We start from the raw sequence: 72,089 nt of genomic DNA, 5'->3' as shown, positions 1-72,089 counted from the left end.
TTATAACTTATCCTTTTATATTTCCCATGTACCTAGTGTTGCTTATGACAGATAGGGCCTTTCTTAAGTTATAAGTTGAGTACTTTTCTACTAAAATATTACAAAACCATGTCCCAACCATCAAATTTTATTCATTTCACATAATAGTTAAAAAAATAAAACTTCCACACCACTTAGTCTGTTAACACCCTATCAAATATTTAATTTTCATGTACTTATAACTTAATAAGTTTTACATTTACCAGGTATCAAATGTTGTTTTTTGACATACAGGGCCTTCTATATTCGAGTTATAAGATAAATTTCACATGACCATTACACTACAAAAGTTTTATTCCATTCACACAAGTACACTTTCATATTTTAAATACATTCATTCTTATTCCACCAATATCAACAAAATATCAACAACTCAACCTTCTACATGTGTCTAGTTTCTATTTTCCAGGTACCAAATGTTGAAGAAACATAAAGGGCCTAATATTAAAATCTCTATTTCACTACACTACAACACACATGTATAGTTGGTTGCCTAACTATAACATCGCAATCATTTCTCCACATTTCATCTCATATACATAATTTAAAATAATAACATTGATGGTTGATACTGTTATATTAATTAAAAAAATTTTTTACTCTAACAATTTTAATTAACGTTGGCTTTTGTCTTAAGCAGACACATACAGTTATATTGACTACTCTGTCATGACTTCCGTCCTAACTTGTCAACATTGTCATTTCAATCAGTTGCTTCCATAAAGTCCTCGTAGACACACCGTCTCAGGACTTGCAACTTCAACGTGGAGTCATATGTCGCCATGTTACCTAATCCAACGGTAACTTTAACATCATAAGTATTTATAAGATATAATGTCTAACAAATGTAACTAATTATTTGTTAACGGGTTTTTACCCATATATTTAGTGGCTACATTCATGTACTCCTAGTAAGTATTAACCACACTTTTCTTTAACCTTGGTCAAACTTTTAACTTCATGTTCTTTTTAATTAAGTGGTTACATATTTTCTAGGACACCGATGATTGAATGATGTATTCCGAAAACGTTCTATCTAACACAGCCCGTTTGGGTTTTTAAATATATACCTTTTACTAAGGATTTTAATACATTTTTTCATGAAGGTTTCTTCTATCTCTTTCGTAAAATGCGCCTTTTGTACAGCGTTTTTCGTTCTGCCAACAATATTAATATCATTAGCATAGGCAAGGATTTGCACTGATTTATTATATATTGAACCAATGGTTGTGATTTGTGACATACGTGTTACTTTTTCCAGATTGAACAGTATACAGGAGAGCGGAGTTCCTTGGCGCAGCTCGTTATTTGTTTTAAAAAGTTCAGACAGTTCCCCCTGAATTCGTACTCTTTATTCAACTTTTCAAGATTTAGTTTTGTTCAATATACCAACTGATTTAATATTCCTAGCTCTTTAATTGTTTTGAACATTTCTCTTCTATTCGCAGAGTCGTAGGCTGCGTTGTAGTCTATGTAATAAGTATCCATGTCATATTCCAGTGTTTTCTCTAATATTTGTTTCAGAGTTGCAATCTGATGAACTGTCGACTTACCACCTTTGAAACCAATACTATATCACAATATGGCACCAATATGGTGCCATATTGTGATATAGTACTGTGGAAAAAAAACTGTGGCTTTTGATTCCTTAGCCTGTGTGTGATGATTTTCGAATACCGTTCTGCAATTGTCGCATCTCTCAGCGTCTGCAAATTTCCTTATTTTGTATGATTTTATTTTTTTTTTACTGGTGTTTGAAATTCTAGCTCTTAATATTGAGATTACTAGGCAAATACTGTAGTCGTTATGCAAAAATTATGTACTAAAATAGCTATTTGAAAACAGAGCAGAATTATTTTAATTTTTTCTTTAACTCGCCCTCTATTTTTTCGCTAAAAGCTAAACATTTTTCCTCCAACCTGCATTCATATTAATTAAATACATTTTTTAACAATTTATCATTTATCAAGCACTAAAGTTAGAACGAAATAATAAAGAAAGTGTTTTTATAACAGTTCGTTATTAAACTACCTTGAGGTTGCTTTTATTATTTTTTTAATTTGTGCTAAATTATTTCAAGTTCTTAGCTGAAATAGTACAATAAAATGAAACGACTTTATTTTTCTTTTAAAATAATTAATTACACGACCAGTTAGTTAATGAGTAATTTAAACATATAACAACTCAAGATAAGCGTAGAAATCAAATATTCAATTCACGATTTGTGTACGAAACAGAGGCCAACAATAACTGATTTCTACAGGGTGGTCCAAATAAAACTTAAATATGTTTAACATTTGATTTTATTTCAAGTGCGGCTTCTTTCGATCGTACATTATTGGTACATTCAAGAATTGTAGAGAGAAGAACCAAGGTCAGAACTATGGGAGACAATGTACAAATAAGAAATACAGACGGAACTCCTAGAAGCTACAAAAGCTCTATATAAAGAAAATAAAGTGTCCATTAAAATGGGAACAAGAATCATAGGAGACTTCACTACAACAAAAGGGCTCCTGTAGTGTTGTTCCATATCTCCAACCCTATACAAAATATATTTAAAGAAAGCCTTGACTACATGGAAAACAAAATGCGAAGGCATTTTGCCGTACGCTTTGCAGACGATCAAGTCAAGTAGTGATTGTACAAGACCAAGACGACCTCAGCTACATGATGAAGAAACTGGAAGAAGAATATAGCAAGGCTGGCCTAGATATTAACCTCGCGAAAACAGAGTACCTATCTACAAGTGAAGAAGACATAGAAGATCTACAGATTAATGACAACGTAACAATCAAAGGAAAGGATATATTCATAAATATATAAAGGAAATTCAAATACTTGGGGTTTATAATCACGAAACAGGCAACAGCAGAGGAAGAAATTGCACAAGGATTAGGACAAACAAGAACAGCAATCCGACAACATAAGACAAAAACAAAACATTAGTGCGAAGTATTATGACATATGGGGCTGAAAATTGGATCATAAACAAGAAAAACAGCAGTAAGATAGTAGCAATAGAGATAGAATGCCTGCGAAGATGCTGCAGAGTAACAAGAATGGATAGAAGAAGTAATGACGAAATAAAACAAAGAACACCATTAGAAACAGACATACTAACATATGTAGAACAAAAAAGACTAAAGTGGTATGGACATGTAAGAAAAACTAGCAACAGCAGATGGATAAAGAGAATAACCGAATGGAGCCTTATAGGAAGAAGGAAAAGAGGACTACCCCGAAAATGGAGGAACGAAGTAGACGAAGCCATGAGTAAGAGAGGCCTAAACGATGGAGAATGGGACTACAGAGAGAGATTGAAACGGTTAAGCGAGGAAAGGCAGTGAATACTGTAGAATCCCTGAATATATATAGAACCCAGGATACTGTATTTTACGAATATGTGCATGTTTTGTATTATTGCTAGATACTCGACAGATAATAGTTCTTTTTACCTTACAGCATAAAAAGTACGAAAGGAAATTGTTTTAGTAATGAAAATTTTAAACAAGTTATTTCTAAATTGAATTAAAAAAATCTTTTTACAGTATTAGTAAGAAGTAAGTACATTAGCCAAGAAATTTTCAATCCAAGTTTAAATTGATAAAAACTGGTTGGGTTATCATCAAGGGACAGGGCCGCACTCACTCTTGCGGATAACACCTGTTATTTTAAAATATTTTTACCGAAGCAAGCATGGATATAAGTAATGACAACAATTTGATTCCGAACCATCTCAATACAAAAGAAATGTATCTTTCAAAGGATAAAAACCATGTACGAGTGGAATGAAATTAAAAATAATACGCTTCAAGACTACCTAATTCCTTTTGGTAATATAATTTAACCCAAAAATATCATTTTTGCCTTCCGCCTTTCTAACAACCGAATCTGCATGTACCTTGCCTAACAAAAATACCCTAGATGAGTTTTTAGATAATCATGGTCAAATCACTATCCAAGAAGAAGTTTTAAGAGCTAGACGGCTTATAACACCTGCTAAAAGAATTGTTATGTCAAACGTATGACCGACCATTCCACATAATATTCTTGAAAAAAAATTACTTAAAATCGGTCTTAATCTTGTTTCTCCCATAACATTTCCAAAAATCGGTGCAAATCTTGCTGATTATAGCCATATCCTAAGTTTTAGACGGCAAGTATATGTTAGCCCTCATAATTTAACCATCCCATGCGCCATAACAATAACATTCGAAAACACAAACTACACAGTATTCTTTTCACAAGATGGGAACGTCTGCTTTAAATATAAGAAACCAGGATACGTGGCAGCAGCCTGCACCGAACCTACAAATATATCTGAAATACAACAAACTCCACTAAGTTCTACAACTTCTAATATTACAACTATAGCTGATTTGACTGCAAAAACTGTAACAGAAACACTTCCTACACAATCCTGTTCCTTTGCCAGTGAAACTCTACCTCCATTATCACACCAAAGCACTCTTTTACAACACACCGAATCAGAAGAAACAGGAAATAAAGAGACGCATTTAAAACGCTCTATAAATGAAGTCATCTCTTTAGAAACTGACACTGCACCTCAAGAAAGCCCATTTGTAACACCAAAATCCACATGAACTCGAAAAAAGCCAAAGAAAACTAAACTTGTAGAAATTCATTCAAATTTATCCTTTTAATATATGATAGAACCAGCCAAAACCTTCATCAATAATCACGAACCACCATTTCCAATGAACAGTGAACAATTAGCCCTCCTACTAGACAACACTGCCGGCTTATCTAATCCCATAATCTCGATCAAGGATTATATTTCTAATTTGCTAGGTCTCTCTAACATGTTAAAATAAATCCGTCCCCATTTAAAAAAAAGGTCAATAAAATCAAGACTAACTAACTTAAACAAAAAAATATTTGCTTATCTTGGAGAGGTGGGCTCTGAATTAGAAAGTGATGCATCACAAACCAGCACTTATTAGCAGCTATCGTTTAGTTTTTTTTTTATTTAAATTTTTTATTTCTTACATTCAACTCGATCATACAATGGAATATTGATGGATTTTTCCATCGCTTGGCTATGCTACAGATTATCATTGCCGAAAACTGTCCAGACATAATCTGTCTACAAGAGACCAATTTAAAACCCCAACAGAAATACAGTCCTAAACAATACATATGCTTCCGTAAAGATAGGATGCTTGTTAACCATGCTAGTGGTAGTGTTATGACATTAGTAAAAAAATCTTTCGATGCAAATTTATTTCCCGTAGAAAGCAATTTAGAAGCTATAGTCATCAAAATTAATTCCTTAATGTCATTTTATCTATGTAATATCTACATTCCTCCTAACTCACAGGTAAATTATGCAGAGATACTGCACCTCATACACAAAATTCCAACATAAAGTTAATTTAAATTTTCTTAATGATGGAACCCCCACGAGGTTCAACTCAGCATCAGGAGAATCCTCGGCAATTGACCTAAGTCTCTGTGATCAAATTTTAACTTCTTGCTTATCCTGGGAAGTGTTGTCGTTCAACTAGAGCAGCGACCATTACCCCATAAAAATTTGCAATACTAACACCCTACTGGAACCAAAAGACACCTTTGTCTTAAATTGGAAAACAGAAAAGGATGATTGGGTGAGTTTTTCAACATATATTGATAATTCCGTAGAAAGCTGTGAAATAAATGACTGTGCTATCGATAGAACAATCACCAATTTTGTTGACTTAATACTAAAAAGTGCAGAACTCTACATTCAAAAAACAAAAACAAATCACAATCATCATCCAGTACCATGGTGGAATAAAGATTGCAAAGAACCAATACAGCAAAGTAGAAATGCTCTAAACGGGTTTAAACGGCACAAAACCCAAGAAAGTAAAATAGAATTCAAACGATTCAAAGCTAGAGCCCAATTAATAATAAAAAATTCAAAAAAAGCCTCATGGTCAAAATACTTCTCCCAATTAAACAGTTCTACTCCAATGAGCGAAGTTTGGAGAAGGGTAAAGAAAATTTCCGATTTAAAGTATTCTTCATCAATTAACAAAATAAACAGTACTACAGTCTCTTCTTTACCAGACATTGCTAAAACTCTTGCTTTCACCTTTAAACAACATTCCTCTAGCGAAAACTACGACATTAATGTTAGGGACTACAAGCTAAAGAAAGAAGGCACCATGTTGTCTCTAGAAGAATCCCACGAAAACCCCCTATCTCAACCTCTTACTATTATAGAACTAAATAACTCCTTACAAGATATGAAAAACTCAACCCGATCATATTTCTGTTCTATTCCTAAAGCATTTATTAATCTTAGCGAAACAACATCTACTGCAAATTTTCAATCAAATTTGGCAACAACGACAATATCCATCTATATGAGCAATTTTGCCGTTTTTAAAGTCCAGAAAGCCTCGACTTGATCCAGAATCATACAGACTCATCTCTCTAACATGTGCCATGGCTAAGTTAATGGAGAAAATAGTCAATGTCCGCCTTATGTGGACACTGGAAAAATCTCATTTCTTCTTACCAGAGCAAAACGGCTTCGGACGTAACTGGTCAACAATTGACAATATCGTAGACTTACAAAGTAATGTCCAAGAAGCGTTAGCAATGAATCAAATATTCATAGCTATTTTCTTCGATATAAAGAAAGCCTTCAATACGTGTTGGAGATTCAACATCATTAAAAAATTGCACGTATCCAATATTAGAGGACACTGCTTAGCCTATATCGAAAATTTGTTAAAAGACTTTTCTTTTCAAGTAAGAGTTATTAACGTTTATTCTGATTTTTATACTGCAGAAAACGGTACCCCACAAGGCTCAATACTTAGTCCTACCCTATTCCTAGTTGCCATAAACAACATATTAAACAAATTACATAAACCTCTCAAAGCTCGCCTCTATGCCGACGATTTAGTGGTGTACATTAAAGGAGCACAAAAATAATCTATGTGCAGAATAGTACAGACATTTTTAACCCAACTAGATGAATTGACAGCTAGTACAGGCTTCGAATTCTCCGTTACAAAGACAACTGGTATGGGGTTTACAAAAAAATCATCCATTACACCAGTCCTTTATCTTCACAACAATATCATTCCCAGTGAAATTTCTTGGTATGTGGCTGGATCAAAAGCTTTCCTGGAAAAAGCACATACAACACTTGGCGCTAACATGCAACTAAAGACTCAATTTGTTTAAAACCGTATAAAATCTAATTAGATCCAAACTCAATTACGGTTCAGTTGTTTATCCTCCGCAACCAAGAGTACCCGAAAACCGTTAAATACAATCCACAATGCTGCATTTCGGATCATTCTCGGAGCTTTTTATACTTCACCCATAGAAAGCTTGTATTTCGAAACTGGAGAACCATCATTGCAGTATAGGTGGGCACTTTTAAAACTTTAACACACCTCTTCTGTAGCTGCTAATAAGGACCATCCAGTCTTCGAAAATACTTTTTCTACAAATAATATTGACTTTCTCTTTAATAAACTTCGTACTGGAAAACTTTATTACACACGAGTAAGATCAATTCTGAATAATTTTGACACAACAATCCCAGATGTATTTCACTGTAACATCCAACTTCCGACTCCATGGTTAATAAGCATCCCAAATTGCAACACATCTCTAATAGAGTTCCCCAAAAAATGCAATAAAAACATACTAATCAAAAACAAACTAAATGAGATTCTTGAACGAGACTACCTTAACTGGACAAACATCTTTACCGATGCCTCTAAATCTAATGGTGGCATTAGTTGTGTATTTGTTACTCAAACGTCTACTTTCAAATTTGAACTACCGCCTAGCTCAAGTGTTTTCACCGCTGAACTGTTTGCTTTGTACCCTAAAACATGCAAACCTCTCAAGATTTCAAAACCTCTGTTTCTCACCGACTCGCTCAGCTCTCATCTTGCAATACAGCATCTGTATCCTAAACAGCCATTGGAGCAACTAATAAAAACTTAACTACAAATAGCCAAAAGAACCACATAACTCCTAAATTTATATGGATCTCATCGCATATAGGAATTATCGGCAATGAAGAGGCAGAGAGTAGTGCTCGTGATGAAGCAACAAGTGCGGAATCTGAATTAGTGTGTGAGAGTGTATGTAAAGATCTCAAAACGTTTTTTAAACAAAAAGTGATTGGCCAGTGGCAGCGCGAATGGTTTCTATCGCAATTTAAATTAAGATCGCTAAAACCAGATACACGACAGTGGAAAACTAGTGCTAGTACACGGTTTATTCAAACGCGCCTACGTATAGGATTAGCATTATAAGATCACACACTCATGTTTACTTTCGGCCAGTGAACGCCCCCTGTGCGACCTACGTGCTACGCCTCTTACCGTCGTCCATTTGTTAATTGAGTGTCCAAAATACCATAGAGAACGTTCAATAAACAATATACCAAATACTCTACCAGATTTATTAGGAGAAAACTGTCACGTAAAACACTTATCAAATTACCTAAGGTCAATTAATATTTTGTATCAGATTTAAAGTTTTGTTTACTGAGTAACGCAGCTAATAACCTGTTGGTGGATGCGGCAATGTTTCTTTTTAATAAAAAAAAATAAATAAACCCATTGTCAATGAAAAATATTGATTTTACTTGTCTGTTTTATAAAATTTAAGTAGTGTCCCCTCGTACTAAACAAAACTTTTCTACACACATTCAAACAAAAATATAGTTGTTCGAATAGAATAAAAAAGCACTTTACCTTTCATAAATCGAAATGGTCATCGAGAATCCTAAAATAGTCACAAACTTGGACAGAAGCAAAGCACTATCGAAAATAAACATGCTCCCAATACGATGCCATAAGTGACTCTATAGAAGTTTCTATTCGAATTCGGAAATAGCCTTTTGCTGTTTACCCGTCGTTTACATTCAATGTTACTGTGAGGGATGCTCACAGGGCCGAAATGTAAATAGCTGATTTCGTTAAGTCGTTTTCTCCAAGTGCTTTTTTCGTTAGGAAAATTTCTAACAAAAAAATCGGTGGGCGTAACTGCGGCTCTTAGGTTCACCAACAAGAACTTTAATAATCAATTTTACGAAAGTTTTCTCGTTTATTTACCTTACCCCAATATGTTTAAGCACGAACTGTGAATCTTAAATTAGTTAAAATCGATTCTGTGATAAACATGTTTCTTTTATGCTTAGTTCTGATTTTTAATTTATAAGATTGTTTGTCTTTCTTGTTATGTGATATATCCGGCAATATTACTTCTTCTTCTTTAACCCTTTGTGGACGGACTTTTTTTGTTTATATTTAATGGTAAATAATGTGTTTTTAGGACATATTAGAGCAAAAAATAGACTAAACAAAGGTTTTTTATATTACATTTTTGTAATTAGTACAAAAAAGGGTGGTTCCATGTGGAACCACTAGGCCACAAACGAAAAACTTATTTGGTGTGAAATGGAATAAAACAATTTTTTTTCAGATAGACATAAACCTACTTGACATGTAGTACAGTGCCATCTTGTACGACGAGGAGTTGCCTTGGTACTGCAGTGTATACAACGTACTTTGGACTTTGGCTACATGCTGAGGCATATGGGCTACTTTGTCAGTTCTTATTTCTAGAAGAACTTGTTTTTTGAACCTGTTACTGGTGCTTGGTTTGTCCATGCTTCTTCTTCAAAATTTAGGCATTTGGGATCTGCTCCAATCAAACCGGTGGCCACAGCAATTTTAAATTCTTTCAAAGACATACTCTTACCAGTTGTTGATTGTTTAAAAATTATATATGAGTTTAGTAATGTTAGGTCAACAAAATGGAATAAAATTCTATGCCGCCACTTTTTTAATTTTCTATCCAATTTGTAGCAAGATACTAACATATCAGACTTATCTACATAACCCATATATTTGTTGTAATCTTGTACTAATTGTTTGCAGCTAATTTCCAATGATGTCCCATTCTTTTGTTTCCTCTTCACAGTGACATTTTCTTCAGGTTTGTGAAAATTGCTTAGAAAATGAATGGATTTTTTAACCATCCATTGCAAAGCTAGCACGCCGTCTTTACTCATTCTCCAGTTTGAGTCACAACTTTTCATTTTTTTATTTGTTTTAAGTTCAGTTGGAAAACCTTTCATATCTTTTCGAGTTGTTCCACATGCGTAGATATTGTCTTTTATCAAATCGCGTTGTAATGCAACAGAATTGAAATAGTTATCGAAATAAACTTTATAATTTTTTCCAACTAAATCTCTTGTAAGATCTTTTATTACTCTTGTCCCGAGCTGTTGTTCCCTTACATCGTTTACTTTTCCTGTGTATATTTGGAATTGTAAAACATATCCTGACTGATCAGCACGTACCCATACCTTATATCCCCTTTTTATGGGCTTCATCGGCATATATTGGCGTAAACTACTTCGTCCTTTGAACCTTATCATCGATTCGTCTATTGATTTTTGCCTGGTGGGATAAAATGAGCTTTTATAGGTGGTTGAAAGCCGCACTTTGTTGAGTTTATCGTAGTTGCCATTACCTTTCTTAGGTTGTAATGCATTGTCATATATATGAAGATGAGTAAGCAACCATCCAAATCTGTCACGCGACATACATGAAGAAATAAAGTGATCCCTGATAACAAAATTTGCAGACCAAAAATCTCTATAACTGGGCAACTTTTTCACACCCATCAAAAGGTTTATTCCCAAAAAACACTTTATTTCTTCAACTATTGTGGGAGTGTTGTTTTTGTTATTTTCTTGGACTACATATAAATTAGTTTGGGGAACAAGTGTATTTAACAGGTTCTCACTAAACAAATAAAGAAAGAAATCAAGAGGAGTCTCTATAGTATCAGGAACATTTGGTCCAACGTTTTCTGAGAATGGACGGAGTTGAGCAGCATTATTTGGGTCGGTGGTCCATTTTAACTCATCAAGAATAGCAACTGATACCTTGTCTTCACCACAGTCACTGTCATGCGCAACATCTTCATTGTCTGAAATATCATTTTGTTCATCTAAAACAGCTGACTCCAAAGTTATGTCGAAATCTTCATCCTCGTTCTCATCAAAATCGGATACATCAGATCCCTCCGATGGGATATCTGCTAGTAAATCGTAAGTGTCATGACTTTTTATTTTGGAATTCTGTAACAAAACATACCTATTAGTTACTGATCGGCCTAGTGGCACCTATTGGAACCGCCAATCAAAATATTAAAATTCACTTAGTTATCTACGTAGTTCATAAAGACTCAATAAGGCAATACATAAATACATCTATTTATCAACAAATTAACATAATACATACCTTTTATCAGTAGAAGAATGTTTGTTTATTTACAACAATAAATATCCTCGCTAGCATTCACTTGTGAGCGCGCCAAATGTATTATGTACAATGTGCACAACTGCTCCTGGAATTTTGCTATCGCGTGGGAAGTGAAATACACGACGTCTACATCGCATTCCATCTGGTGGTCCCAGAGTACGATTACTCGGGCAGTAGGAAAAAATTTGTTTAAAGGTGGTTGCACCGTGGAGCCACTAAGCCTGAAAGGGTTATCATCGTCAAATCGCATCTCTTGTTTTTGTTCTACGACGAATTTCTTCGTTTGGGATTCGATCTCTCAGAGACACACCAAAATCAGGTGCTCCAGAGTTCCAGAGTCACACAAATCCTATTCACTACTTGGTTGTTGCCACTCAGTGGAAAAAGACCCTGGGTCGAGCAGGAAATTTGTGCGTTCTCTTAAAAAATGTAATTCCTTATCATCGACCTAGCGTTTTAATAATTGCAATGTTTGTTACTTTAATTCTTAGTTCCAATTTCTTACTATTTTAATGGGAATAAGCCCCAGTTGAAGGTTAAAGTAAATTTATTGTCTTTCAATTTCCACTTTGGAAATCGTTCTCAAAATCAAATCACAATATTAAAAGAAGGAATCATTAAATCCTTATACGATAAAGCCAAAATTGCTTGTTGTAATGAAAAATCGTTATTGGAGAGAAAACATTTGTTAACATCTGTTTTATTGAAAAAAAAAATTCCTTCATCGTTTATAAATAAGGAATTTTCAATAATCGACCGAATAGAACAAAACAACTTATAACGAGATCCTACAACATACACAAGGAATAATAAGAGGAAAATAACAATACCATACATAAAAGGATTATCAAAAAAACTTAAAAGGATAGGAAATTAATTCAACATTTCAACAACATTCAAAACAACAAACATATTAAGATCTATTTTGTCTAAAACTAAACCTAACAATGAACAAGAAAGGACAAAGAATTGTTTTTATAAAATACCTTGCGAATGCGATCAGTTTTATTTAGGTAAAACATCAAGGCCATTAAATGTTAGAATAAGTGAACATCAATCTTATATTAAAAATAAAGAATTTGATAGATCTCAAATATGTAAACACGCATGGGATAATGTACATAGGGTTCAATAAAATGATTCAAGTATAGTCCTTCCAAAGAGGAAGTAAATAAAATAAAAATACCAGTACTATTAACCAAATAAAACCTAAAATACCAGTATATATAAAGTCAGTAACATATCAAGGATACATCATTTATTTTTTGTTAAATAACAAACAAACAAAAAAATATAAAATCAGAAGAGTAAACTAAATGTAATACCAAATACTTAACATGTCGGGATAGTATTATACTGGTTTTTTCCTCATGATTTACTGTGGAATCACTAACAGGAGAATTTTACTGCCATCATGACATGTGGTTGTGTTTTTAAAGATGAATTACATGCTATGATTTTTTTCTGATGGATATTCCCAAGTTTAAATTGATTTCATGTAAGCGAATGAACTATCTTACAATAAAGTCGTCCCAGGAACGCAACTCAGCAATATTGGCAATATCATTTTAAAGTCGTCTACTTTAAAATGTACAATATATGATTGAATTGTCAATATAAATGAGTCAGATAAAATTTAATTATTACAAGAATTTTTCACCAAGTAACAAAAAACAAAATCTGTTTAATTTCTTAATGTTTGTATTTTGAGAACGATTTCCGATGTGGAAATTGAAACGTCATTTTGAGAACGATTTCCGAAGGGGAAATTAAAACGTCAATAAACTTACTTTAACCTTCAATTGTGGCTTATTCCCATTAAAATAGTAGTTACTTTAAAAATGTCACAAGAAAATAGGTTCAGAATAATATTTCAATTTCTTTATAGACGTTTTTTACTGATAATAATGGGATATAAAACGATCTGAAAATTTTTAAACCGATTTTGGATAATTTTTTAAATTATTTAATAAAATTTATACCATTTTACAAAAGAAGTTTTTACTTTATAGTAAGTTTCTTATTAACTACCTCTGTTATGAGTGGTAATGTTTCCGCTCCATAAATGAGTACAGATAACACACATTGGACAAAGATTTTCCTTTTGAGTCATATGGATAGGTCCGATTTAAATACATAGTCTAATTTACCAAACGCTGCACCGGCAAATCCTATGCGATGTGGAAGCTCACATGTCTGGTCATCTCTGCCCAACTGAATTTCATGTTTTTAGTATTTATACGATGCAGTCTGCATATTATTCCTTCCACCAGCAGAAATATTTTGATTTAGCTTCAGATTAGTCAATATTTGCGTCTTGTTTATATGCATCGTTAGTCCAACCTCCAAGGAAGCGTGATAACATTTTTTTTCAACATTACTATTGCACCATCCATACGATCGGCTGCGATCGGAGTGTCTCTCCATTTATGTTGATACCACGCTCGTTCGGATCTGTCTTATTACAAGTATGTTCTAAAAGCGTTGTGATTACCTTTGGAGAGATAGTGTCTTCTTGCTGTACTCCTGCTGAATACAGAATTTATTCGTTTCTTGTTTAGATAGTCTTACGCTAGCTTTGGCATTTTTGTAGATATATTTGAGCATATTAGTGTAGTGATGGTCTATTCAGCATTCTTTCGATGCTTCACTGCCAGTGGTTTCTTGTATTCTGCAGACTTCTCTATCAGGTTCTACATCACCAATACGTGGTCGCTAGTGCTGTATCCTGATCTAAATCCAACTAGTTCTCTAGGCTAATAGATGTACGTTACATTTTGTTTGAATGTCTCTATCTCTCTTTCGATCTCTCAACGTATTTCCTGTAATTCTTTTAAATACTCTCATCTCTACCGTTTCCAGTAGCCTTTGGTTGTTTACTGATTACTATTGTTTTAGTTTTCTGAGATGAGATTGTCGTATTAAATTCTTTTGCGCTTATGGTAAATCTGTGGACCAGTCTTTGCAGACTATCTTTAACTTGGGCTATTAACATTGCGTCGCCTAAGCATTTTTATTTTTTTAAAATCCACAAGGAAAATAAATTCCTGCAGCTGTCTGTATACCATGTATCACAAAAAGGAGGTTTAATTCTTTGTAAGTGGGTATATTTAAAAAATCCTAGAAGGGCTACATCAAAATAACAAACGTTTTCGGAATAATAATTCCATCATCAGGTTAAAAGCAGGTTAACATGCCTGAGCCACCAAAATATTAATGTAAAACCCTTAACCGAAGTTAAAGTTGCCAAAAATGTACATATTGTTGTTAAAAATGAATAATGTTTAAGATTTTATTAGATTTAACTTCAGGCAACATATAACCATGCCTCACGTGAGTACCAGCGTCCGGAGGGTAGACCTCTTCAAAAGGACTTCCAGCTGAAGTCCGTTTGATGTAGGGTTTTTTTAAATATACCTCATCATCCAGCCTCAAGAGTCCACTGCTGAACATAGGCCTCTTCCTCATGTTTCCAACCCCGTCTATCTTGCGCCGCTCTCATCCAGTTTTTATTGAGTCTTCTTAAATCGTCAGTCCATCTTGTAGGTGGTCGACCGACGTTTCTCTTGTCTTCCCTTGGCCTCCATTCCAATAACCTCTTTGTCCATCGCCCATCTGTCATTCTGGCTATGTGTCCTGCCCATCTCCATTTTAGGCTGGCTATCTTCTCGATGATGTCAGTCACTCCGGTTCTTCTCCTGATGTCTTCGTTGGTTATTCTGTCTCGCAGAGTTATTCCTAACATGGACCGCTCCATTCTTCTCTGCGTGACTCTTAGTTTGGTAGCTGCTGCTTTTGTTAAGGTAAGTGTTTCTGCTCCGTACGTCAAGACTGGGAGGACGCACTGATCAAATACCTTTCTCTTTAGGCATGTGGGCAGCTCACTTTTAAAAGTTTCTCTCAGTTTTCCAAATGCTGCCCACCCAAGGCCGATTCTTCTCTTCAGTTCATGAGTCTGGTTATCCCTGCCAATCATAATTTCATGTCCCAGGTATTTATATCTATCTACGAGTTCTATTTCTTTTCCACCAATACTGATGTTCTGGTTGGGTACCAAATTGGTCATGATTTTTGTTTTCGAGATATTTATATTTAAACCTACACTTTCTGTAGCCACAACGAGTTCCTGTACCATCTCTCTTGCCATACCTAGATCTTCAGCTATTATAAGTATATCATCGGCGAAACGTAAGTTGTTTAGATATTCTCCATCTATTTTTATTCCCTTTGTCATCCAATCCAAATTCTTAAAAGCATGTTCTAGCACCGTATTAAAAAGTTTAGGTGACATTGGGTCTCCTTGTCTAACCCCCCGTTCTATTTTTATGCGATTACTGTTAGTATGTAATCTGACAGTGGTTGTTGCCTGCAGGTATATTTTGTATAATAATTTAGTATATCTATATAGATATACTAAATATACCTAATCAAAAAGAATTTTTTTTTCCATTCTCTTTCTTTGTTAACGCTTTTATGATTTCGTCTATGATTAAATTGAAGACTCTTGAATTTGTATGGTAATATTTTTGGCATTACCTTCTGATCTCTGGTTTGTGATTTTAGGCGGAAAATAAATTTTAGCTCGAAGTAAAAGCATAAAACTAGCTGAAAACTAACTAATCACGATAAACGAGACTTAATTATTTCAATACAAAATTTAATAAGAAATTGAAAACTTTGTTAAACTAAAATAAACAAATTTAAAACACACAATAAATATTAATTAACTGTAATAAGAAGTTTTTAATAATTTGTCCGCAAACACATTTCTTTCTGCAATGGTAAACTGATAGGCTGGTGCTTCTCCTTCTATTACCCAAAGAGTTCCATTGGGCGCATGTTTCAAAACTCCAATAGTTTCTTTGGCAACGTGGTCAGGTCTGAAAATTGATTACAAGTTTAAAAAATTTGAAACATCATTTAGTTTTAATGTTTGTTATAGTGAAAATGCTTATATGAACAAAAAATAGTCTTTAAATGATTTTGTTCTCGTGACCATCATAATTTCTGTTCTGGGGAGGTATTGTTTCTATTTTGCTTGCCCTTATATATATATATATATATATATATATATATATATAACGGTTACGAAAAAAGCTTTTAGTGTAAAAACTTAATGTTCGTATCCAGAATAACACTTCAAAAAAATAAGAGTTAGTAATCTAAAACTAAAAGTAAAAAAAATACCAACAGACAAGGATATTTGTACTTTCCCTTCCTATATGCTCGTAACATATATTTAAAGATATCGTTCACATGCAGGGAAGTCTTAAGATCTTGGTTAAGATCAGAGAAATCAAGATGTTGCAGATGTGTATTGGTTAAGTAGAATCCAATAATGGTCGCAGATGTGTATTTTACTACATGAAGTTGTCCAACGTATTCAACAGAGAGTGCGCGACTTCCAAAGCAACGAATCCTAGATGGAAATGCGACAAAATCTACTTTGTTTTGCAAATGTCCACACTTTTACTCTATAGGCATTTAAATAGAAAGCGATACTACTTTTTATGCAAATGCTTTTTTCGGTATTATATTTATATTATTCTCGTTGTAAGCAGTTTTTGTATTCTTAAAGAAATAAAGCGTTTTTTACCTTTTATTTACCGCATTACCTAATTTCTTTATCATTGTAAAAGAGCAAAACTCAACAAAATGTTAGGCAATATCGAGTACGTTTTATTACTTGCAGGACCGCGCTAATCAGTAATATTTGTTGAGGTGGCCACTAACTTCAAACTCCGATATACTTGCCGATCATTGCAGCGCGAATTAACATTGAGCGGCAGCCTCCACAGTATGAACAATCAATGCGAAGAAATTGACTCGATCGGCGTTTAACGTGTTAAAATGCAATCAATTTTTGTTCAATAATTATTTGGCAGAATATGTTTATAATTTTTAATATTAACTGTTATAACCAAAGCTGTGTGCTCAAGGAAAGCACAATATGCTTATACAGTATAGGTAAAAGTTTATGGTAGGTATGGTAGAATTTAACAGGATATCTAACACAGATATAAAATCATATTTTTAACGAATAGACAAAGAAAAAAATCATATTTCCCCTTGGTCTCCCCTCCACATTCTTTATACACGCTCATTACGGAACCCCAGACGATTATTTCCGATCCAACTTATAAGTAAGAAACGGCAGCAGGTTTGCCTTATTACATATTTGAATTAAAACATTAAATTGATTTAAAAAATTGGCGATCAGTGGTGCGGTTATATTGCCATTCACAACTAGATGATGTTATTAAAAATGAAACATTAATTGACACAAATACTGGTACAAAATTTCTTAAATCCATGAAAAATTTACAGATTCGCATTTTTATGTGACGAAATTGTAACCCAATTTTGAATAAAACAAGATAATTTTGGCAACATCGCCATTCGTCCCTTCTCTTGAATGGAAAATTGGATACTAGCCAGGCCTACAGCTATGCTATGTATTTTTTTGGAGGTAACTTTGTAAGTGTGAAGATAAGAATTAAATATGCAGACTGTTAATTCAACAGAAGAACGGGTACAAATAATAAAATGGTACTTTGGGGGAAATTCAGCACAAGAAACTATCAATTTATTTATTATGACTTTTGAAAATAGGCCAATATTTGTAGAAAAAACTGTATTAGCCATTTTTCATCAATTTGAAAAGTTTGGCTGTACTAATGGCAGATGTAAAAAATGTCATCAGATCGTCATCAGATCAACCTCGCCTATAGAAAATTTCTCAAGAACGAGAAATTAGAGAAATTCTCTAAAGTTTGTGCATTGGCTGAAGCGTCGCTGTGTTCAAGTAAACAAATTGCCGATGAAGTTCATTTGAATGCAAAAACAGTGAGGAATATTTTGAAAAGAAACAACTACCATTGTTATAAAGTGCAGACAACTCAAGAAATATTTCCTGATGATAAATTTAAACTTGATTCAAAATTGATCAAACATATTACACTATTTCTGTAATATGTTTGATCGTTTGTTCTTCGTTCGATTCGTCTCTAATTGCAGTCACTTGCTCGTTTAACTCATCCTCGTATCAAGTTCTTTTAGCATACGTAGGTAGTATAATTGTGTTTTTCTTTTCTGTACTATTTTGAGTTTGACTTGACAGTCTTGACAGATGTAAAGCTGTTCCGGAATCTTTCATTTACTAAAATGTAGTCTATTTGATTTCTAATAATTCTCCTGGGTCTGCCGTGAGGGGATGTATTTCAATTGGAATGCCCATATTGCAGCATTTTCTCCTCCACACTGAGAGCGCTTCATTCAGATATATTTTAAAGAGTGTAGTTGCTATATAGCAGCTTTGTTTGAGACCCTTACTGATAGGAATCCGTTACTATCCGTTACTATCCGTTACCGTTACTGTTCCTATTAGTAACGGAATAATAATAACGTAAAAAAGCAACTATGTCTTTGTTAATTTGGTTTATTCTCTTAATTATTACTAGAAATTTTCGCATTCATATTGAAATTAGCTTATGTTTATATTTTGTTCACTCCTGATTATTTGCATTAACTGCTAAACGTGCAATACTTTAATGCCTTTAATTTTCCTATTCCCCTTGACATAGTTCCATTTACCACTTCATATAGGGTGACAAAATAGATACTTCAGTAGACAAGCGAAAATCTGCTATTTTCAGTAAATTCTCACTTTTCCAAAAAAAGGTTATAATATACTGTTTTCTAGTTTTTGCAGACCTACAAATGCCAATTAAAATGACAACTAATTACACAGCTTATATACATACACATAAATATTACTTCAGTACATGTCCAGCATTCTTTATTGTAACGTCCATCATTTCTATATGTGAGTAGTAATAACTAGATATTATGACTCCCTAAATTAAAGCATAGCTTTGACAACAATCAGGAGCTATAGAGCTCGGGATTTTGCGAAATTAACTAGCTTGATTGCTTCCTGGAGAGCATTGAGGCAGATTAGAGTGAAACCGTGCATATTCGTTCATATTTGTGATAGTAATTCCAGAATTAATGTATAAAGCCCAATATGTCCCTTTAGCATTTTTGACCAAACTACAGTTTCATATTAATATTTTTTAATATTTTTAGTAATTTAGATAAAATATTAAAAACAACTATCATTAAACTTACACTTGCAGCAATTAAATTTTCCAACTTATTTACAAGTTTAGATTTACGTTTTTTTATCTATTGACTTATGGACTACGAAAATGTTGGCTTATTGTTCTTATTTTCAATGCGTAAATAAAACTTAAATTGCCCATTGTAATCAAAGAAAAACTTATTTATAGAATGTGATGTGTACCTAAAGAGAATTTTTTATTATATTAATAATTACCGATTTTGTTGTATTCAACCTACATGTGTTGTGGTTTTAGGTTTTTCTCTTGTTTTTCTTAAACTATATAAGATAAATGTAGTAAAGGATAACAACAATCAGCTTCACGAACAAAAATTAATATATCGAAAAGGATAGCTAAAATTTCACCTATGTTAAAAAATTGCGTTACAATCATAAGGCATTTTAAATAGCGGATAGAGAAAGGCACCACTGATGGCCCTTTAAGAACTTTTTTTAATATTTTTCTATGGAGAAACATGTAGGATTAGAATAGAATCTTAGCGCTTAATGTCATTTTACTTTCGAATCAACTCTACAAGGAGATCAACTCATCATAAAGATTAAATTCATAATAAAAATATTATAACGTTTTATATTTTGAACTACAAAAATCGCTGCTCTTGGCCATATATTTCTACATTTGGCCATACAGTTTTCCCACTTTTGGCCACCCAAAAACTAGTTAAAAATAAAGATACAAGTTGATATGTATGTGCTTAAATATTTATTGAACTTCAAAAATAGATAAAACATAATAAATTTCTGGTAACACAATTGGATAAAAAGCATTGAAGAATTTGTAAATAGTGTTTATGATTTCATATTTGTTTATAAATGTCTAGTTGTCTGGAAAAATAGTCTTGCATTTTATTCCCTGTTCCTGGACAATGGGCTCTGGTACTTTTCCCAAAATGTCGTTTTTATCTATACTGCAAACGTCATTTTCTATAGGACAAAACACAGTTTTCTCTTCATTAACACTTTTAAAACGTATCTGATACTCTTCTTGTTAAAGGGTATCTATAATTTTAATATATTTATATATTGTCGTCGATCTATTACCCAGTTTCTTAAATCTGGCAAGCACAAAGTCTCCCAATTTGAGATCATCGGTATCAAACAGTTCAATATTATCTTGTTCTGGTGACATAAAGTTGTAACATTCTCATTTCACCATGTATAGAATAAAACAACGAAAAATATTTTTATCGTTTTGCGTCTCTGAGATTGATAAGACAAGCATTTTCGGTTGCAAAAGTTTAAAATGAGTTTATCGACGTTTCAAGCTTCACTTCTGAAGTCGTTCTCAAAATACAAACATTAATAAATTAAACATTTTTTTGTTTTTCGTTACTTGGTAAAAAATTCTTCTAATGATTTAATTTTATTTGACTCACTTATATTAACAATTCAGATATATCATACATATAAAGTCGAGGACTTTAAAATAATATTGCCAATATTGCTAAGTTGCGTTCCTGGGACGACTTTATTGTAAGATAGTTCATTCGATTACATGAAATCAACTCTAACTCGAGAATATCCATCAGAAAAATCAGTATGTAAGTCGTCTTTAAAAAGACAATCAGATGCCATGATAACAGTAAAATTCTCCTGTTAGTAATTTCATAGTAAATCATGAGGAAAAAAATTATTATTTAGTTGTGCTATAACTTATTTTATTTCGAAGGATTCTATGTTAGGGATTATTTCTGAGTTGACATTCGTTATCTTTCTCTTAAGATCTTCCTTTGCAGTGTTATCTGGGTTCTTGTTTGAGGAATATAAATCACAGTAAAATGTTTAAGTAGCTTTTAGGATTTCGTTCTTTTCTCTTATTTCTTTCATCTTTATCCTTCAATGAAATTATCATAGGCTTTCCTAAGTTTGATCTTAAGCATTTCAGGCCTCGGTTCTTTTCTATTATTTTTTCTACCTTGTGTTTATAATAGATCCTTAAATCTTCCTTAACTTCCTTCTCTATTTGTTTATTCAATTCTTTGAAACCAATGGTGTTTCGCTTTCCTTCGCTTAGAAATGTGCATCTCTTTTCCATCAACCGTTTTGTTCCGTCACTTATTCTGTCTTCATTATTTTTTGTTTTCTTTGCAACAGTCCTGTTTTCAAGAGCTTTCGTTGCATTTCTTTAGTATGCACAGTCCTACAATATCCCACTTAATCTTGGATAGTTTTTCTTCTAATTCGTGGACCTTTTCATCTTTAGCCATAGGTTGGATATTGTATGTGGCTAGTATTAACTCTTTTTGTTTCTTGGTATCTATTTTGGCGCGTTTTGTTGAGCTTGTGCCTCATCCATAATCCGTGAGGCTGACCGGTTTTCCGGTGTGGGATACTGAGCTGCTAGCTCTACCCACCTGGAGTATCGTCTCATTTTGTTTCAAGTTCAACATGTTGTGTTTTGAGGGGTATTATTGAGGGTCATTAAAAAACCACGCTTGCCAGCCGGGTTGGTGAGTGTTCGCAGTATTACAGCCGGTTAAATCAGTATTTGATTTTCGCCTGCGACTTTGTGGTACCGCATCTGTCAGGAATTGTATTCCTCAGCCATGGGCCACAAATGACACACCTGCTGACCTATGTCACGTCTTCCGTTGATCCGCGGGTGTTTATTTGGCGAAAACTTATTCATACCTATCCTGCATATCTACAGGAACGTTCCCTATCAGCCATTGGTACGCGCCGTGTCCGAGTTGAGGACTTCCCCGCTAAGTCTGTCTTGCACAAAGTACTGAAGGACAACTCCTTTACACAGGCTGAGACCGGCACGGAGGTTTTCTTTATATAGGTCTATAATAATTTAAAATATTTTCAGATACCTGAATTTGTCACAGTCCGGAACAGGGTCATTTTTTTGCTTATTTCCCTGTACTGGATTTAAAGACTAAACGTCAAATAACTTTTAAAATTTTTCACGACCCCATTGATCAAATATATTTAGTATAACGTAAAAAGCCACAAATTAATAGTAACTGAATGTTTTTTTATGTCTCCACCTTAAAAACTAATGCTTTATTTCTTTTTCAGGTAAGTTCCTGTTAACTAAATCCCTTTTATTAAAGAGTAAGCAATACTTTTTTTAAATCATTATTAGCTTAGTGAATAGAAAATAAATATTATTCAGCTTAAAAATAAAATAAAAAAAGTTAGAATGCGAAGAACAATCCACACATAATTTGGAGAAATTATTAGAGACTCGTCCTTAAATCCTTAATTATATAAAAAAATACAAATTAATACCCTACAAATCAATAATACACCCAATCCTTATGTATAGTTCAGAAACCTGGACTCTAAAAAAATGTAATAAAAACAAGGATAAAAGAGAGACAGTTAAGATTTATTTTTACGTATAGTGCCTCTGTATATTCGCTTATACGTATTTCATCCTAAGAGGACTCAGCAGAGCGCCTGTTACACAAAGTCTGAACTATGAAAACAAATCTTTTCATTTCTGTTGATAGAGTTACTATAGTTCATCCCAAACCTTTCTTTCAGTGCGTCATAGTTGATCGAATTCTCTCTAACACATTAAGCTAGAAGTGACAGAAAAAAACGTGAGTCTGTGATTATTATACATAGAACTTAGAAAATTATTTATCGTAAAGCTAATTCTACTTACGGATGTATAATTGGTTGGAGTTTAGAATACGCTAAATAGATATCCAATCAATGATGCGCAGAAATATAATTTGACGCAGATTGTCCCGATCGTGACAGTACTTTCACAATGTCAACTGATAAAATAATAATTGTCATTCCAGGTTAGTATTATCAGACATTTTACAGCGAAAATTTAATTTTGTCTTTATTGTCATAAAAATGTTTTAAATATGCCGAGATATATCGAGAAAGAATAAAGACTAATATTAAATTATTTTCAAATAGAAAAGAGAAATTACGATCCTGCAACTGTCAGATTTATCTAAAATGTCATGCAATAATTCTCGACATTCTTAAAATCCTATATGACGTCAAAATTAGTGACGCACTGAAAGAAGGGTTTGGGACAGACTGTATTAACAAGTCCTCGTAGACACTTTGTCTCAGGACGAGCAACCTCCAGTGGAGTCTTACGTTGCCATATTATCAATTCCAATTGTAACTTAAACATCATAGCATATAAGATCAAATATTGTAATTTAAATTCAAATTCAAAACATTTCACGGCTTTTTACCCAAGTGAGTCAAAATATGTACAGTTAGATACACTAATGATGAAATATTAATTCCGAAAACGTTCTGTGATGTAGCCCGATAGGGTGTTTTAGTTATATACCTTTTATAAACGATTTTTAAATAAATTTTAAATATTTTCAGTCGAGAAGAAGCAACAATAACATGGCTTCAGTATGGACGCTATAGCGACATCTGATAAATCGCGAAAGTAGAAATCCGAACAAAATAGGCGATGTTAAAAGGTATAGAGATATGGAGCGAATAAACAGAGGCACTATACGTGACATTAAATCTTAACTGTCTTTCTTTTATTTCGGTATACTCTTTATGAGGACTAGAAACCAATTCGCCATGATAAGGAGATATGTTGTGGAATACAAATTTTAGATTCTCCATATTTTTCTTTACATATTTTAGCATCGTCTGTTTTGCCTTGAAGTTCTTAGAAGGCACAGATTAAAGCAAAAATCTGAATTTTGGTTTCGTTAATAGAAATCTTCGGATTTTTACTTTCTCAATGAAAATAAGAATGTTTCGAAAGGTAAATCTATGGTGCGGTGATGACAATAAAGTGTGGATTAGACCATATAACTTCGAATTTTATAGAATATACCAGAAACCAGATATCGTAAAATATCTTATAACGTTATAAATGTCACATCTCTATTAATTTATATTTAAATAATTATTTTCTTTAATTTCTTTAATTATTTATTAATTTCTTAACCTCCAGCTTCGTTTTTACTATTTTTTTCTTCAAAAGTAGTTGGCGCCCTTTGTCTTTCTTTTCTCTCTCTTTCTGTCCCGTAGAATAAATATTCGCCCCCCCTCTTTCTGTCCGGTAAACTAAATATTCTATTCGCTGTGGACAGAAAAGCTACTTCCATCATATAGTAACATCCTATGACATATGTGCTAACTTCATGCAGTCCCTTCCTACTTTCTGTCAATCACTTTTAATGGTGGGATTATTTTTTGTTTATAATTGAAATTTATAAAAGAAGGTAAGAATTATAATAAGCTTCATTTAATGGTCTGCAACATTCTCTTGTGGTGAGTACTTTCATTGTAATCTTTATTCTATAATTCTGACAGCATTTTCAATATTCGCAACCTGACTTCTTTCGAAAGCACGTTTTTTGATCATATGCATGTAGGGATCTAAACAGAATTTACCTAAGTAATAATAGTTATATTTCATTTTATCCTTGCCATCCGCTATTTGTTTAATTGTAATTTTGTAAAATGGCAAGGAAATTAAACACTTTATAATGTGTCTGTAATACAAGCTGTTGTTATATTTTAGTTTATTGACCATATTTACGGTTTATTGGCTGTATTAATTGGCCGTATCATTTAACTGGCCGTATTATGAAGATTTATTAAATATATTGGAGGACCTAACCACTTAATTGGGAGGCCACATACACATGGAATAACTGCAGCTCTCAGGGGGACCTAACCGTCTAATTGAGAGGCCATACAAGCAGCCCATTGATGCCATCTCTGCCCTAAGTATCACCCTCACTATATTCATTGTTAAGCATTGGCAGGGTTGATTGTTTCTTGTTTTTAATAAATATGATTAGTTAAAAACTGTTTTATCTGCTATCAGCTAAGGGTTCATGGTTTGATTCCTAGTTTAAGACAAGACGAACTCACACTTGAGATACTGAGCTAAGCTTTCATGATTGATTGAGATATTATTTTTATAATAGTACTTCAATTCTCATAATTTATAATAGTCTTCTAATAACTTATAATAGTCTTCATTCAAGAGGCTGGTTCCGGTTCCAATTATTTAGAGCAACAGCTTCAAAGATACGAATAGCAATGATGATTGCCAAAGTCCGTAGCGGAAATAGCGCTTGAAGAAGAAGATTTCAATTCTCTTTGGTAGTCTTATCGTTACAATATTAAGATAGGACATCTGAGGTGAATAGTGTGTGTAATCTGTCACCCTCATTATGAGTATGGCCGAGTTATAGAAGAAATTTTGAAATGAGTTACAACGTACTGATACATTCCAATTAGGTACTTGTTTTTCCTTGGCCACCACAATTGTCTGAATAAAATCTGAATTTCAAATCGTTAGAGTCGGTTTTTATAGATGTTTATTCCAAATTCTCAGCAGGCACGAACCAATTTCTATGGCAACTGTACTGCCTTCTTCGTGCGAAGCATAGCTGTACACATTTTCCAGTTCCTTTTTTTGAAGTTTATTTAAGAGAAATGATAAGTTGATAGCTTAGATTTATAACAGAAAGCGGAAATTCTGGTTTTGATAAAGCCGCTTGTAGGTCAAAACAAGCAACTTTTTGTAAGTTACATTCTCTTGGTCAAGTATTTTTAGCTCCCGGCTTAAGTTTTTCTCCGTATGATGGTTATTATAAGCATCTTCTAGGGATATTTATTCTTCACTGACCGATTTTTTGTATTTTTCATAATACTGATATTGATCCATTTGGGAGAAAAGAATCTTCTTTTCTCATTGCGCCATCTCCTTTCGAAGGTTGGCGATCCAAATGGCAATTGTAGTTTTGGAAACTGCTGCGCGAGAGATCTCTGCGGACGAGCGGTCAAACCATCTCCTTAGGTCTTTCAGCCACGAGTTCTGGCGTCTTCCTACTGATCTTTTGCCCTGTACTTTTCCTTTCAGTATAACTTGAAGTAATTCATATCTTTCGCCTCTCAAAACATGACGCAAGTATTCCATTTTCCTCTCTTCGATTATTCTTAGTAATTCTTTTTGTTTACACATGCGACGAAGTACCTCAACATTAGTAACTCTTTGTATCCATGGAATCCTCAACATTCGTCTGTATATATACATCTCAAAGGCATTTATTTTTTTTTTATATTTCAGAGTCCATTGTCCAACTTTCACAGCCATACAGTAAGACAGAAAAAACGTAACATCTGATCATTCGGATTCTACGCTGTAGACTAAGGTCTGATCTTGTAAAAAGGGTGATCTTGGTGTCTTTGAACATACTAAAGTTTTAGTTTTGGAAACGTTTAGATGTAAACCGAACATTTCGCTGTGGTGAACTACCGCATTTTTTATATTTTTTAGTTCTTGTACGTTGCTTGCTATTAAGACGGTATCATCAGCATATCTGATGTTGTCGATGCTGATTCCGTTAATCTTAATTCCGCCTTGGACCTTGTCTAATGCTTCTCTGAATATAGACTCCGAATACAAATTAAAGAGTAGCGGTGATAGGACGCAACCCTGTCTCACTCCTCGTCGGATTTGTATGTCTTCAGATGTTAGAAAAGAATGCAGAGTTAAATTCGTAATTAAAAAGTTTACGATATAAAACAATTTTTACAAATTTATCATTGTTTCTTTGGCAATCAGCTTTATAATCATTGTACAGATCTGTCAATGTTTTACCTTCTTCTATATATTTTTTTAGGTACTACTTCTACAATAGTGGCTCTCCATTGTCGTAATTGAAGAAAGGTGTTTACGAACCCTGTTCATAGTTTCGTTGCAACATATTTTATGCATCCTATGTTTATCTCTTTGATCGTTGCTTATAAAGCCACTTTCTGTCTTCTAAATAACAGTTCGAATACATATATTAGTAACACACACTCTGATTTTTGTCTGATCACGGTTTTCTAAATAGAATGCATAATTATAACCACGGCTTGATGTGTCACCTTTATCTGCATATCGATATGTTGGTTTAATTATACACATGGATCTCAGAATATAACTTCGTTGTTCATTTATATTTCCCATTGACCAATTTTTTTCTAAGATCTGAGTTCTTTCTTGTAACGTGAATTTTTCATCACATTTCAGTCTACATGGATTGCAAGATGGACCTAAACTGCGAGCCTGTACAAGATTACCGTTGGTGTACTTTTGGCCTGAATTTCTAAGAAACTTTCTGACGCTTCTTTTCCATTGGTCTGGACAAGCCTTCCTTTTCCAACTTTTAGGTTTATTAATCGTCACGTCTTCTATCACCTAAAATGCCCAAAAGTAGACGATCCTCTTCTTGCGAACCAGTTGGTAAAATCTAAAATTTGCTAATTTTTTGTTTAAACCGGTAGATGTAAACAAAAATCATCTAAAGTTTTCTACTAAATCGATTATTTGGAATTAGACATTAAAATAATATTGATATTATTACTTGCGTTGCTCCTGCTAGATATAGGATTGATTATTCAGTTCTTTTCTGATAAACCTTTGGATCTGACATTTTTAAAACAATAAATTTATGCCTTTTATTTAAAGTGACACAAATTCAACTTTCGTACTGATACAGTCTGAAAATCTCTAAAATTGTCTGCTATACTGGCATAACTCAAAAGTGTCGGTATTGTATAGAAACTTGCTATTATTATTGTGCCAGTTTTGCAGGTTATAAATAAGGCTTTTTCAAGCCCTCTGGTGATGTTAACTCAATTTTGTCAATTTTTGAGTTAAGCCAGTATTGCATACAGTCGACGATATAGTCAGTCTATTAACCTCTAATAGCGTAGCCCATGTTTGTATCTTCTTTATAAATAAATAAGTTTTACTAAAATTAACGAACAGAGCTAGTTGATGTAATATAGATTAAAACATTCCAATGTTTATGCTATTTCATGAAAGGACCACAATACAAGTTGCTAGAAGTTATTAAACAAAAAAAAAATGTTTTTAAAAGTGTAGTTTAAAAGCCAGTTGGCCCCTTAATCTCAGAAAACAGATGAATTGATCATATAACCAGCTCTAGGTCTAAGCATATTAAAAAAAAGATAAGACAAAAGTGGAGCATTAAGCAATTAAAAATTACCAAACTTCGTATATGGTTAATATAAAAAAATAACTTACTGTTGCAGTGGTAATAGGCCTGCTTGTATAGCTAGTTGATACGGTTTATAATACTCCGGTTTTACTAAACATTCCGGTTTAATTGAACTCTCTATCAAAGGGGTTTCGGTAAGACCAGGACAAACAGCTATGACACGCACTTTGGTTCTTTCAAAGTGGAAAGGATCACCCCAACACACAGTCATTCCGGTAACAGCAAATTTTGTTGCTCCGTATACTGGCGCTATAGGCAACGCATTTACTCCATTAACAGAAGAGGTGTTTAGAATAACAGCTTCATTGCCTTGTTTGTATTGTTTTAAATATGTTTCCATGCCCAATATAATGCCATGAAGTGTTCCTTTCTGTAATAGAATACATAAAATCTCATTAACAATATGTCAATATGTACCTTTTTTAATAAATTAATTATACATATATATATATATATATATATATATATATATATATACATATATATATATATATATATATATATATATATATATATATATATATACAACACAACCAAACTTATATGGAATCACCCAGTATTTCCGATTTTGTAAAGTATTACTAAATTTAATAGTCAGTGTTGCCACCTCTAGCTCTAATACAAGCTTCAATCCGACGGGCAATGCCTCTAATCAAATCGTCAACTTGTTCTTGAGGTAAGTTTGCCCATTTTTCTAGAGCGGCTTGAATAAGCTAATCCGCATTACCTGGATTATCCCTTCGCGCTCTAACTCTTCTTTTAATGGGGTTCCACACATGCTAAATGGGATTAATATCAGGTGAGTAGGCAGGCCAGCTCAGAACAGTGACATCTTCAGTTTCCAGAAAGTCTGTGGCAACTCTGCTGGTATGTTAAGGGGCATTATCGTGCATGAAAATGAAAATATTTTTCACTGCACCTCGCGACAGCCTAACTATGGGTTCTAGTACCAAATCAAAATATCAGCGACCCGTTAAACCTTGCCGTAAGGGACGCAAAGGTGGTTTTTCTCCCATCATAATACCTCCCAAAAACATTACAGTTCCTTCTTTATATTTTGGAACGAATCTGGCAGTTTGCAGTCTAGCTTGTCTGTCTCGACCTCTTAAAACCGAATTTGACGGTCATCCGATCTCAGGCCAATTCTGGTTTCATCTGAAAAAAAGACATTTTGCCAATCTTCATTTGTCCAGTTCTGGTGTTCCAGACACCAATTCAGCCGATCAATTTTGTTCTGTCTGGATAACTTGTTAACCCTCAACTGTATCCTGCTAAATAAATTTTGGGAACGAAGTCTCTTTCGTACTGTTTCAACTGAACTGTCAACACCTGTAGTCGGCAAAAGTTGCCTTTGGAACTCTGGATGAGAAGAGGTTGGTCTTCTAGCTATTTGACCTAAAAACCGGTCTTCTCGATCACTAGTTACACTACGACGACTTTCTCTAGGCCTGTTCTTGAGTGTACCCAATTCTAAAAATCTTGCATATGTTTTTAAAACAACGCTGTACGAGACGTGTAGTGTAGCTGAAATTTGCCTTTGTGACATTCCCTGCTCAACAAGAGCAACAATTCTTCCCCTCTGAACATCTGACAAACCTACGTAGGGCATATTACCTTTTTTGAACACAAACTTAACTTTACTCTGACGTCTCGGTTTTACAACTTGACACAAATAATAAAATTTTTTAATGGGTACTTGATCAAATTTTATCAATTATGAATCGTATTTCCAACAAAAACCTTTATCTCTTATCTGCCAAAAAATTTCTTATTATTAGTAAGAAATACTGGGTGATTACATATAAGTTTGGTTGTGTATATAAATATATCTATATATATATATATATATATATATAAAAGAAATTTAATTTTTGCAGATAGAAGTTAAATATTGGGGAAATTTTCCCAATATTTAAGAGTTTGCTATATATATATATATATATATATATATATATATATATATATATATATATATATATATATATATATATATATATATATATATATTATTTATATATATGTATATAGAAACCAATAACGATAGATATAGTTTTTATTACTCTTATACTTACGACATTGATATCTACGGCCAGTGACATATTCACATCCTTAAATATGCCAGCATTATTGATGAGAATATCTACATATCTAAATGCGGTAACTGTAGCTAGAAAGGCATCTGAAATAAATTTAGAATGTAGTGATTACTATTATTATCAATTTCAAAATAATTTTAATATTGTTTTCTATCATCATCATCGTCACTATCATCACCATCATCATTATCACCATCCTTATCACTAATTTTGCCTTTTTCATTATACGAGGTCGGTTTCCCTAATTACATTGCTCCCTAAATTTTTAATTGGTGTCCAGTATTACTAATTTTTATCGACATGTCTTGTCTAAGCAACTCTTCCCGGGTCTTTTTTGATTTTCCTCTTCTCCTTCTCCCAGGAACTAGTAAATCAGCAATTTTTACTGCGTTGAGTTAAACGACTAAAACCGTTAGTTACCAATGAACAATTGGTAACTGTAGTTAATGAAATTAACTAAATAGGTGCCAATGAGAAGGAGATCAAAGAAGATTCCCCAAACTCAGACACGTGGAACAAGTACAAAAAAACCTAAAGACTCTAAATATAACCAATTAAATAAACAAAGCGAGTAAGAAGTTTCAACGATGAACGAATGTTTGAGAGCTAGATAAGACGAGCCAATTATTATGATTCAGTAGGTGTTAATAATTAATTAACTGCCATTTGGTAGGTAATACTAATAATTAATTATTAATATAATGTATATTTAAACTTACTTTCGAAGCTTTCTTTGTCAGTTACATCAGTTTTAACAAATATCACCCTATTTTTGCCGTACTTTTCTTGGAGTTCTGCCGTAACCTTGGTACCATTCCCTTCATTTACATCTGCTATTGTTATACCCTAAAAATAGTTTCAAGTACTAAGGTATATTACTTTTTAAACTTTTTTTTAAGTAATTAACAGTATTCGATTCATTGACCGTTTTACTTCTTAATATTTTGAAGATTTTACTGTAAAATATTTAAATTGTTTTTATATCGTTTCATTAAAGGAAGTTTAAACAACATCTTTCAATGTTTCATTAGATAAAGTTTAAGTTTTGGACCGTTCATCAATGACCGCGTATTATCCGTCCATGTAGACAGGTCAGTGCTGTATTGAATTTCTTCTTCTTTTTCTTCTTCTTCTTCTGTTTCTTCTTCTTCTTCTTCTTCTGCTTATTTTAAGACAATATCTTATTTTTTCGAAGTTGTAGCGATTCCGATATTCAGCGTTTGACTGGTCAGTGTCAGACTGGTGTTCGGTTTCTCTTTCTTTGCAATCTTTGCAACTCTATTAATATTCATTATATTAACGTCGTCTCTCCATGCACTTTTTCTGACTCTAGATCATTTAACAACTTCAGACGATGGATGTTACACAGGGTCCTGATATCGCTGCTCTTAGGGTGTTTATGTCTATTATTTGTAGTAGTTGCATAAGAGTGTTTGTTTCTTCCCATCTTTGTATGGTGTAGGTCAGAATAGGTCTTACACAGACCCAAAAAATTATATGAAAGCCTGGTACTAAAGTGTATACACAAAAAACTAGTCAGGTTGATACAGCTTACTGTTGCTGACACCAAAGCAGCTATATTAATACAAAATATACAGACTGGCAACTTTGACATCACTAACAGTATAAGACAAGGAGACGCACTTTCAGCGCTATTGCTTAACGTCTTATTTTAAATCTCCAAAGTAGACATTGGCAGTAAGTTTTTATCCCCGTCCAAACAAACACCTGCATATGAAGATAACGATATGATAGTCGTAATGAGACAGCAATAAAAAGACTTTCGAAGATCTTTAAGAAATATCTTCGACAAGAACATCAAGTGCACGACGAAACAATAAAAAGTCATTTTTGATTGGAATTCTGTAATTTGACTTTGTAATATTTCAATTATTGCATGATTTCAATTTTGACTTGGCCAGAACGGCCGCTCTCTCGGCTCCCCCAACTTTCATCGATCATAACTCCGGAACTAACAATTTAATCATATTTTTTTTAAGAAGCGTTTGTTAAAGTAGTTTCAATATATACTTTGAAAAAAATGGTCAACAATTTAAAAAGTTAGCCTAATTGGTTATTGGCTTCAAATTCAAAATTGATTTACGATTGGACCTCCTAATTAAAACAAATTTTAATTTTTCAACATAGATTTGACAGTTTGAATTTCTGTATGCCATAAAAGTTGTCAAAACTGTCCAAAAATGTCCAAAAATATAATCTGAAGATTTTAGTTTTGGACTTCATCATTTTAAAAATTTCAGATAAATTTTTCTGCAAGAATAAAAGTTAAAAATAGTATGTACCAATTGTGGTGGTACATGAAAATTTTTGATTAATTTTTCAATTAATATATCGAGACAAACACCACTATATGCTCCACCAATCCAACCTATGTTTAATCATTCGATTTACAGTTTTCAGAACACAGGACATAACTTAGATAAGTGTGTACGAATGAACGGAATTAGGATTTTCTCCTTGGTTGAATATGGGGATAATAAGATTAGATTATATGTCAGGTCGTTAAGGCCATGCAGTCTAACCACACTTCGACCTACAAAGGTATTTCGTGCATTCCGCGTTGATTATCGTAATCGACACGGTTCAACCCGGAAGACTGTTGAGTTTAATATTAATTCCTGTAATAGTATTAATCTTAGCTCTAGGTTTAATAATTGTACTAACCACGAAAACCTTGCGGAACATACATAACATATATATATATATATATATATATATATATATATATATATATATATATATATATATATATATATATATATATATGTATATATATATATATAAATATATGTATATATATATATATATATATATATATATATATATATATATATATATATATATATATATATATATATATACCATGCGGTCCATATGTATGGAATAAATTCATTTTTGGCGTTATTATGTACTATCTGAAAAAAACCTGTAAGGATTTTTATTCTTAAATTGACAATTTACGATATGAAAATATTATCCCCTTCCAGCACCCCCTCGAAAATTTTAAATAACAAAGGGGGTCGTGTGGCACCTTGTTAGAAAGGGATTTTAGTCCTCTGTTTAAAAATATAAAGTTTTTTAAGTTTGGTGCAATCATAACTAAGAAAATTGATTTTTGAGATGTAAAATTTTGATAATGTCTCTATCACAAAACTTTAGGTTGAATGAATATAATAGTGTCACATAATATTTAGAATGTATTTTTTATTGTAATTTTCAATTAAATTATATGTTCAAAATGACCACCATTCACTTTTTGACAATAGCCGAGGTGATTTTAAAATTCTCTCACCTCGGGGTACATTTTGTACGACCTCGGGGGTTATTTTGTTAATTTCTTCCGTTATCCTAACTTTTAAATCAGCAATACTGTTTGGTCTATTAAAATATACTTTAGATTTTAAATAACCCCATAAGAAGTAATCGAGAGGAGTCAAATCTGAGATGTAGCCGGCCATTCGATCTTTCCACGTCTTCCAATCCACCTATTGGGAAAAACCTCGTTTAAATAATTTATAACTATACATGCAAAATGCGGATGGCTCTGTCTTGTTGATAGTAAATAGATCGATCTATCTCATTTTTATGATTGACATCAGGAAAAAATCTTCGTAATGTAGGCACTAAAAAGTTAATTAAAAAATCTAGATAAACCTCACCATCAATTGTGTCCTCAAAAAAATAAGAACCAATAATTTTATTGTTATTGATACCAGTCCAAATGTTAATTTTTTTTAGGATATTGCGTGAGTCTCACACACCAAGTGAGGATTTTGTCTGAGTTTGTTAACCGTTTCGTTTAAATGAAACGTCGCTTCATCAGAAAAAACTATTTTGTTTATGAACTGCAAATCTGCGTTCATTCTGTCCATCATCATTTCACATAATTCTTGCCTCTATCGGGATCATCTTCATTTAACTTCTGAACCAACTGAACTTTGTAAGGGTGGTATTTTTCTTTATGCAAAACTCTCAAAATAGATGATTTACTTACATCATTGACGGCGGCCAGTTTTCGAGTTGTCTAATGCGGATTTTCCTCAATCTCTAGAAGTACATCTAACTTTTTTTCATCGGTAAATTTAACATTTCTACCTGGTTTTTCAACATTTTTTACATGCCCAGTATAACAAAACTTCTGTTCAATTTTTTTAACTGTCGACTGCGAAACTTGTTGACCAGGGTATTTATTATTAAACATTTCATAAACCTCGTTTTGAGTTCTTGTTTTATTACCAAAACCAATCATAATTAAAATGTCTATTCTTTGAGTCTCAGACAAATGAGACATAATTAAATTTAATACGCGCACAAATATTATACTGATGTCTTTTAGTAACTTTAAATACCTAAATGACAGCAGCCTACTAAAATCATATTATTTGTTTATTTGGCTTTTTGACTAATATTTTATTATTTTCAAAGGTGTTTCCCTAATGTTTAGCAGAACAGATTCGAAAATACCTGATTATTTCTAAAGTATATTTTAATAGACCCGGCAATATTGCTGATTTAAAAGTTAGGATAACGATAGAAACTAACAAAATAACCTTCGCGGTCATACAAAAAGTTGTACGAGAATTCCAAAATCGCCTCGGTTATTGTCAAGAAGTGAATGATGGTGGTCAAGTTGGACATTTAATTTAATTGTAAAAATCAATTTTCTCAATTATGATTGCACAAACTCAAAAAAGTTTATATTGCTGAACAGAGGACTAAAATCCCTTTTTAACTACGTGCCACAATACCTCCTTTGTTATTTAAAATTTTCGAGGGGGTGCTTATAATTTAAAGGGGGTGCTGGAAGGAGATAATATTTTCATACTGTAAATTGTCAATTTAAGAATAAAAATTGACCTGTTTCAGGTTTTTTTCAGATAGTACATAATAACGCTAAAAATGAATTTATTCCATACATATGACCGCATGGTATATATACAATATATATATATATATATATATATATATATATATATATATATATATATATATATATATATATATATATATATATATATATATATATATATATATATAAATCTGTTTTGGATGGGTTGGAGTCAATAAAAGGGGCTATTGGCTAACTATTTATTTTCTCGATCTTGCAATTGTGTTTACAATTATTTTCAAGAGCTGCTAAAAAATATAAAATATCTTACAAAGAGGAACTAGAAAAAAAAATTATATTAACTCACCAAATAAAATTAGTTTTGTTAATAAATTGCTGCTTAACATATTTAAAAAAAAACTATTCTAAAAACTGTCTTATTTAATAAATGTTTCTTAAATTTTGTAATATAATTTGGAAAAACTTCTTTAACACAAAAACAATTGAATTGATAAATATGTTAGAATAGCGACCAATTACAAATAAGCCTCAATGTCATAAATGCCAACTTAAAATTTTTATTCTTGACAGTTATATTGCCAAAAAAATAAAATTTTGTTTAAAAATTCTTTTTTTATTTAGTAATAAAAAAGAAGATTTATTCATCATTGATAGATGTCTGAAAAAATGTAACAAGTTAATGGAAAATTAAATCAAAATGTGATATTTTACTGATTCTATAAATAAACTATAAAGAAATAATATAATTATAAATTTTGCTTAGATTTTGAATTTCTGATCTTTTGTGGTTTTATATGTTTATATGGTTAATATATATATATATATATATATATATATATATATATATATATATATATATATATATATGTATATATATATATATATTATATTTATATATATATATATATATATATATATATATATATATATATATATATATATATATATATGTATATTATATATATATATTGTTATGCTATTTAAATTGTATTATATTGCTTACTTAGGAAAAATCCTGTCTATATTTATTAAATGAACTAATCTCCAATTAATCACAATAAATCAGCATTAATTAATTACAATCTCAGGCTATTTAAATTGTACGATTTACCTTTGATCGTGGATTCAAAATATTTTCCAATTGGCGTCCTAATCGGGATAGGTAATATGACCTGAATAAAATACATAGAATTTCAACTGAACTATATGTGAGATGTCCTTTATTTTAATGAAATTTTATATAACAATCAATCCTGTAATATTTGCAATATACTAACTTTAAATATATGAGAAGTTGTTTTCTATCATGGACCCAAATGTTATTTTACATTGATTTTTAATATGTGTTATAACTAAGCTCTTTTTATAATTCCTTTTTTTTTTAAGTGATCGCAAAATTAACTGTCTCTATTATTTATTCAATTTATTTAATTAATAAATGAAAATCACACTCCGGCTCTAATGAAATTTGACTGACCTTTCCTTCTCTGCCGTTGCAATTCTATGGCCACGCCACAACAAAAAAATCCTTTCTCTGCTTCTGCTCCTATTGTGGTCCAGATGACGTACACCTTTCTCCTATCTGTCCTTGTATCTCCAAATGTTTCCGGCTTCGTTTGCTATTAATATTCTTATGCCCTTTGGTTTTCTATCTCTCTGTACCCCGTTCCTCACACTGGTCAGCTTTTACACCGCAAATAAACACACCCGGTAAATTACGTCTTCGGGACTTCAAACAAACACAAATCACAAAGCTCCTTCCTTCTTGGACGACGAAAACTGACTAACTAACTTTTTTTTCTCTCTCCTATCTCATAGCCAAAAACCAACCTCCTTGCATTCAAAATTTGACCAATAAAAATCATCCACCTCTTGTAACGTATATCGTTACCACCCAACTCTCTCTATAAAACGTCATTCGGGTAATTCCAAAAAACAACCTTCTTTAATTATTCTAACTAAATCTATCTACTTTACAAATATTTCTTACTAATAGCTACAAACGATACCTGTTTCTCAATTCAATGTCTTTTGTTAATAAACTTTTACCGATATAATCTTTCGGGGAGAAAACCACCGCAAATCCCGGTCCATTGTTCAACACTTTCTATATACACTTTTATTCCGGGTAAAACCATTTCACAATAACCGACTTATTTAAATTTCTTATCGATAATATTTGAAAGTCTTGTCTCTGAGGCCTAATGAACAATTCTTCGAACAACTTAAAATACATATTTTGTCTTATACAGGATGTTTGAAAATTCATATGCCCGTGTCTTTATGAAATATCAATAATTTTAATTTTTATTTAAGTAATAAAATTTGTATATCGGTTTTTTATTGCTTATGGACATTCAAAAGTACAACAAATCCCCGCCTTTGTAATCGATAAAATTTATCAATTTATGCAACTAAATTTTTTCGAGGCAAAATAAACGCACTTCCTGTATGCTATCTGTACTTATGCTACGTATTATCCTATCCTACTATCTACTTTATACAAATTTAAATCTTCATTCGTGATATTTATATACATCATGGATATTATAAATACCTCTGATCTTTTCAGAATCCATATGTTTCAACTCATAGCTGTTTACTCCATCTTCGTTGTTTACTATGTATGGCCCTTCGAAAACAGGCATCAATTTTGCGCAGATACCGGTCTGAAGATTTGACACTCTTAATGCTCTTACCATTACTTTGTCACCCTTTTGGAAAGTTACTGGTCTTCGTTTCCTATTATGACCTTGTCTCTGGATGTATTTCTCATTGCTTCTTCTTAATCTCCTCTGAACGGTTTCTATAACCTGTCGATACTCTCTTTGTTCTGGATCTTCCCACGGTCTTATCGGCATGACGCCTTTCATGATGTATTCTGGTGTTTCTTTCGTTACTGTACTTGGCATGGAATTTAGGTACATCTCTATTTCTCCCAATTTTCTGTCCCATCGCCGATGTTGACCATCCGTTGCAATGCGAAGAAATTTCGTTACCTCTTGTATAAATCGCTCAGAAGGATTACTTTGGGGATGCCTGATGCTTACAAAGTTCGTCTCGATTCCCCGTTCTCTAAGCTGTCCCTTGAAACGATCATTTCGGAAGTACGTTGCATTGTCTAGTAAAATTTTTCTTGGGGTTCCTACCGTAGCGATGAAATTGTCTATTTTTCTCAATATTTCTTCCCCTTTTGTGGTGCGGCAACTATATAATTTTACGTATTTTGAGAACACATCCACCATCACCAGAATATGCTTGTTCCTTTGCGTGGTCACAATTAGATCGCTTAACATGTCGATGGCTATAATGTCCAGGTTGTTCCGGGATACAATGCTCTTTGCAATATTTTCGTTTTTAAAATTCCTGCTCTTGTATTTCTGGCATACTTCGCATTTCTGTGTGATCTCTTTTGCAATGCGGTAATCTTGTCGACTGATGTAGTTTTCCCTAAATACAAGCCATACCTTTCTACTGCCAATATGTCCATTTTCCTCGTGTAGTTTCTTGATGATTCTTTCTGCCAATGTCGGTGTCACTAAATATAATTCCTTTCCGTCTATTCTCTTAAAAAATATCTCGTTTTCTAGCTCTGCTCTTCTCTTTTCTTTTTCTTCTAGGCCTTCCTGGTCGGTCCTTATCTCATTTAACGAAAATATCCCTTCGTCTTGTGTCAGTATATTCAATCCCACATGTACTGTAATTGTCTCCTTTTTTCCTGTATCTTCGTCCCGTGTTAAAGCGTCAGCTATTATGTTGTCTTTCCCTTTGATGTATCGAAATTGGAAATCATACTCTTGTAAGAGCAGAATGCCTCTGTGTATTCTGTTATTTACCAATCGATTCTTCATGATGTGTATCAATGCTGCATGATCCGTTTCGATGGTGAATTTAGCTCCCAATAAGTAAAACCTTAATTTGTTTACGCAAAATAGTACACTGGCGAATTCCAACTCGGTGACACTGTATTTTCTCTCATGTGTTTTAGTCACTCGAGATATAAAACATCGGAACCTCTTGGCCGTTTTGTATTTGCGACAACACTCCTGCAAATTTCTGTATCGACGCATCCGTACGAAGTATAAACGGCAAATTGTAAATAGGGTGATATATTTTTGTTCCTTTAGCAAATTCTTGTTTCAATATTTTGAAAGCTTCCTCCTGTTCTTCTTTCCAATTCCATTTTGTCCCTTTCTTTAACAATTTTATTAAAGGAATTTCCTTTTGGCTTAAATCGGGAATTAATTTCTTGAAATAATTTATCGTACCGAGAAACCCTCGCAATGTTTTTAGATTTGTTGGTCTTGGGTATTCGTCGATGAGCTTTACTCTGTCCTCGGCTAGACTTACAGTTTCGGTGTCAAGTTTGAAACCCAAATAAATCACTTCCTTTTGAAAAAATTGACATTTTTCAATGTTTAGTTTTAATCCCGCTGTGTCCAATTCTTTCAAAATTATTTTGATATGTTCCACATGACTCTGCATATCTTGTGAAAAAATTAATAAATCGTCGATGTAATGGACGATGAACTCTTCATGGTGATTCAAAATGGTATGCAAAGCTCGTACAAGTGCTGCACAGGCGCTTTGTAATCCAAACGGAACTACCTTAAATCGGTATACTATACCATCAATTGAAAAGGCAGTGTAGTTTCTACACTTTTCAGCCAAAGGTATTAACCAAAAACTATGCTTTAGATCAATTTTTGAGAAAATATGTGATCCCGTGATTCTTCCAAAAATGGCCTCGATATTTAACGGTGATTCATATTGTGATACTGTGTGTTGGTTGATATTTCGGGCATCTAAACAGAGTCTTAACTCTCCACTGCTCTTCTTCACTATCACAATTGGGTTAATATAGGGTGAGTCACATCTCTCAATGATTTGATCTTCCAACATTTTTTTGATTTCTTGCTTTACTTCTTGCCGATACTTATAAGGAATTGGATAAGTCTTCGATCGAAAATTTCCCAAGTTTTTCACCTCAAATGAGTGCTCGTATTTTGTGGCCACTCGGTTTTCCTCATTTATCAGCGTTTCATAGTCTCTTAAAATTATACGCAAATCATTTTCTTTGCCTTCTCCACATATCAATTTTTTGTCTCTCCCATCAACTTTTTCGCACATATTCACCGTGTACTCCGTGTCTTCTTCAAACACCACTGTCTCCATTGTGTCCTCTTCATTTTCCTTTGTTTTTTTTTTTGTTGGGCTCGTCTCTTCTTTTGAGGAATCCCAAGTTTTGCTTTCATTTCTTGTCAAAATTTGTCCATCTTCTTCTCCTGAGCTCGTCTCATCTTTTGAGGAATCCCAGGTTTTTTTTTCTTTGATCTTTTTCAGACCTTTTCCCCTCTTTCTTCCTTTTCCTTTCTTCGTCGCCAGGTTCATTTCCACCGTTTGTTCTTTCTCTGATTCGTCCGTAATTTGTTTCTCTTGTTCCTTATCCTGTTCTTCTTCTTCTTCCTTTGTTATTTTCATCGTATTGGTTTTGAAGTCGATCACTACATGTTTTTCCGTTAATTCGTCAACGCCTACAATCATGTCATGTGACATATTTGGCATTATTACACATTGAAGTGCATACATATTTTTTTTCAATCGTACCATTACTCGTATACCTTCATTTATTGTTGCCAATGTCCGTTTATTTGCGCCCACTAAATTCACCCTAGGTATTTTATAAATTAGACTTGTTAAATTTACTTCTTCGATTAATTTTCTGTTGACCAGTGTTATTTCAGAGCCTGTGTCTATCATAATTTTAATTGGTTTCTCATTTATAAATCCATCCACAAATTTTAAATTAACTCCATTTCTCTTTTCATTGTTTCCTGCCAGTTTAATAAATTCCTTGGGGTGACAAAAAATTCCTGTTTGTTTCTTCGTTTTTAGTGAGCGCCTTCTTGAAAACACGCCTGTTGTTCTTCTGTGTTTTCTCTCCCGTCATCTTCTCTCTCATATTCATTTTCTTCTCTTTGCATATTATTTATTTCTCTTCTGTTCTCTTTTGGTCTATCATTCCCGTATCGATTACCGCGAGATTCCTGTTCATTCCGTGGGTTATTGTATCTGTTTCCTTGGTATGGGCGGTTATTTCTACTCTGATTTTCCCGATCCCTGTTTTCATTCCATCTCTGGGTTCTGGGTTCATAATTCTCTCTTCCGTTCGGTCTATTTTCATATCCCCGTCTAGGTATGAATTCTCGTCTTGTATAATCTCTTCTAAAATTTTGACCTCTATCTCTATATTCTTGGTTTTCTCTTTGTCTATAATTTTCTTGCGGTCTTCTTTCTCTTCTTTCATGCCTACGTGATTCTCTCATTTGCAAAAATTGACATAAGCTGTCAATGTCCTTGTAATTTTGGAGATTTATGTGGTCTTCCAAGGTATCTTCAAAATGTCGCGATATCAACTCTACCAATTGTTCTGATGAATAATTATATTGCAAATGTTTTGCATTATTATAGAGTTGTAATGCGTACATCTTTTCTGATACGCCCATCCTCTCATGGTATTTTCCATTTTGTAACTCTTTATTTACTTGTAGTTGCTGGATTTTTCCCCAGAAATAATTTAAGAATCTTCTCTCAAAATCTTGCCAATTGTCCAATTCTTCTTCCTTGCTGACAAACCAAAGATTTGCCTCTTCTGTGAGATGGTTTCTGATGGTTTCCTTTGCTGTTGCAAACGGTCCTATGTATTTGACTTTTTCCTTTAGGTTATTTATAAAAGGCACTGGGTGTATTTTCCTTATATCCCCGCCAAATCGTACTTTTACGTCGTCTGTGCTATGTACGATGACTTCCTTTCTTTCTACTCCTCTTATCTCCATCTCTGCAATTTGTTTAAATCTCCTTTCCGTTTCTTTCCGGTCTTCTTGTAGCGCATTTTCCAATTTTATTTCTATCTGTTCTAATTCCCTTTTTTGCATACTCTGAATATCCTTCATTTTAGTTTCGATTTCTTCTCTCTGCAATTCTATTTTCCTCTCTGTTTCTTCCCTACTTCTTTCTAAACAGACTTTTATTTCGTTTTCATATTTGTCCATACGCGTTTCCATTTTTTGTTCCATTTTTCTTTGGTTTTCTTCTAAATTGTCCAATTTTTGTTCCGTTCTTCGTTGTGATTCATCCATTATGTGTTTTGTTTCCATTTGATTTTTATCCATTTTTTGTGACGATTCTTGTATTTGTTGTGTCTGTATTTGCATCATAGCTAATAATTTTTCTAACATCCCTGTTTCTTTTCTTTCCTCCATTATTGTAGCATTTCCTTCATTATCCGATCCTTCATCAATAATTGTTTCCTCTTCTATCTTATCCTCTTTCCTTTCTTGCGTTTTGCTTTGACTCCTTGTGGTCGACATGTTCGTTAGATTATTTATCCCCGCCAAATATGAAACTTTGAAATTTGTGCAATAATATCCCCGCCAAATATAAAATTCTACTGGTCTGTTGCAACAAACGGGACTTTTCCTGTTCAAATGTAATAACTCTTGAGTACGAGTATCAAATTTCAATATCCCACAAATAAATCAAATGGTAAAATATCAAATGTCAAAATCAATCAAATAATTCAAGTATGGTAAAATTATCAAATTTAAATATCACACAAATAAATCAATTATGGTAACCTATAAATTGTCAATATCACGAATAAATCAATTATGGTAAATTGTATCTTAAAAAAAATATATAAATCTTTATGTCCTCAATTTTTACATAATATTTCACTTTATCCCCGGCATATAAACTTTCAAATATCTGCTCGTCTACTCCTATCCTTTCAAATTTGCCAACTAGAAATATTTTTCAAAGCTTTACACGTTGGGGGCCATTTTGTTATGCTATTTAAATTGTATTATATTGCTTACTTAGGAAAAATCCTGTCTATATTTATTAAATGAACTAATCTCCAATTAATCACAATAAATCAGCATTAATTAATTACAATCTCAGGCTATTTAAATTGTACGATTTACCTTTGATCGTGGATTCAAAATATTTTCCAATTGGCGTCCTAATCGGGATAGGTAATATGACCTGAATAAAATACATAGAATTTCAACTGAACTATATGTGAGATGTCCTTTATTTTAATGAAATTTTATATAACAATCAATCCTGTAATATTTGCAATATACTAACTTTAAATATATGAGAAGTTGTTTTCTATCATGGACCCAAATGTTATTTTACATTGATTTTTAATATGTGTTATAACTAAGCTCTTTTTATAATTCCTTTTTTTTTTAAGTGATCGCAAAATTAACTGTCTCTATTATTTATTCAATTTATTTAATTAATAAATGAAAATCACACTCCGGCTCTAATGAAATTTGACTGACCTTTCCTTCTCTGCCGTTGCAATTCTATGGCCACGCCACAACAAAAAAATCCTTTCTCTGCTTCTGCTCCTATTGTGGTCCAGATGACGTACACCTTTCTCCTATCTGTCCTTGTATCTCCAAATGTTTCCGGCTTCGTTTGCTATTAATATTCTTATGCCCTTTGGTTTTCTATCTCTCTGTACCCCGTTCCTCACACTGGTCAGCTTTTACACCGCAAATAAACACACCCGGTAAATTACGTCTTCGGGACTTCAAACAAACACAAATCACAAAGCTCCTTCCTTCTTGGACGACGAAAACTGACTAACTAACTTTTTTTTCTCTCTCCTATCTCATAGCCAAAAACCAACCTCCTTGCATTCAAAATTTGACCAATAAAAATCATCCACCTCTTGTAACGTATATCGTTACCACCCAACTCTCTCTATAAAACGTCATTCGGGTAATTCCAAAAAACAACCTTCTTTAATTATTCTAACTAAATCTATCTACTTTACAAATATTTCTTACTAATAGCTACAAACGATACCTGTTTCTCAATTCAATGTCTTTTGTTAATAAACTTTTACCGATATAATCTTTCGGGGAGAAAACCACCGCAAATCCCGGTCCATTGTTCAACACTTTCTATATACACTTTTATTCCGGGTAAAACCATTTCACAATAACCGACTTATTTAAATTTCTTATCGATAATATTTGAAAGTCTTGTCTCTGAGGCCTAATGAACAATTCTTCGAACAACTTAAAATACATATTTTGTCTTATACAGGATGTTTGAAAATTCATATGCCCGTGTCTTTATGAAATATCAATAATTTTAATTTTTATTTAAGTAATAAAATTTGTATATCGGTTTTTTATTGCTTATGGACATTCAAAAGTACAACAATATATATATATATATATATATATATATATATATATATATATATATATATATATATATATATATATATTATATATATATATATATTTACATATTTTATTTTATTATTTAAAATTGATTACCTACCTTAACTCCATTCTCCAACAAAGCCTTTGCATGTTCTAATCCCAAACCTGAGGCACCTCCAGTAATTAATGCCACTTTATTTTTTATTTCGAACACCATTTTTAAACCTGATTCGCACAGATATTAGCGATATTATTTTTGTTACTGGTGTGAATTTACCAAATTAATGTTTTATATTTATCATGTTCGGCTTTTTTAATATCTTCAAGGTGAGCAGATAAAATGCCTAGGAACTGGTTTACTTGTCTTTAAATTATTGTGATTTTGATAATTAATTAACATATTGATAAAAAAAGTACATAAATAAAACTGTAATTATGTTTGTGATAAAAATGTTATAAAAAAAAAACAGGAAGAATTTGATAAATATAATTTTTTTTAATTGCTTTCGATTGTTTAACCCATTTACTCATAAGAAATAAATAGTATATTATTACTAATGTATAGTCATTTATAACTTAATGCATAGTCATTTATAGAGAAATAATTTCGTTGTTAAAATCATTGAAAATAAACAAATTGTTTTATAATTGGTCATGGAATGAAGAGTCTTCTGTTATATTTTGAATGTCCCTACACCTTTAAATTTTGTCTAGCATCGTGACGTGTGGCATAAATCCAGAATAATGGCACTATTGTTCTTCTCTTTGGTTGTTAACTTAATGCGGCTTGTATTAAATTGTGGTCGTGATATCGTGTAACTATTAGCTGATTTTTCCAACGTTCCTCCAGTTCTCACTTTCTTCTGCCATTCTAGCACATTCAAGAATATTGTCTATGTATCGTTTGGGAGATCTACCTCGACTTCTTTTACTTTCCACCTGAAAAGTAAGTTTTTTAACACCATATTTTTGGAACTCGTGTCCAAAAAGCCCATTATTTATGCTCATATTTGCATTCTTAATATTTTCTTTATATTAAGCTGATTAAGTAAAGATTCATTTGTTCTTCATGCTACTCATGATATTCCTATCTTTCGCCTTAACCCTGCGTTGGTGTGGTGCCTAAAACTTACGTGTCTGGTGTGGTGAGGTGTGACATACCCCATAGCAAAATACGTCTTGGAAAACTCAATACTGGAGTATCTGCATCAAAAGTATATACTTTTCGTTTGAAATAGTGTGTACTATTAAAAAAATTGAAAAAGTATTATCAACTCAAACAATTTATTGCACATTTTAAAAATAGTAGAAATTGCAACTTAGAATCATTACATTTTTCTGAAATGAAAAAAAACTTCTGACTACACTAAACTAAAGACTTCTGAACACAAAACACAACACAATTTTCTTTATTGACTTATAAACAAATAAACATTATAAAGAATAATACATACATTAACCAAAGTTAGCGACTTTTTCTGTCTCTTGTTCTGGGACACACTAATCATCTACCTTGTACTTTCTGACGTTTAGTCAACGGTTCATCACAATCTACATCACACAAACTCCACAGGTAACTATATTCCTCCAGCACTCATATTTCCCAGAAAAAGAATGAAGGAAGAACTGTTTTTAAATGCACCATGTGAAAATCTGAAATTAATGTTCTGAATCTGAATATTATATCACCACGGATCTTTTTTGTAAGTGCCATTTTAGTAAGTTTGCCAAACCCAGTGCTGAAAACAAAGTTCTTTTAATTCTCGACAATCACAGCTCTCATCGTGATCTGCAAGCCGATAAAATAATGCCGAGAAAATCACATTTATCTTTTATCTCTACCGCCTCATTCAAGCCATAAACTACAGCTACTGGATATTGGTTTTTTTGGTCCTTTAAAAAAAACCTTCTTCTTCTTCTTCTTTTGGCATCATAACCCTGGATGGGCCTTTGCCTGTCTGGCTATGTCCTTCCATTCAGATCTCTCGTGTGCCCTTCTTCTCCATTGTCTTATGTTCATTGTTTTCAGGTCGTCTTCCACGTCATCCAACCATCTCGTTCTGGGCCTTCCTTTTTTTCGCCTTCCTATGGGCTTCCATTGTAACATTTTCTTTGTTGTTTTTGCATCGTTTTGTCTCTGCACATGTCCCAGCCATGAGAATCTTTGACTTTTCACAAATCTTACAATGTCATAACCTTCATTTAATTCATTAACCTCGTCGTTTCTCCTGATTCTCCATGTGCATCTTCCTTTTGTACCGGGCCATATACTTTCCTCAGTATTTTTCTCTCGAATGTCCTGAGTTGGGCTTCATCTTTTTTCGTCATTACCCAGGTTTCACATCCATAGGTTACTACGGGTCTAATCAGTGTTCTGTAGATAGTCATTTTGGTTCTTTTGTCTAATAATTTCGACGTCATCAATCTTTTATTAGCATAGTATGTACGATTCCCGCTGGAAATACGTGCATTAATTTCGCTACTTACGGAGTTCTTCTGATTGATTTCTGTGCCGAGATTTGTAAAGGCATCCACTCGGTCGATAGTATAGTTGTCTATTGTGATATTATTTTCATTGTCAGTTATTCTTTTGACTGTCATATACTTCGTTTTTGCTTCGTTTATTTTGAGACTTTTTTTTGTTGCTTCAGGATCAATTTGTTTGAACACTTCCATTAATCGTGGCTTATTCCTACTAATGATGGCTACATCGTCTGCATATGCAGTAATTTGTACTGATTTGGTGTTTATATGGCCGGTTATATTGATTTTTCTGATGACTGCCTCAAGAACTAGGTTGAATAGCATGGTTGATAGGGCATCTCCCTGTCTTACTCCCATGTTGATGTTAAACAGGGGAGACAGTTCTCCATCTACTCTGACTGCGGCTTTTGAACCCTGCAACGTCATTTTTATGAGGCTGATGTATTTCTTAGGTATACCTAGATTACAAAGGTCTTCCAGCATTCTGTCTCTTTTCACACAATCAAAAGCTTGTTTAAAGTCTATATACATATTATATAGGTCTATGTCGTATTCATAAGCTTTTTCTTGTATCGTTCTTAGTATGAATATGTTATCTGTAGTGGCTCTATTTGGTCTGAATCCATTTTGATAATCACCAATTATATTTTCGGAGTATTCTAATAATCTATTGTAGATTATACGAGAAAGAATTTTGTATATTATATTTAGCAATGTAATTGGCCTTTAATTCTGGCATTTCCTCTTATCTCATATTTTATATATTGGCTGTATGAGGCCAACTGTCCATTCCTCTGGCATTTGCTCCTTCATCCATATTAATGTTATTAGGTAATGGATTCTTTCCCAGAGTTCGGATCATCCATGCTTTAATAATTCTGCCGAAATTTCGTCCATTCCTGGTGCTTTATTGTTTTTTATTTTATTTATTTTCTGAACTACTTCTTCATAACTCGGATTTTCGATGTGCAGCTCCACCGTATAATATATTGTCTCGTTCTGATCATTTTCGTTGTCTGCATTTAGATTTTCTTCGAAATATTGTTTCCATCTCATTAAAAAAAACCTACAGAAGGGAATTTGACAAGTGGTCCCAAGTACCTTTGGACAATCCAGTAAGCGCGGTAGTAGATAATACTTCAAATTGAGTCCATGTAGAAGAAGCAAATAATGGACTTCAGCTTCCAATACCAGCTGAAGTAATACCTCCTTCAAAGCAGCCTGAGAATAAAGATGATCTAATCTCTTTTCACGTTACACCGCCTCTCGATGTGGCTAATCTTGATATCGAATGCAAAGATGGTGTATTAGTACCATCACAAGATAGTACTAATAGCTTAAATATGTCAGTGTCAGCGGCAGAGATTTTACCATTACCCAAAATTAAAGAAAAGCCTAATCGACGCAGACCAAAATCTCAAAAGTCCGATATACTTTTCAGTAGCCCATATACAAAAGAATTTAAGAATTTGGAAAAAACAAAGAAGTAGAACAAAAAAGGAGATGGAACGAATAAAAAGAAAATTAGTGTCTAGTTGTAGTAAATCATTGCGCAAAGTTCAAAAAGGGAATAAAGAAAATGATCCTGATGTAACGTGCCCAGGATGTAATGAATTATATTCAAATTCTGCTGAAGACTGGATCATGTGCTTTCAATGCAAGAATTGGTGGCATAAATCTTGTACGACTTACGTAACAGGAGACTTAATGTGTTTTAACTATGATAAGTAGCAATGGATTTAAAGATGAAATAAAAATGAGTTCTAAAACATACTTTTTATATTCCTTTTTTTATGTACTTGTGTTGCGTTTATTTTAGAAATAAAGTTTGATTTTTGGAATGTCTTAATATTTTTGTACACTTCAGTAATGTGCGTACTCTTAAACATATAGATGAGTACTCTCATGCCAATTTGTGTATTAGAGTATGCATTAGCAGCTTCGCAAACACAATTAAATATTTCTTATTTGAATACAAACATGGTTTAAAACTATTCTAAAACATCTTTTTAAATGGTTGATTAACAATGTGAGGAATGATAAATAGTCCATTTTCATAAAAATAAAAAACTGTTGCCCTTTTAATATTAAGTGCGTACTCTTATACGCATTTACCCTATGTTCTACCAACATATAAAGCATCACAATCAGAGTAAGACATTCTATAAACTCCACTGCGGTTCATGTAGTATATGGAATCATTGGTGGTGGTAAGAATGTTATTTAGAGCGTTGCCGACTTTGAAAGAATTATGAGTGATGTCAGAGTGACTAAGTGAAATGTGTTTAATTTTTTCTTAGTTGTGAAAAGGTAGATATCTATAAGTAGGCGAAATAAACGATTTGAAAATAATGCTGAATATTGAAGTACTTTAGATTCTCTTTTCCTGATAAGTTTATCAATAACGATTTTCCTAATAAGTTCATCAATGAAAACAAAATTACTTCGTCCCCGGCCAATCAGTCAGCTGTTACCATTAGCTGTACCAAGGCTGCAGTCTATCTTCAACTCTTTAATCATATCAAATATCTATAAACTCTTAAATCCAAAATACTAGTTTCAGATTTAAAACTAATTAGAAAATTTACTTTTTTATGTAGATTTGGTGTAAAACCGATAAAGATTCTCGTAATATTATTTCATTATCATCATGGCTTATTCACTCCTAGCGGAGTGTTTGAAGCCCTTTTGGGCTCTTTGATTCATTTATTGCGGAGAATCAGTCCGCTGTTGTTTTTTTTTTATTATTATAGCAGCGTGTGTGACTTGGTCCTGTCTACAATTTTCCTCCATTCTTTCCGATCCTTACAGCGCTCCTTTCAATTGTAGATTCTCAGCTTCTTTATGTCTCCTAAGACTTGATCTCTCCATCTTGTTTTGGGTCTCCCCTTTGGTCTGTTTGTTGTTGGTCTCCATCCAGTTATTCGCTTTAGCGTAGAGTCTGGGTTAGCTCTTTCTGTGTGTCCCAGCCACCTGAGCCTTTGCGTCTTCACGAACTTGATTATGTCTTCACCCTCGATGACTTCTTTAATTTCTTCATTGGTTAATCTTCTAAATTCGTCTACACTTATCCTCACCAGTCCCATTGTTTGTCAAATTATCTTTCTCTCTAAGATTTCCAACCTCATTTCATCTTTTTTAGTGTGTTAGTTTTTTTTGTGTTAGGCACATCGTCTCTGCACCATAGGTGATCACTGGCCTGATTGCAGTCTTGTAAATTTTTAATTTGATTTTCTTACTAATGTGCTTTTCTTTCAGAAATTTTTGGTAGTTCCAGTAGGTTTTATTACCCAGTAGGATGCGTTTATTTATTTCATCCGTTCTATCATTTCTGTCATTCACCATCACTCCCAGGTATTTGAAACGGTGTACTCTTTCAAATGTATATGCACCAAGCTTAATTTCTTTCTCTATGTTCGTATTCTCTCTTGAACACTTGAGGTATTTCGTTTTGCTTTGGTTTATTACTAGCACTCTCTTCTTTGCTTCTTTATCTAGTATTAGTATTATGTTCTGCATGATTTTTAAATCTCTAGTAACCAGTGCAATATCGTCTGCATACGCTATCAGTTGGGCTGAAGATTCGATAATCGTTCCCATAATTTTGGCTGCTCTTACTGCCCCCTCTATGGCAATGTTAAATAACGTTGTTGACAGGAAGTCTCCCTATCTGACACCTACCTCCATTTGTACTTCATTTTCGTGAGACTTATTAGTTTTTCTTGGATGCCTAATTGATTCATTCAATATTACTTAGATCAAACAAATAAAAGGCTTTCAAACAATGTAATAGATTTATATTAATTTGTTTATATATATCTAACAAAGTGCACTTTTTATTAGATACTTTGTAAGTTTATGTTGTGCTTCAATATATTTTTTAAACATTACCTGTCTTGCTTCGTTCTATACTAAATAATATCTAAATCTGCAACCTCATAAAAAAGAACCAGTTAATGTAAATTATTTCTCTGCACCAGACGTGGTTATATTATTAAGCAGGTTCCTGATTTAAATTTAAATAAACCATTTTGTAGTTTAACTCAAACAAATCAAATAAATAAACCTCTTGCCTGTTAGTAAAATTATATACAAATGTACAGAGGCATGTCATTTAAATCGTACAGACTTTCCATATATTCGTTTTTGAAAGTTTTTCGAATAGTCTAGTTTCAACTACTTCACTTTACGGCCACTGAAAGCCACAACCAATTGAGTTGAGAGTCTCCCTTTACCGCTTCTCTAATTTTCAGATGGGAACACATAATGTGAATAGCAGAAATTCTCTATTTATTATTTACGTATTTTAAACTGAAACATTACGAACTTAATTTGTCATTCATCGCACAAACAATCACAAATTGGTTAACAATGCTTATTTACGTCGTTTCTTATAATTAAATATCTAGGAACTGAAGTTTTACGTGTGCCTAACAACAGAAACAGGCATTTAATAAAAAACTAAAGTAGAGTGCAACAAATTTAAGTTTGGGAATGTGACGTAGTGTTTAACGCAGGTGGGCGGACTGTTTCTACCAGTGGCGGGCGGAAACAGGTAGATTTAAAATAATTTTTCACAAGTATATCCAATTAAGTTAACAATGAATTTGTTAATTTTTATTTTCATAGTTCTTAATCATTATGACATTTATAGTCAGTTGCACTCGAAACATAATGAGTAAAATATTAGGAGTACTTTAATAAATAACAAATTCCTCAATACTTACAATTTACTAACATTAGCCCGAAGGAAGGGTTTCAACAATACAAAAAAATAAGTAGTTTATTTTAACTAATTAAGTAATATATTTATTTCTCTAAACAAGAAGTTAGTTAGTTAGTTATGATTCCTCGCATGATTCTAAGATCTCTATTCCTGAATTTGAATTACAGTCATCATCCTCATAAAAGCTTTCTCCAGATAAACCAGTATTAACAACAAATTGCGTAAGTGGTACAGCGTAGTGTCTAACAAATGTTCTTTTTCGATTTAAATGTTTTTATAATTTTGCGCGTGTTTACATATATTAATCCACTCCTCTAATTACACTTCTTTTGAAAATTTAGTTTTTGCTATATTTTCAACATCATTTATATTAAATGTTGTATTATGAGTTGTCATTCTACCTTTTATCAAAGCTCATATTTTTTCGATAGAGTTTAACTTCAGATGATAGGGAGGCAAGTGAAGACCTTGATGTCCATGATGTTCAAGCTCAAAATATAATACATATACAGATGGAAAAAAATGTCATACAATTATCGTAAAAATTATTTTAGAGGATTTTTCGAATTAAAATAAAAATAATCATTGTATATTTTTGCTAAACGATCTTTAACTCGTTATTAGTTTCGTAGACAGTCGTTAATATGCTTTTTATGAAATTTTTGTCAAAAATAGAATTTGATTTATTATGAAACTTTAAAAGTAATTATGGCTTACATTACTGTTATTGTTATAACAATTGACTTTTTAATTATAAACATGCACCTGATTTAAAAATTCACGCGTATATTAACGCACACAGCGTTAGGAACAAATCCAGTCTCTTCTCCAGCCTGAACAATAATCAGCCTTTTGCCCTTAGAAATCGGATTCTTTAAAGTTTTTCCACTTTGATCTGCCCAGTGATATGGTGCAGTATGGGTGATGTGTACCTATATGTCTTTCATTGGTATAAATTGTGGTTCTATCCTCAGATCAAAATTGAATTAGCTGCTTTAAATATTGTAATCGTTTTGAAAGAATATCATAACTTTTCATTAGGACACTCCTATTGTCTTCAGATTTTTGCATTGTCTTTGGATTTTCGCCACCTGCAGTTTGTTCGAGATGATTTGAAGAGTATCTGTTCAAAACTATGATGGTTTTATTTGTTCCTATCTTTTTAGGAGCCATATTGTTAAGTAACTATTATTAATAACTAAAATAAACACACTATAGATACCCTAAATGACTTAATAATATACTAATAACTACTACCAATATACTAAGCACTAATCTAAAAACAACAACATGATCAAATCCAACACGATCAAATCAACATGTCAAACACTCTCTGCGATACGTACTTCTCAAACTACGACACTGGCAAGCAGTACACTGGTCGTTTCCATGGTAACACTAGTAAACATGATTCACTGCGCATCGTCGAAGTATGAGTCATATTCCCAAACTTAAGTTTGTTGCAGTATAGTATTCCAGAAATCTGAATAAGAAAGACAATAATAAACTAAAACGTTTATTAGTGCACCGAACAGCCGGATTAATAAATCGCATGTTAAAACAGAGTTTACTGGAATCCAAGTTCATATTATTGCAACCATGCCCTTGTCTGTTTGTGTCTGTCTATCTGTCTGGGTGTCTGTTCGTCATCGACTCATAAGTCTTATGAGCCAAAAATTTTTTCCTAATACACTGTCGAATATACTTGAAATGTAAGAAAATTGCGGAGATATACAATTTGGTTTCTTGAAAGTTTTAGATGCAAGACAGGCTTTGTTTTCAATTAAACTGTTAATCTAAAAGTGTTAGGATCAACGCCAAGATGTTTTTTATGTTTCACCATCATCATCATAAGTGGCTCGACAATCCGTTGGCCTGCTTACAAAGAATTCGCCACTCCTGTCAATTCCTGACAACTTGCCTCCATCTTTTAACCCTTAGAATCTGTAGGTCTTCTTCCACATCATCAATATATCTCCTTCATGGTCGTTCTCGGCTTCTTGTGCCCTTTGGCTTTGAAAATGTTAATCTCTTCGGTTATTCGTGATTTGACATCCTAGCAATGTGTTCAGCCCATCTAAGCCCCTGCACTTTAACGAATTTCACAATATCTGGATCGATGTATAGTTCAAAGTTGAATCTTCGACGGCATAGCCCATTTTTATTTACGCCCCAAAAAATCTTTCTAAGAATTTTTCTCTCAAAAATACCAAGAAGTCTTTCCTCATTTTGAGATAAGGTCCACGTTTCAGCCCCATATATCAAAACCGGTCTTATTAAAGTCATGTTTATATTGAGCTTCACTGCACGTTTCATATTTTTATTTTTTAAATGTTTCTGGAGATCGTAGTCTTATTATTTTTTCCTCGTTTACCACAAGTCCTAATTCACTTGCCGCGTCCGCAAGCCTTGTAAAACACTGCACTTTAAACACTGTTTAAATATTTATTTACATAACGATAAATAATGACATACAATGACAGACAGTACTTACAGCGGCTATGTTATTTTAAATAATTTTTTAGTGGGAATATAAATAGGTACCTACCTATATGTTTGGTTGCCTACACTACAGGTCACTGCCAATCACAGAGCGTTAAATGTGGTTAAATTAATTTATACAAGCAATGTATGTTGTGTTGCCTATAATAAAATCGTTCAATAATAGAAAATCATTCATTAATAGGGGTCATTAATCAATGATTTTGAGGATGTTAAAAATTAATCATAAATGGATGGTCGACAGAAAAGGTTTTTTAACCCCTCTTTTTGGTCTAGAGCGTTGATTCCACTTGTCTAATTAACGGTTCGTATGCGTTGGTTTTCAGCCTGCTCTGTACATAGTTTAAAACTTTTTTCATCTTTTAAATTAAATTGTAGTGTAATAATACCTTTCTCTAAAAATTATAAAAACCTCAAACCCTATTTGTAGGTTAAAAAATTAAAATTAAATACTTTTTACGTAACAAGATTAATTTATTTCTTCGTACTAATTGGAAACTTTTAAAGGACTTCGCTAGGATTCGCTTTCGAGACAATTCAATTAGAACCAGTAATGAACCATATTTAAAAAAAATTGTGCAAAAATTAATTAAATTACTGAGACTTAAAAGTTTTGCAGTTGACTTTTCTTTTAAAGGAGACTAAAAACGAGAGCAATGAAAAATTATAGTACACATAATTTCTAACATAAACGTAGGAAATTAGTTTTTCTTTAAAAATGTATTTAATGAGGTATTTCATTTATTTTTTTTGTAGCATTATACATAAACAAAGAATTTTAAATTGCTTTTATATATTGAAGTGAAGCTTTTTACTGGCGTTGTATTACTGTTTTACTATAGACAAATGCTGAGGCGAGCTTTACAGAAGAAGCGCCACAAGACGGCGTCACGAAGCAGCGATCTTCTCGTCAGTTCACTATTCTACAATTTGTTTTTAGTCATAATATATGTATTAACAAACAAATAAAAGATCTTTACTGGAATTCGATTCGTAATGATTCTTAAACGGTCAAAATTTAAAAGTCATTCTAAATGTCATCCAAATAATAACAATATTGAATCATCTGTTTAAATTTTTAATTTAGACCCTTGGATTTTTACAATTATCAGTTCGACTTTGTATTGACGTATCCAGTAACCTGGATAACACAAAAAGAGCACCACCAGAGCTCATTCCTTTGGATACCGTGGGTATCTGGGATGAGTGAAGTTTTTCTAGAGTAAGTGAGAGCATATCTGTTAAATCTGGATCTTAAAGTGCCGTCTTCTTTCAAAGATTGGTAATCGTCATGATTACCCGAACTCTGTTCATTGATTTTTTAAATAGCTAGTCAGACAAGCAACTAAACCGCTCTTTAAGATTACGCAACCATGGCATTCTTCGCCTTCCAACGCTACCCAGAAGCTGGTATTTTCATCCTGTCATCACGTAGCTAAGATTTGTAGTTTTTAAATTTTCATTTTATTATTCAGTTCTGTTTCTTTTGAAAGTCTGCGCGAAAAATCTTTATTCCTGACTCTGTCTACGTAAGATATTCTTAGATAAACAATTAAAATAACTTTATAAAATTTTATTACTGATTTTCTTTCAAAACTTCTCTGTGGGATTATTTAAAATCACGACGTGGATTCTTGTGTAGACTTCATTCGCTAAGTCTACCAATGCAAGTATAAATTTATTGTACTTTCAGATGCTGTTGCTGTAAAACCTACTATTGGGATTAGGTAACATGGTGACATATGACTCCACGTTGAAGTTGCAAGTCCTGAGACGGTGTGTCTACGAGGACTTTATGGAAGCAACTCCGAAAGTATTCCGAAAACGTTTTGTCTAACACAGCCCGTTTGGGTTTTTAAATATATACCTTTTACAAAGGATTTTAATTAATTTTTTAATATATGGTATACAGCCAAATACAGAAACGTAAATTCCTTGTGGAGTATTATTTTATTTCTTCACAAAAACTTAAACCTTTTGATATAATAAATTCTCTTTACTTTGATCTTATTAGTTTTACTGCACAGGAACAGATGATCTTTTTTGTACTTTCAAATAAGCTTCTAACCACAAACTCCCTTTCCAAATTTCTTTCTCTCAACCAATCAAGGTCTAGCATTTTCAAACAGCCCAGATTCCATTTCTTTCCTTTTTTTGAAACATACCAAATATATAATTTGGTTTTTCCCTTTAGCAGTCAACAAAACCGCTTTGAATAAATTATTACTTTCTCTCATTGCAGGCTCTCGAATACAGTCTGCTTGGATTTTTCAAACCATTGATTACCGTACTTTGTTCTTCGAATTCTTTTTATACTACTTAAATTAACTTTCTAACTAATGTCTTAATATTTATTTTAATTACAATACAATATTTGTTCTTTGTATACACAGACCACTTTCACCGGAAAAAATCTTTTGATATGCACTGATCACTTGCTTACATCTAGAAATAACAAAAAAATAATCTTTGTCAAAATTTTCTTCTCTGGATTTCAAAAACTATATTCATATTTGTGAATCAAACTTTGAATTTGTACTTCATTGCAATGCTTTGTAGTTTCTTCTTTTGTATGGTAGTGAGCGTCCAGTTATCACATCCAAATGTTAAGATAGATACAAAAACTGTGTTATAAATAGTTAAATTGGCCTTTTAAGATACTTCGTTCTTCGAAATGAATGTGATCTTAATTACATGGTATATTCGGGCTGGCGTGTGCTATTCTAGTGTTTGTGTGAGTTTCTTGTGTACTTCTACTCTCTAGTTGAACTCCCAAGTATTTGAAAGTTTCGACTTGTTCTAGGGTGCCGTTGTTGATTTTATTTTTATACGTTTATCTCCTTTCCCACCGATTATGACCTTGCTTTTAGTTTCGTTAGTCTTCAAGTTACTTTTTGTTAAGTTTATCGCTTCATCTCTGGAGATATCTCTTAGAGTGCGCCCTCGTCTCTTCCAAAACAACGAGATCATCTGCAAATTCGCTTTCCGCTATCTGTATCATTTCCAGGTTTCTACGTCCGACACATATTTTCGATGTTTCTTCTCTTGTTTTCTTCATAACATTATCTAGTACAATACTAAGTAGGATGGGGCCTAGCTAACCTCCTTGTCGCAATTAAGCGATCATTAACTCTAAACTCGTCGAGTTTCATATTATCTGTTATTACTATATTTCCTGTGTTTCTGTTTAGGCTCATAATCGCTTTTCTGAGTTTGGTGTCTACTTCTCTTTATTAGGCTTTTGTCGATTTTTATCCGCGCGGTTCTGTCAAATACTTTTTCCATATCTATAAAGGCTTTCTGGGTAAAAATTAAAAACTTGATTTTGTCTAAGTTTCTATTTAAGCCATAGTGTAAACTTGCCGTATAAACTTTTTGACCTATTCTCTGCAAATCTTCTCAAATATTCTCTGCCATTAATCCGATGTCATCTGCATACATCAAGTTAATAATAAGGATTTCGTTTACCACAACGCCAGCTGTTTTGTTATCCAGTACCCTTTGCATAATAACTTCCGAGCACAACTTAAATAGTAATGGACAGACAATGCAATACAATCTGGATAATAAAAATATATACTGAAAAAAATGTGGAAAAATTTAATCGTACGTTTCTAAAGTCGTATGTGATTTCAGATTACGGATTATAGAAATACTATGTACGAGTTTTTGAAAATAAACCAGAAATGTCTTTCTTCGTCACGAAAATGAGAACTCTTTCAGGTCCGCTCAAACAAGTGAATGTTTAAACGACCAAAACATCGAATTAAATAGATCTCTAACGCTTCAACCCTGATTAAGCATCAAATGGCGTATTTTTATTCTAGGTCTGTTTAAACATTTCATGCATTTAAAACATGTTTTTTTCAAAATACGCTGTATAAATTGGTTTGAGTCATAAAGATAATATATTGATCACATCTTACTCACCTTAGTGGTCGCAGTCGACTGGATATTAGAATAAACAAAATCTCTATGAAGTTAATAATAAAGTTAATTTTGAGAACCAGAAGCAATAAGCACTACTCAGAGGGATTACGTAAAACAGTGGCTGTTAAAAAGTCTAATACAGTATACAGGGTGTTTAGTAAAAATTACATATATTTACTAAAATTTGGGTTAACAGGCAGATTTGACTAAATTGACACACATACACACACACACACACACTCACACACACACACAAAATAGTAATCACTGACCTGAATGAGACAATTCATTAAAGTGAGAAGGATCGGTCCAGGTCAAGAGCAAATCATCTGAGAGCAAATACTCTCCAGGTACTTCTCCATGACCCTCCTCATAGCACGTTGATGTGCTATAAGAGGCTTATATCATAATATTACTTTTTACACGAGAGTCTTGGGAAACTAGACTAGACTAGACGTTTAGTCTCCGCGTGAAGTATGGGACAGCCTGAGGCTATTATTTTTCTAGTCGTCTTTATGTGTTTTGTGTGATTAAGCATCGAGCTTCCATTAGCCTACCAGAGCCTTTCGGCTAAGGTAACTCCAGAGTCTTAACACTCAGATTTTTTTTGTTTTGTTTGTATTTTTCTGGTTGGCATTTGCCATATATATATATATATATATATATATATATATATATATATATATATATATATATATATATATATATATATATATATATATATATATATATATATATATATATATATATTGTTATGATGTTTTGTTTGTGTATAGTTTTATGAGCAATGAGTGTTTATAAATAAAAACCCTATATAACATATATATATATATATATATATATATATATATATATATATATATATATATATATATATATATAGGGTTTTTATCGCGGTTCTAAAAGAATTACTTTGTAAGCATTTTTGAAATTATCTTTATTATAATTATTCTACACATATATATCTAATATAGACAATGTAAATTTAAAACAAAATATCTTTACATTGAAATTCTTATGACACTAATTAAAGTATATTAACAAAATTTGGTACCTTTCAAAATACACCACAATGTTTTAATTATCAGCTTCCACCATTTTAAAATATTTTTCTTCTTAATAGCATTTATAAATCGGTAAAATATTCTTCCTTTTTATTAATTTTTTGTTTATTCTTCTTTCTAATAATCTTTTTTTCTGTCCCAATCTCCAATCACCATATACATAATATAATTTTTAATCTCCAATTAATACTCTCTTAATTCTATTTTTTAATCTTTATCTAATATACTTTCCACTACTGAATCACTGATTACTGACTATCTTGACTATACTGACTGACTTACTCACTGACTGACTGACTGACTTACTGACCTACTGACTTCCTCTTGAATCCAAATCACATCGTATCTATATCATTTCAATGTTCCCGAATATTCTTGAAATAAAATATCTTCGAATCCTTCTATTTCATAGACACTACAATATTCGCGTACATTCTACTCCGAACGAAGGTTAAATTCTTTCTATTGACGTCTTATTTTACAGTTCTAGATAATTCTTTACTCTTCTATCGAGAATTTTATGCAAATTTAGGCTTTTCAGATCAGAATGTAAACTTATATATAAATTAAACACTTTAAATTAATAAATAACACTATTTTAAATCAATTATTTACAAATTATATTATTTATAATTAATTATTTACAAAAGTTCCCACAACTAAATTTACTTCAGTGTATATTTGGTTGCCTACAAAGATGGCGCACTCAAATATATTCACCATATCATAGTTATTAAAATAACCAAATACATTGCAAAATAAAAAACTTTTTAAACTTATTATTATGCTAATTTCTTAATAATGCCCGTATATAAATACTTTTTATAATATTCTCTAGTATATAACTTATAAATTATTTCTTTAAAGACTATTTTAGTTTATTCTAGATTACCTTCGTTTCTCGTATATTTAATATTATCTCAATACCCCAAAATTAATTTTATATATTTGTATTTATTAATTTAAATTAATTAATACTATATATATACATATATATATATATATATATATATATATATATATATATATATATATATATATATATATATATATATATATATATGATTTTTTGTGTGGGGGAGTTTGGAATGAGGATTGGCTGACGGTGGTATTTAGTCGATCATTTCTACATTTCTACTTACATGCTATCTCTTCTTAGTCAATTTGCCAAGCAGTTGCCTTTGGATATTTTGTGTTTCCAACAGTGGAAAATATCATATCTTATGATCTCTCGCAGGATGTGATTGGAATTGTCCACTAGTTCGGCGAATTTTGTTCTTGCTTTGTTGTCTATCTGGACGAATACTCGGATCTGTTGGATGTCTCTCAAAATAAATATTTTCGCTACGTATCGAGGGACGCTCATTGCTTCTCTTGGTGCTCCATTGTGCTGTTGTGCACAGCTTCGATCTTCTTTCTGTTTTTCTTGCACGTATATCCTCATGCGAGAGATACTTATGTCAGGATGGGCAGTATGAGGCTGTTAATGAGCCTTTTTTTTTTGTTCTGAATGTTAATTTGCTGCTTCTTCCAGTTAGACTTCTGATATTGGCTTGTACAGTTTTTGCCTTCTGTACTGTTCTTATAATATGGAATGTGAACGTGAGTCCCTCATCCGTGGTGACCCCAAAGTACTTTACTTCATTTCATCATCCTATGGGAGTATTCAACATCTCTAGTTGTTTGGTTGGTACGCTTTGTCTCTTCTAAAACTAAGCAGTAACTACTACTCCCGACCAAAACCGATCTACCAAAACATGTCGGATCTGATTTCTTGTGACGTCGTCGTTGGCGATCCAAGCTTCTTTGTATATTTTCTTGTGTTCGAACATTGTTGATTATATTAGTAGGTTGTGGGATGCTACAAAGTCTAGAAACCTTATTCTATTATCATTACTAATATCATGGAGACTACGGTTGGTCTATTGTTTGTCTGTGTGCTGCTTCCTTCGCCAATCTTTACATTGAGATCTCTCAAGATAATATGCATGTCGTATTTGGGGAGATTATTTATTAGTTCTTCTGGTTTCTCAAAGAAGATGTCTTTTACCTGTTCTTCTTTTTTCTCTGTCAGTGCGTGGGCAGAAATTGGGAAATAGTTATGCAGATTTCCATGTTTGTTTTTGTATTATTTTATAACGAAATTTTGTTTCTCCTACAACTATGTCTTTGGTGGTTGGAAAGAAAAGAACCACGTTTATCATCTTTTATTTAGATAAATCCCAAGTTTTTAACTGTAATGTGATTGGTTTCCAATAAAAATAATAGGTAATAAAGAAAAGAATTATTTAATAATTAAAAAACTAGATACACTACTACAGGTACCATTTTTATTACGTGAATCTCTGTTTGTGAAGAGGGCATTAATAGCTTATATTCCAAAGGTTACCGTAACCTAAGATGTGAATATAAACTTAATAATTAATTGGAATTTTCGAACTTCATTCTCAAAATTCTATTATTAGCAACATTAATATTTTAGCAATTATCAACATCAATCTAAAATTCTGCGTTTCTTGAAGTACAATTCAAGTAGTTTCAAGATTAAGATTGACACAACGAAAAGACAAAGCTGTAGGTATTCCTAGGAGACTTGGTTAGGAATGACGGTCTGATAAAATAAAATAACATATTTTAGCCAATTTTAAAATCAGATTGTGATAACGTTGTAAAAATAACCACTAAAAGTAACCACTATTTTATTATACTTTTTACAAACATACTATGTATCCGCTGATGATTTGGCTTACATAATCCCAAAACGGTCATCTATTTTTTGTGGTATCTATGATTTATAGATTATTAAATCAGCGGATATTTTGGATAATATTGTGTATATAAAACTCAGTAAAATTACGTAATACTGTACATTTAAAGATATTGTAACTGTTGAGTATATTACGATATAACATCAACGATATAACAGAATGTTTTTTCAAGTAACAGTATTATGTGTATTGGTGACATTGATAGAAAATATAGAAATAATCGAGAAAAACTCACTTGTTTATTGTGAAGAGTCCTTAGTTATCTTTCAAAGACTTTTACCGGCTTTTCTTTTTTGTCTGAATGTTTGGTATTTAAATGTCCAAGTAATTTCAAGGGCTTCATACTTTTTTGACAAAATTTCTCCGCAAATAACGCTCTGTTACTTATCGAAAATAACTGTAAAGCCATATTTAAAATACTCATCACTGTACAATCTGTTTTTTCTTTAATTGTGTTTATTTCGAGGACTAGACAATTCTAACGATATTTTTAAAAATTTATACATATATAAGTCTAATAATATAGTAAAGATAAAAAAATGAAAGTAATACACATTACTTATGCACCACTTTATGTAATAGACTGTAATATAACGAGACGTTTCCTACTGCACTATAATGTAGCGCCCTCCTTTGAATAAACACGGAAGGAAAATATATAATCCAGAAGATATCGAAGAACTTACAAATATTATTATAGGCAATAATTCAAGTGATAAAGAAAATTTTATAGACAGCAGTGACATCAATAAAGTTTAGGCCGTGAAGGGGAATCTGAGTCAGAACAAAATGCAATAGAATCTGGAGACGAGAATGACATTGAAAACATACAATTTTGGCTTTATGATTTATTTAAGAGAGAAAACGGTTACAGCAGTTTTTTTCTTGGAAATAGCATACAAGAAAATTATACCAATACCAAGATAAAGTGGGATATTGTAGGACTGTCAGAAGTGAAAAGAATAGGCAAACAATGCCTGAATCTAAACTCTGGAATCGCTTATACTATACAGGGAAAATAGACAAAACATATGGTGGAGTAGGATTTCTTGTCAAAAAGTATCTCACACCATACATTTCTACATATAAAAGCGTTTCTGATAGAGTAGCTTATATTATAATAAACCTAGATAATAAAACCAAGATCGAGGTTATACAAGTGTATGCTCCCACAACAACACATCAGGAAGAGGTAGCTAAAATGTTCTACGAAGATTTGATAACAGCCTTAGAAGAAAATGATACAAAGTATACCATCATTATGGGAGATTTCAACGCAAAATTAGGTAAAAAAGAAGAAAATACTAAAACTAAAATAGGGATACATGGTTATGGCACACGAAGTGAATGAGGAGAAATATATAACTTCTTAGAACAACAAAATGTATATGCCATAAATACATACTCCAAGAAACCAGCAAACCGAAAATGGACGTGGGATATCTCCCGATAAAAAAAAAAGAAAAACAAGATCGATTACTTCTTGTGTGAGAACAAAGGCATGAAGATATAACTGCTCTCAATCGATTTACAACTGGCAGCGATCATCGCCTTTTAAGAACAAGGATTCATACTAAACAGACGAAAACCAGTTGAAACAAGCCACATATTTATTGTAAACAGATAGATCAAACTAAAATAAGACAAAAGGGAAATAAGTACAGAGAAGTCTTAAGAAAAGAATTTGTAGAAGACTATCAACAAGAATACTCCGACATGACCACAATTAATAAAGAAATGCAACGAAAGCTCTTGAAAGCAAGACTGACTGTTGCAAAGAAAACGCAAAATAAAGAAGACATAATAAGTGATGGTACACAACGGTCGATGGAAAAGAGACGAACATTTCTAACCAAAGGAAAGCGAAACACCAATGGTTTCAAATAATTAAATAAACAAATAAAGAAGGAAGTAAAGGAAGATTTGCGGATCTATAATGAAAACAAAGTAGAAAAAATAATAGAAAAGAACCGAGGCCTGAAATGCTTAAGATCAAACTTAGGAAAGTTTATAATAATCTCATTGAAAAATTAAAATGGTAAAGAAATAAGAGAAAAGAACGAAATCCTAAAAGTTACTTAAACATTTTACCGTGATTTATATTCCTCAAACAAGAACCCAGATAACACTGCAAAGGACGATCTTAAGAGAAAGATAACGAATGTCAACTCAGAAATACTCCCTAACATATATATGCATATCCTTCGAAATAAAACAAGCTATTGGCACAACTAAAGAACAATAAGGCTCCGGGCCCAGATGGAATACTTGTAGAAATGTTGAAGGAGGGGAGTGAAATTATTCTTGAAGAATTGAAAAATTTTTTCTACGAATGTCTTCACAGAGGAGAAGTCCCATATGATTGAAATGAAAGTTTGACAATACTTCTCTTCAAAAAGGGAGACAGGGAAGATCTGAAGAACTATAGGCCAATCTCCCTACTGTCCCAAATGTACAAACTGTTTATAAGAGTAATAACTAACAGGTTAACGTCGAAGCTCGATATGAACAACTGCAGGATAGACTCCCGATACAGAATGCTCATATATAATATTTACAAGAAAGCTACAATGAAAATACAAATAGATGCGAAAACTAAAGCTATACCAATCAACACAGGAGTTCGCGAGAGAGATGTAATCTCACCAAAGCTATTTACACTTGAACTAAGACATGTTCAAAGACATTAACTGGGCAGATAAAGGAATAAATGTTATTGGAAGAAAACTGATACGCTGATGACATTGTAATATTCGCTACAAGTTTCGAAGAACTACAGACCATGATGACGCAACTATTTCAAGCTTCGGAAAAAGTAGGTCTTAAGATGAACTTGGAAAAAACAAAAATAATAACAAATACACCGAACATTAGAGAAATAACATTGAACGACATAAATTTAGAAACAGTAAGCGAATACATCTACCTGGGACAGATAATGAAAGTTAACAAAGAAAATCAAACTGCCGAAATTACCAAAAGAATAAGGTTAGCAGGATTTGGAAAACTAAGTTGGATCTTGAAAAGCACTTAAATACAACAATATTTGAAAACCAGAATTTACGATCAGTGTATTCTTCCTATACTCACGTATGGTTCACAGACGTGGACACTGATCAAGTCTAATATGGATAAAATAGTAAAAGCACAAAGAGCGATGGAAAGATCAATGCTCGGGGAGAGATTTATAGCCAAAAAAACAAACAAATGGATTAGAAGCAAAACCAAAGTAAAAGACGCAGGAGAACATGCTGCCAAATTAAAATGGAGCTTCGCAGGATACAATGCCCGACTAAAGGATAAAAGATGGAACCACGAAATACAGCAATGGAGACCATGGTTAGGAAAGAGAAGCAGAGGAAGACCACAAATGAGATGGGCTGATGACATTAAGAAGATCGGAGGACACAATTGGAAGCAAGTGGCGCAAAATAGAAAACACTGGATTGATTTGGGGTAGGCCTATGTCCAAAGTTGGATTACTTGTCTGAAGAAGAAGAAGAAGACATATAATCTGTCACGGTTAATATTTTGTTTATCTTATTTGCATTTTCATCTAGTATGTTTTGGTAAATTGCGTAGAGTTCTCCTGTGGATATAGTTGCAGTATCTGGAATTCGATGTTTGAGAATCTCTGTGCTGTTACTTATTGCCACTCCGACTCCATTTTCAGTTTTAGACGCGTTTGTATAGTATACTATGTAATCGGGATTGGAGGTAATTAGATCTCTGAAGAGTTGTATGATAAGATTAGGGTTGGTGCTATTTTTTTTGGAATTGTAATAGACTGCAATTGACTGTTGGAATTTTTATAGTCCAAGGTAAAGATGAAGATATATTTTTGTATTGATTTAAGGGTGGAAATTGCTTCCATTTAAGTAGGTTCATTGCATGATAAATTCTGAATTTTTATTTTAAGGCTACCGACAATGAATTTATGGTAAAATTATTAAATTTGGAATAAAATTTATTTAAATTATAATTTTAAACGAATGTTATTATACTACACTTAAACTAAACTTTTTTCACATAACTTTTCACTTAGTTAACATGTAAAATACAGGTTTTTTTGAAAATTATTTCGAATAAGAAATAAAATTGTCATTACAGACAAACAATAATTAAAGTTAATTAAAAATTAATTTCGGTTTACACATAATTATTAAAAACATGGACGTCTATTTTAAAGTGTTTTTTTTTATAAAACACCATTCACAATGAAACCGAGAATATCTAAATTTTATTTTTAACTAAAATCTAGCGCTTTATTTTGTATGTCGTCTCCCTTTTTACCCGCATCAACCAAAAATATCGACCGAAACGTGTTTATTCTCGTTTTAGTTTAACATGTGGATTTGTGAAATGAGAAACGTTGTTTTACATAGTTAAATTGCTTTACGCTTTCGAGCATTTCGCGAGGATTTGTTGGAAATTGAGCCACTATGAAAAAAAAACAGTTTTAAAGTTATGTGTTATGATTTAAAAAAATCTTGTTCATTTCCGCAATAGGAGATTAACCCTGTGAATTTTTGAGTTTCAAAGTATATATATATATATATATATATATATATATATATATATATATATATATATATACGCATTTTGACGATTTTGCCGAAACTACTGGCAACATTGTCATGAAATTTTATACGAATATGTTTTGGAAGCTGATACATCCCATGAATTTGTTTTTATATCTGATTCTCATAGAGGGCGCTAGTTACACGGATCGTACTAAGTATTAGTCAATATAACTTTTTTAAGTGTATAATTATTAATCAAAATTTCAAGTAAACTTAAACATCATTCAATTTTACACGAAAAAGTTACTCTTGGTAAAACTCGATACCGTTTTCGGAATTCTTTTGATTTGAAAATTATGAAGTAATAATTGATGCTGGTAGTAATGATAAAGTTCTAATAGGTATCTCTATTTTCTCCAAGTGTGCCATCGAAATCTGACATTTATTGATTGTTATGACCATAAATCAACAATAATTAGAGTTTTGAAATCTTGTTATTTGTAAAATCAAATCAAAATGTACTCAAATGTTGTATACACTGACATGTTATTAACCTTAGGCGAATGTTTAGGATGTTCTAGTGCAGCTGTGACACGTTATGCAGGAAAGTTTCCTAGAAGAAACTTACCAAGTAAAAAAACATTTAGAGCCGTTGAACGACGTTGTCGAGAAACTGGGAATGTGAGACCAAATAAAATAAATTCTGGTAGACCAAGAATAACAAAAACAATTAATAAAGAAAATAATATTTTAAATTTACTTGATCAAGATCCAATGGCGTAAGGAATATAGCAAGACAAACAAATACTTCTTCTTTAAGTACTTGGCGGATACTGAAAGAACAGAAACTACATCCTTATCATAACAGACAAGTCCAAGAGCTCTTGCCAGATGATCTACCAGTTAGAGTGGATTTTTGTGAAACATTACAACAAAGGACAGCCCACAATCCAAATTTTTTAAAATGCATTCTTTTTACGGACGAGGCCACCTTTACGCGACAAGGTATGTTTAACTCCCATAATGCACACTACTGGTGTGATGAGAATCCACGAGTCAAAAGGGTATCACATTAGCAACACTCATTTAAAGTTAATGTTTGGGCAGCAACTTTAGGTAACAAATTAATAGGTTATCATATTCTACCTGAAAATTTAAATGGGGATATGTATCTTGATTTTTTTAACAATTCCTTATTCGAGATACTAGAAGATTTAACGCTAAACGAGCAAAGATCTTTATTTTTTATGCACGACGGAGCTCCACCACACTTTGATAGAAGGTGTCGTAATTGGTTGAGTAATCATTTTCCGAATCGATGTATTGGTAGAGGTGCAGAAGCTCCGATTCATTGGCCTCCTCGGTCATGCGATTTTAACCCTTTGGACTACGCAGTTTGGTCGTATATTAAGGAGAAAGTCTATGCTACAGAGGTAAATTTACGCCAAGAATTGGAAGAAAAAATTCAACGTCAATTTAATGACATCGTAGCTGATCCCCTACCGTTTAGAAGGTTAATGAAATCTTTAGAAAAAAGAATAGACTTGTGTATTCGCGAAAACGAAGGGCATTTTGAACACTTACTGTAATTGAATTTTATTTTATGTTCTTAGTCAATAATTTAATTTTCTTCTTGTCAGTTTTGTTTAATTACTAACTATTTTATACCAGCATCAATTATTACTTTATAATTTTCAAATCAAAATATTCCGAAAACGGTACACAGTATCGAGTTTTACCAAGAGTACCTTTTTCGTGTAAAATTGAATGCTGTTTAAGTTTACTTGAAATTTGGATTAATAATTATACTCTTAAAAAAGTTATATTGACTAATACTTAGTACGATCCGTGTAACTAGCGCCCTCTATGAGAATCAGATATAAAAACAAATTCATGGGATGTATCAGCTTCCAAAACATATTCGTATAAAATTTCATTACAATTTTGCCAGTAGTTTCGGCAAAAACGTAAAAAATGCGTAAAATTTTTTTTTCTTCAACGCCCTTTATCTTGAAAACGGATGGCGATACAAAAATTTTTTACCAAGCAAACCCCAATTATTTTTCAGTTTTTTACCTACCTTAGAGACGGGGTTACCTTTTTTTGAAACACACTGTATACAAAGCAGCTGTCAATTAAAAAAAAACGTTTAACTTCGTCCCAAATTGTCCTAAGGCAACTTTTTTTTAAATTTGTAGAAAAATGCAATCTTTCCAATAATAAAAAAGTAATTTTCTTTTAGGTCATAGTTAAAATGTTATTCTAACTGTTTATAAGCAAAAAATTTATATGTTTTTGCAAAATAATTTTGCAATATTTAGAACCATTTTTCATTTTTTTTTATATAGAGTTGATAGAATGATTCTTATTCTTTCATAAGCTATCCGTAGATTTACTGGTACTTCATTATGTTGTGACTTATATTTGTACAAAAAAATTTAGTTTGGGATAAACAAAAAAAAACTTTTAAATAATTTTACTGATCACTTTAAAATTTTGATCATATTTAAAGCATTACAAGCCCCAAAATTCCGTGTAATATTAAAAATTCTATCATAATTTTTAAAAAATTATTAATATTTATAAAAACCCGAAATTTATGACTTATTTTGGAACTTTCTAAGCAGCAAATTAAGATAAAAAGTTTTTAAAAACGATATGTTGAAGGTTATATATATATATATATATATATATATATATATATATATATATATATATATGACATCATAAGATTATTACCCTTCAATTTGTTTCAAATGTTTCACTTTTTGCTAATAGACGAAAGAATTTAAAATTTACCGTTTTTTGACTTTAATGTGATAATAACTAATTCAGTCCAAAAAATCGACTGCAGGAAACATACAGATTTTTAAAAAGGAAAAGACAGTTAAGATTTGATTTCACGTACAGGGCGCCTGCCCATCCGCTTATATGTATTTCGGCCTAATAGGCCTCATCAGAACGGCTTTCGCAGTCGCTCTGAACGTGAAAATAAATCTTTTCTGTCTTAGGAAGCAACTCTAACATGGCTTCGTATAGACGCAAATAGCTGATAATAAAATCCGTAAACGAATTTTCGAAACCAAATTTAGAATTTCGCTTTAATCTGTGCCTTCTAAGAATTGCAAGGCAAAACAGACGTTGATAAAAATGTTTTATCAAATTAGAGACATGGGGAATCTAAAAAATTGCATTCCACAACATATCTTCTCAACTAAGCAAAATTCTTAGCGAATTGGTTGCTAGTACTCGTACAGAGTATATCGAAATAAAAAGGAAAAGACAGTTAAGATTTGATTTCACGTACAGGGCGCCTGCGCATCCGCTTATATGTATTTCGGCCTAATATGCCTCATCAGAACGGCAACGTACAGAACTCTGTACGATTACTAGAAACCAATTCGCTAAGAATTTTGCTTAGTTGATGAGATATGTTGTGGAATGCAATTTTTAGATTCCCCATGTCTCTAATAACATCTTTTTCAACGTCTGTTTTGCCTTGCAATTCCTAGAAGGCACATATTAAAGCGAAATTCTGAATTTGGTTTCGAAAATTAATTTACGGATTTTATAAAGATTTTTGTTACAGAAGTCCATATTATTTAAACCAACTGTCGTTTACTTGGTCGGTTTAGTGTCACAAAAAAACTTTATTTTTCTGTTCTAATCTCTACCCTATTAAATAGTCATGACTTATTTGTAATCGTTATTTAGTTGTTTTACAAAAAATATTGATCAAAAAACTTTTACGTTTTATATTTTACAAAAAATATCCATTACGTAAAACACCCTGTATAAATTTATTAAAAACCGTGACAAAACGCTAATTTGTCTCCGCCCAAGTAACAAAACACCAACAAGAATTAGAACGACCTAACCACAATGGAGACGACGAATTAACTAATAAATTTAAAACGTCCGGCACTTATTTCATTGTTCTTCTCACCTAAAAACCCGTTTGCTACTCAGTTTAACAATAGAATTTCGCGAAAATGCTTCATACAAAACTGCTACTGCTTCTGTTTCATTCCGTCGTGCTAATTACCGCGGCGAAATTCGATTTTGCTTTAATATACCGCATAGACGCAGATCCACGGCGACATCAATTTATCGCCGGCGCGGAGGTATCGGAGGAACTAGGAAATGCAACTGAAGTAATTCTAAACCAAAAAGTGCCTATCATCTTAAGAAGTTTTGATCTTAGCTTCATGGAAAACTTACGTACACTAACGATGGACAACTGTGGTATAAATGAAATAGAAGTTGGAAGTTTCAGGAGCTTGGAATCTTTGAAGTATGTTAATATCACCAACAACCCCCTCAAAGTCATCAAGGATGGAATTTTCAACTATATGTCAGTGGAAGTGTTGAATTTGTCTCATAACAAGTTAGCTACAATTAGCCCTGGAGCTTTTGATAACATGCCAAGACTAGAGCACATTATTTTGGATTATAACGAGCTCACTTCGTACGCTATATGGTTCAAAGAATGCCCGAGTCTTGTGACTATATCTGCGCAATTCAACTTTATACAGTTTCTAGCTCCCAATATTTTTGAAAATTTAGTTGATCACAAATTAATAGTACAGTTCAGTTACAACAAAATAAATTTGGTGCACGAAGACGTTTTCGACGTACAAGAATATGACGAACTACACTTGGACCATAACGATTTGGTAGATTTTGATGTTGAAATTAGTAAGGTAGGAGTTTTAGGTTTACAGCATAATTATATTGACTGTCTGGAAGACGAGTACGTTAAGAAAGAACTGAGAAAAGTGAGAAGAGTGTTTTTGGATGACAATCCCATCAATTGCACTTGCTACGACCGATTGTCACGTTTAGATAATGTTTTAGTGTCCGCATGTGTTAACGAAGAAAACAAAGAATGATCTGTGGTGTTCAGTTTTCATCAAGACTGTATTTTGCCTGTGTCTTACTGCCAAAAATTTTAATTTATAAATAAATTGTAATTGATGTTATATTAAATATTTTTCATTCTTTGCACAAATTATTTATAAGAACATTAGAGAAAATATCTTACTTTTATTTAATTTTAATAAATTGTTTTTTATATCTTCTGTCCATTCTGTAACATATTTATGGACACATGTCTAGCAAATGTCAATTTTGTCTCGTTGTGGTTTCTCCTTTTTAACCTTCGTCATATCAGTTTGTTTTTTCTATTTAATTTTTAATAAAAGTTTTAATACAATTTTCCTTTTGTTAGCTTAGGTACATTTTTATTAAATGTAAATAATTCTTTTATTATTCTCTTTTGTTTATAAAGTAATCCCATGAAAAAAAATTTTGTCTCAGTTTTATCAATTTGTTTTATTGTCTTAAGCCTAACTCTTCTATATTACCTTAATTTAGAAAGAA

General features: G+C 32.4%; 1 protein-coding gene across 1 annotated transcript; it reads right to left on the bottom strand.

The window, feature by feature from the left end:
- Window positions 1-15,777: 15,777 nt before the first annotated feature.
- LOC140446974 (15-hydroxyprostaglandin dehydrogenase [NAD(+)]-like) lies at window positions 15,778-45,018 on the bottom strand. The gene is made up of 5 exons (XM_072539570.1): window positions 44,829-45,018; window positions 31,309-31,435; window positions 30,566-30,672; window positions 28,520-28,863; window positions 15,778-16,243 (listed from the first exon to the last, which is right to left on the bottom strand). The coding sequence occupies exons 1-5, from the start codon at window positions 44,925-44,927 to the stop codon at window positions 16,087-16,089; spliced, it is 834 nt and encodes a 277-aa protein (XP_072395671.1). The 5' UTR covers window positions 44,928-45,018; the 3' UTR covers window positions 15,778-16,086.
- Window positions 45,019-72,089: the final 27,071 nt, after the last annotated feature.

This window comes from Diabrotica undecimpunctata, chromosome 7, assembly GCF_040954645.1.
Source record: "Diabrotica undecimpunctata isolate CICGRU chromosome 7, icDiaUnde3, whole genome shotgun sequence".
Lineage (NCBI taxonomy): Eukaryota > Metazoa > Arthropoda > Insecta > Coleoptera > Chrysomelidae > Diabrotica > Diabrotica undecimpunctata.
The sequence above is the reverse complement of the archived record's forward strand: the minus strand, read 5'-3'. Positions and strand labels throughout refer to the sequence as shown.

Coding starts and splice junctions, on each gene's coding strand:
- LOC140446974 (XM_072539570.1), bottom strand. CDS start 44,927: ATGGTGTTCGAAATAAAAAATAAAGTGGCATTAATTACTGGAGGTGCC. Junction 28,864..30,565: donor TGGCCGTAGATATCAATGTC/GTAAGTATAAGA, acceptor ATTCTATTACAG/AAAGGAACACTTCATGGCAT. Junction 16,244..28,519: donor GGCCTATTACCACTGCAACA/GTAAGTTATTTT, acceptor ATCAATTTTCAG/ACCTGACCACGTTGCCAAAG.